This window comes from Micrasema longulum, unplaced genomic scaffold (genome assembly GCF_059751315.1).
Source record: "Micrasema longulum isolate JH-2025_06_02 unplaced genomic scaffold, ASM5975131v1 h1tg000195l, whole genome shotgun sequence".
Lineage (NCBI taxonomy): Eukaryota > Metazoa > Arthropoda > Insecta > Trichoptera > Brachycentridae > Micrasema > Micrasema longulum.
Window position 1 is genome coordinate 19,978 of NW_028277400.1, and position 60,948 is coordinate 80,925.

At 31.0% G+C, this 60,948-nt stretch overlaps 3 protein-coding genes across 3 annotated transcripts; 1 reads left to right on the top strand and 2 right to left on the bottom strand.

The window, feature by feature from the left end:
* The first annotated feature begins 22,990 nt into the window (after nt 1-22,990).
* LOC148283806 (uncharacterized) lies at nt 22,991-32,801 on the top strand. Its single transcript, XM_088243201.1, has 2 exons — nt 22,991-22,998; nt 31,960-32,801. The coding sequence occupies exon 2, from the start codon at nt 31,964-31,966 to the stop codon at nt 32,711-32,713; it is 750 nt and encodes a 249-aa protein (XP_088099327.1). The 5' UTR covers nt 22,991-22,998; nt 31,960-31,963; the 3' UTR covers nt 32,714-32,801.
* Nucleotides 32,802-41,794: 8,993 nt separating this feature from the next.
* Nucleotides 41,795-45,602, bottom strand: eIF3k (eukaryotic translation initiation factor 3 subunit k). Its single transcript, XM_088243204.1, has 4 exons — nt 45,518-45,602; nt 45,187-45,406; nt 43,407-43,626; nt 41,795-41,986 (listed from the first exon to the last, which is right to left on the bottom strand). The coding sequence occupies exons 1-4, from the start codon at nt 45,571-45,573 to the stop codon at nt 41,832-41,834; spliced, it is 651 nt and encodes a 216-aa protein (XP_088099330.1). The 5' UTR covers nt 45,574-45,602; the 3' UTR covers nt 41,795-41,831.
* A 3,119-nt stretch (nt 45,603-48,721) lies between these two features.
* Nucleotides 48,722-52,944, bottom strand: Tbp (TATA binding protein). The gene is made up of 4 exons (XM_088243205.1): nt 52,483-52,944; nt 51,553-51,689; nt 50,714-50,957; nt 48,722-49,013 (listed from the first exon to the last, which is right to left on the bottom strand). The coding sequence occupies exons 1-4, from the start codon at nt 52,738-52,740 to the stop codon at nt 48,738-48,740; spliced, it is 915 nt and encodes a 304-aa protein (XP_088099331.1). The 5' UTR covers nt 52,741-52,944; the 3' UTR covers nt 48,722-48,737.
* Between the last annotated feature and the right edge of the window lie 8,004 nt (nt 52,945-60,948).

Below are 60,948 nucleotides of genomic sequence, written 5' to 3' on the forward strand. Positions count from 1 at the left end.
AAATTTAGATCTAGACAACTTCCTAGGGAGGAAATCCGGCCTGTCTGCAAACATTTGGATATACTCAAAACATTAATGATGTAAAAATGTATTTATTCATTTATTTCATTAAATATTTTGTTAATATCTTTACTTTAAATTTAATAATATAAATTTGTACCACATAACTTACCTACCACTTACCTACATCTACTACCTGCATCGAATAATTTATTGTAAGTTGTGATTTTTTTTACAATTAAATTGAAGTGTTCATGGAAGCAGAGAGAGAGAGAGAGGAAAGAAGAGTAGCTTTACAATGTCTTCTCCTTTTTATGAACTTTTTATGTAATATTTTTATTTTTACTTTTTTAGAATTAAATTATTTTCCCCCTCTCCTCCTGCATTCATAATAAATTAGTGTGAAATCTGTAATTGGTCTTACTTTTTAAAATTGTTCTTTTGTACCTTGTTTTATATAAAGACTGTATGATTTCATTAATAAATAAATAAATAGATAATGGTTTTGTTTATTTTTTTATCAAAGTATCAAACTAATCAACTCAAATCTAATAATAAATTAATATGGTAACAAAACTCGATCAGTAAAAGCATATTATTTCTACCTGCGATATACCGATTATGATTACTTGTAATCATAATACGGAATTCAACTAATTAATACATTAAAAATCATTCATTATTGCAAAATAAATGTACGTATTTAAAAAAAATCATTAACACAATGAATGAATGAAACAAAAATCATTCTTAATCTATTATCAGATGTCTCCGTCGCGTCGTTGACAACAATTTATTTATAGTGATATCCCGAGGAAAAAGTGAGAGTGGTATCCCGTTGCCTTTTCTGATGGGTTTTCTTTAGGGGTCGCAGTTTCTATATCATTACAATATTGTTTTAAACTTTACTCTTCGGGAACGAGTGTTTAGTTTTTAAATAAAAGACTCTATCATACTATGGTTTAAACTTTTACTTTCTACTAGTTGAAAAAAGACGAACAGATTAAAAAGCTAATTCTTGAAATGAAATCCTAACTCTAAGAAATATCACATATTGGCTAATTAACCAATAAACAAATCATTTATAAAGTATTCTAACCCAAGAAAAACACATGAATAATCATGTTATGACGTTTATTTTATTTAAATACCTATTGTACTTGTCAGTTTTATGATAAATGATTTATTTATTATTTTTGAAAATTAAAAATATGTTTAACGATGTTTGAGTATGTCCAAATGCTTGCACACTAACGGGATTTCCTCCCTAGAGAGTTATTCATATTTTAATTCATTTCAACAGAGAGAGAAAACACAAAATGGCCACTTAAACCAGTCAATGATAAGTCATAAGCCCTATAAATGCCTAGACTTCCATTTTCCTTTCTCAAAAATGTTTTCCCTCTCTGTTGAAATAAATAAAGATATGTTGTTTAACCTGAAGTTAAAATTTGCTGTTTATCAAATCTTCCAAGAGCAACCTTTGTTTTCATGCCTCAATGTCTAGAATGTGTAGATTAATGAATTTGTCAATCAACATGGAATGTCTTGTGATCTTCCGGCTTTTCGAAGATCTTGTGGCAACACTATAGACGTCACACGCGACGTCGCGCGCCAGGTCCGAGCGACGGACAGGACGAGAAACGTTTTGGCTGTATTGGGTGACACACGTTTTTTAGACAAAAACTTGATTTAATTTTGATTGTTACGATTTCATACTTTTTCTTTACTGCTTTCTTTTACGTTTTGCAAATTAGATTTCGTGAGTTATTTTTAAGTATTTCCATTCTCTATTATATAAAGTATGGTTAAGTTTATCTTTTGTATTGATAAAAGATAATAAAACTGTAAGTACAATATTTTACTCAATCTGTGGAATACACAAACCACGTTAGTCTAGTTAGTAAGATTTATCCAAAACTAGCGTGAAGTAAAAAACGTTCTAAAGAGACGATTTTTACGGAACGATATCAACGCAGATAAATATTTAGCAATTTATGTGGAACCTACTAGACAGTTGACTTAACCCGACGTTTAGTAGGTAACAAACATCCACCATAAAGTGGTGACCCCGACGTGGTGGAAAGGGGCTGTGTGGCAACACTATAAACGTTACACGCGACGTCGCGCGCCAGATCCGAGCGACGGACAGGACGAGAAACGAGAAACTTCGCCACTAAACCCGTGTGGGATGAAGATGAATTGGCGTTATATTTAGCTCGAATTCTTATACATTTTACTAAATGTTATTTAATATTTGTATAAAACCACTTACCGACTTTTCTATGTCTACCGGTTTCGAGACGTACCCGTCACTTCGTCAGGACACCAATTAAACCAACATGCAAATCTCGTACGTCTCGAAACCGGTAGACATAGAAAAGTCGGTAAGTGGTTATATAAAAATATTTAATAACATTTAGTAAAACGTTTGACCACAAAGTTAATGTTCGCAATATAAATAATAATATCTAAAACATTGATCATGTTTATGAATATATTGTACACCATTATTTTATTGCCCTTGTTTGCCTTTGCTACATATGTAGTTTTATGTTATTTTTGTTCATTTCTTGTACATGTCTTTCTTCGTGTAACTGTTGTAATTTGTTAAGGCCGTTTATTTAATAAATAAAGTAAAAACAAAATTACAATTATTATTTTTTAATATTCGTGTCCGGATTCGTAAAAATTAAGGTTTTTTTATTTTAAAAATGAGAAATACTTGAGTTCTTATCGTGTTGTGGTAGAGTGGGATTTGAACTTTGAACTTTTGACCCGAAGTCCACAATACTACCACGGGACCACAACCTGGTTTAAGATCCATGTCAATCGGGATAATTGAATGATTTTAATGCAAAGTATCGTATATGTATACTCGTATATATTTATGCAAATTATAAGAAATTTACAAAATTAAACGAAGAAGTGAGATTGATGGTCTGTATAAAAATATTGACAATGGAGTTTTAAAAAGAACTATTTACAAAAAAACCACAATATTATAAAACGATTATTTAGTGCATCCCTGTGTATTTCATGTAATATTTAAATCCCTAGTGAGGTGTTTACAGGTAAAACTAATGTTATTAAATAATATCCAGTCTTAGGGCACTAGTTAGTGTCTACACATAGCACCTGTAGAAATATTCTTAAACACCTCTTTAAACGAACTCATTAGACGTAGATACGCCACGGTACTTGTAATATACATAATATATATATATATATAAATATATATATATATAGTAATAACATCATATCGATGGTTAAACATAAAACAATACATATGGTAATGAGTAGTGACGTACAATTGTAAATTTTTTAATTTTTTATATCAAAAGCATACAAAAATTAACATATCAATTATCAAGTCCTACTGAACTGCATAAAATGCAGTTCATCAGCAGGTGCTTATAGTTAAGTTCTAATATATATCATCATCATCATCATCCCTTTCTGCACCTAATGGCGCATAGGGCACTGCATTAGTACACCAATCGCAGCGTATCTTGATATTTTTTGTTATATGAAGGTAATATTCAGTCTTGAGCTTCAGGTACCAGTCCAGGGTTATGAAATATTCTAGTTTGAAAACACCCTTATAAATTAATATTTCATATCAACCATGTCGGGAATCGAACCCGAGACCCCCTGAATGGTAGGCAAATGCGCTGACCATTACACCACGAGGCCGACTTCTATATATATACTTATATATACACATAATCTTATCTCTTAAATTCTATAAACATGTAAAAACTCCTATTACTATGGAAAAAAAATGTACATCGAAAATAAAAAAAATAAAAATTGATCAAATAAAAAAGAAAAATTTCAAAATAATAAAAAACAAAAAAGATTCTCAGCAGACGTCTTTCTCTTGAGCCAGATAAGTTTTATTGTTTTTTTATATTTTATTATACATTATTGCATATTATACATTTTTGGTATATTGTACTCTAGTGTTCTTTTCCAGAATTCATTATTTTATCATTGAATTTTTTGAAATAGGCATTGTGTAATTAAAAAGTAACAATGAAATTGATTTAATACAGCATTGCTTAAAGGTTTTTGTTGAGTTACTGTAAAAAAAAAAAACACGCCTACCCTTCATGCAGCTAATTTATGCAGCTAATTTTATGGAAAAGCCAATTAGTCTTTTATAAATTGATTAAAATATGAATAGAAAAAAATATTAATGTGGGAACCATCCAAAGGTAATGGTATATATAAGATTTTTTTTATTAATAATAAAAAAATATTGGCAGTTCTAAATGCCGCTTAGGAACATTTGGATTTCCACCGTCAATACGAAACATATTTTTTTAAATGATTGTGAAAAAAATATCAATAAAATTCCTTGGATACGTTTTGTTATTATGTTTTATTTGACTGACGATTGCTTTTGCCTAAGCAGGCATCTCCAAGATTGATAGGTCGTCAAAACAGTTCATATTCTCGGATTATATTTATTTACATATAGGTACCTACCTAATATGTTAAAATCGTCATAAACATACGGTTCTCTTTATTTGGCTGGTCCAACTAAACTACAATAACGGATCAACGGTTCAAGTTTGACAAGCGATTAAAATTTAAATTCAGAGGAAAACCACTAAAACTTCCAACATAATTAAATGTCCAACAATGTTAAGAGTATGTCCAAATGCTTGCTGACTGGCTGGATTTCGACATACTCCAAACATTGTTTAATTAACTACTAGGTAAAAGAAGAAGTAAAAAAAATGGAAAATTGTTTTTAGGCGTTGCCTAGTTTGCTTTAATTTAATTTAATTTAATTTTGTTTATTCAGAAAAACAACAGCAATACAAAAAAATAAACACAACTTTATAAAAAAAAAACATAAAATAAAGCCAAATCAGTTTTCCACATAAATATAATTATATAAATCTAGTTCAGTTAGATATAATTCATAGAAGTGCATGTGTGCGAGTTTTTTTTTGTGTGAGGATGCGTGTGTAAAAAAGTGGAGTGTGGTTTTGGTAGGTATGTGAATATGTGTGTGATTGTATATGGGTGTGAGGGTAGGTAGTAGGTTAATTGGTTCAGCCGGATTAATCTCACCCACATAATAAAGGTTTCAGCTCTTTTACTTCACAAAAGTCAACGAATGGAAGAGTTAAGAATATGTGCATGTTTAAACATAGGCAGAATTGTGAATGTTACACAGTCTGTAAAGTGACCCCTTAAACCAGCCAATTACAGGTCTTAAGCCCTGTAAATGCCTAGACTTCCATATTCCCTAGCCAAAAATGTTTTCCCTCTCTGTTGCAACTTATTTAAACAAATTTGATGTATTAATTATCCCAAAAAAGGAATTTTAAAATTTATTTGATGTTTCTGGTTAAAATTTCCAAAGAAATTTTGGTCAAGAGTAACAGAAAATTCGAGAACAGGCGCGATTTCAAAAATCCAAAATGCACCTACCTTACGAACTCTTATTGGCTGGTTTATGTGACCAATTGAAATCACTATGAAATATCAAGATCATAAAAGTTTACTGATATACCTTATTGCTAAAATTACGAGCACGGCATATTTATCGTATGCAGTCTAAATACTTCGTCTAATAATAAATTGACCCGTTTTTAAGATAATAGTTTTAGGGCGTCAAACACAAGTATTAAGAATGTACCTAATTTACACTGGAACCTCGTTTTACACAGATTTTTTACATGGTTTCGAAGTAACACGGTCCATATATTAAATTTAAAAAAAAAACATTTATTTAACAACGCGTTATACTAATACTATTCGTTATTGGAATGCCCAATATCTCTTTTTACCTACTTGGCGTATAATGTAATATGATAATGAAAATGAATGATCTTTAACATTTTTTTTTTTTTTTTTTTTTTCTCCCTCTTGTTCCCGTTATTCATTGCTTTGCTTATGCATACAAAGCTTTTTTCCCGGTGTGTATGTTTTGCACAATAGTTATTTTTCACGGGTCTGAGTCAATTCCCTCATTAATTTTTTTCATTTTTGTAACTATGGCCTTTAGAAAGTCAATGTATTTTTCGGAAGTAGCTTCATTTTTTATAACTTGCTCTGGGTTTTCAAAAATTTGGCTGTATTGTGCGCACATTTGTTTGCAGTTAAACCTCTCGGCATCAAACATAGGACAATCTAGTAATATATGGAGGACGTCCTGAGAGCTGAGTCCATCGCAAGGGCAGCAATCGTTATCTCTTTTTTTAAATCTATGAAGATACTTCTAACATATTACAACAGATATGAAAAAAAAAGAGAAGGTAGAAGTATACAGAAGTCTAGGCATCTAAAGGGCTTATGACCTGTCATTGGCTGGTTTTTAAGTGGTCAATTTACTCACTGTATAACATTCACCATTCTGCCCATATTTTTTGTAAAGATTTTATTATTCTTTCATATTCTTTGTTCAGATTTTGCTGTTTATTTATTAATATACATAGCACGCAATGATTTTTTTAGAATCAATTGAAATTTAATATTAAAGTACTGGATAATGCGAAGTCGTAGATCATTAGTCTCATACTTTTGATTGGACGCCATGAAAACAAAACGATTTCCGAAATATGGGCACATTCTTATAAACAATTTCATATTTTGAAATTAGGATCTGATTTTTTTTACAAGAAAGCCTATCCTGCATTGTTTTAAAAAAAAAACTATATGCAGTTTTTTTTGCGGTGCTGCGTGAAACGTATCCCCCGTGTTAATAGGGGTTCCAGCGTACAGTGAAAGATGAGTTCTATAAACTACTGTGGTTGTCTTCTGGATTTTCATTAATCCTCGTAGGTACAGCGCAGAATTTAGCCGTTTGCTTCAGATAATAATATTGTCAAACCCGTCAGTTGGGATTAAGGACCAACCGGGCCCGGCAGATCGGGAGATTAAGAGTTTAATGCTGAGGCGCACATGCGCACTGCGCAGCAACGCTAAACATGGTTAATGCGCAGGGCGGGAACGCAGCACTTTGACAGTTCATGTAGGGTTACCATTCTTACTGTAATTATCGGTCCATGTGACGTCATGGGAAAAATAGCTTAATTTTTTGGGAAAATACAAAAAAAAATTATTATGTGGGTACCTTCTCTTTAGAATTGTATTATTATTTATTAAAAACGTTCAAAAATTTAAATACAAATTATCAAGTCCTACTGAACTGCATAATATGCATTTCGTCAGCAGGTGCTTATTATTAAGTTCTTGTATATATAAACAATATTATCTCTTAAATTCTATAACATATAAAAACTCTTATTACTATGGAAAAAATATGTATTCCTATGTGCATCGAAAATATGTTACACGTAGAAAAAAAAATTCCATACAAAAAACCACGTTCCAAAAGCCAGATTTTCAGCATACGTCTTTTTGTAGAGCCTAATAAGTGAATTTAATGGGAGCATATTATTATTGATTATTAATGTGGTGTTTATAAACTGAATCGAAATTGAGGATAATTTCATTATTTATTCATTTTATTAAGGAACAATAACAGACAAATGTACATACCTGTATACTAGACATATAATATTTCTATACCTGCTACACTTTATAAATGTTCGCAGCATAAAATGCGTTACAAAAAATTAATTAAAAAAAACATAATATTACAAAAAATCTAAAGAAACTGATTTAAAAATAAAAAAATAATTTTTTTTTAAAAAAGAAAACTTAAGTTATAACAACAGAATTCGTAAAATTGTAGGAAAAGTGACTTAATAATGAATTATGATTTAACCCGTGCTGCGCCCAAGCTATGCTTAACGGATCAAAATGCTGGACCATGAAGAAAAAGCATGAGCAGAAAATTCATACTGCAGAAATTACTTAGATGTTCAGATGGTTCGTAGGTGTCACCAGGATTGATAAGATAAAAAATGAAAACGTTCGCGGTAGTTTTGGAGTCGTGCCTATTCCGACAATCACGAGGTAAGACTTGGGTTGGTTATCCCCACTCAAGCAAGGGCTCGAGGTCATCCACTAGCCACCTGGAGGACCAATATTGAGAGGGACCTAAGGAGACCAGTGAGATGACACAAGACAAGAAAAATTGGAGACTGTGTACCAGAAGGGCCGATCCTAGATGAACTGCGACGAGGCAAGTAAAAAGGAAAGTTTAACCCTTACTACTCTTGGGAACGACCAATATTTGTCATGAACTAATTAAGGTTGATGTAACGCTGAAATACAAAATGAAATACTAAATATAACGTTATGAATTCAACTACTTTTTTATTCAAAACACACGTTTAACTACTTAATACAAAATAATAAAATGCAATCCGTTTGTCGGTAATTCATTTAAAAAAAAAAAAGATTCAAATAATCTTAAGCAGCAGCAGCAGCCGGCTGAATTTAGACCTTACGCGATACGGATTAATAAAATTTGGCATGCATATTGATAGTAGCACAGCATGGCTAAAGGAGGGCAAATCCTAGTACCAACCTAATATATCCTTATATTATAATGTATAAATCTACTAGGTACAGAGCAGGGGGGCCACACAGGATTATCCCGAAATGTATGACAATACGTAACGCAGTGGTGTTTCGTATTTTATTCAAAGCTTCTTTTCCAAACAAAAATTTTCAGAGAAAGAAGGTGGTGACTATCTACCTACCTACTACTTCTCAATTTATTCGTACACATAAATCTATAGATGTAATAAGTTAAACGTATATGACACAAGAAAGATACGACTTTTTAGGGTTTCCTTCACATTACATATTTTATAAAATTCTAAAACTCGCAACTGGGCGTAGCATGTTGGATATGAGCTTTCTCTATAAAATTATTCATAATCTAATAGATATCGTTTATTTAGAATTCTCTACCCTTACTTCTGTTTTGAATAAATTCATTAAATTTTATAATAAAGATACCAGTCTCGAAGATGTCACGAAAGCGATCACTGGATATTCCAAATTTGTGGATTAAAGTATCTCTAGTATTTTATTTCTATAATAACTGCTTTCACTTACAAACTTAAATGTTTTTATAATTACCCCACAAATTGTGCGAAACATTTCATATCGAGTTCCTTTCCGTAGAACTCGGCATTCTAAACTATTCGACATTCTGCACTCCAGGATAATAATATGAAAAATAGCATCCTTTGAAGAATACTAACTATTTATACAGACAGTTTTAGTGACATATATATACAATACTGGAAATACTTAAGTTTTACCAGGTCTGATAAAAACATTTTAAAAATTGTATTCTGCTTAACTTTTACATATACCTACTACCTGAATTTAATTAATTGTTGGTTGTGAAATTTAAGTTATAAATATGAAAAAATCTTAGAAAAAGACAGAGAAAGGAGAATAGAGTAGAGACGGCACTATACTATGTCTTCTCCCTTTGATGTATTTTTTATTTATTCTTTAAAAAAATAATATTGATTATTTTTATATTGTTCAATTTTTTCCTCTCTCTGTATTTTATAATAAATATGAAATTGAAATATGTAATTGGTCTTAGTTCTTCAAATTGTTGGCTTACATCTCGTGTTTATTAAAAAAAAAACTATGATTTTCGCAATAAATAACAAATGAATCACCTGAATCTGTTCTATGGACCTGAAGAATCCCATGTCAGATTCTCAGGGTACCTAAAATTTTACTATTCTTTTCAATATTATTTTTTACCCGGCATCGCTCCATTAAGCGTGATCAATAATCATGATTTTAAAAAACGCCGACTAAATCAGTGCGTTTAAAACATTTAGGTAACTAAAAAGACATTGATTATTATTTAGCCATTTACAATATGATATTGTGATGCTTTTTTTTAGTTACATTATTTGTTGTTTTTGAAAAAATACTTACATATTTTTTTAAATATTTTTTTTTTTGATTTTAAAAAATGAAATGAAAAATAATTGGTATGTTTTAAAACGGATGGATAGATTATTTTGGTTTTCTTGCTTCACGAGCCGCCGCTGACCGTTGGTTTAAGCCCGATTTGAAACGGGCTAAGCGACTGATGGTGCGAACATTAATTTACATTGAAAGTGTTTGAACAAGAGTTTATTATACTATTATACCCAGGGAATACTTAATATTCTACAAGGAATATTTACATTATATCCGCACAATATTCTTTAACTGTTTGCTCTCGTTACGACTGAGTTGTTTCCGAATTCATTGTGGCGGGAGGAGGGATGTTTCAAACTGAATATTTCGATTTTTGGATCAACTTGAAAGCTTTAGCTTTGTATAATGATAAACCAAGCTTACTTTTTAAGAGATTTTTTTCCCCAGATTCATTTAATTTCCTGTGAAATATAAAATTCCAGGCAATGAAAAATTCACTTCCCTGTTTTGTCAATCTAATGAACTGCATATTATGTACTTCTGGATTACCCCTTTTCAGCATAAAGATGCTAAGGCTACCAGATTACAGAGTGCTCCTTCGGGCAGGTTTTCTCGTTCGGAAACGAGCAACTTTTCCGTGAATGTGGGCACCTCCCGGGAGACTTATGACTTTAGGTGCGGTATGCGGTGGGCAAGCTGTGATTGATAAAATGTAGGTATTTATCCTCCCGGTATGGAAGTGTTTAAAATTGAATAAATATTGCATTTAGACTAAAATATTATATCCTAAAGTTTCGTTTCATTTATTTTGTATGATGACTTATTCAATAAAGAAGTACAGTGGTTTTTTTAAAATATTTTTTAATGTTAATGGACTTCCAAATTTTTATTTTACGTATCGTATTATCAGCGCATTGATTTTTTAAAGTTTTTGTAATGGTGAAATTACTCCGGCTGTAACGTCTCACGTTCTCTACGGTGAGTTGACTTGATTGATGTATTGGCTTCCCGGTAAATGGAAATGCATCATACCACTCTGTCATTGGTTGATTTCGGAGAACTGGTGACGTCGTTCAGAGTGGTTCATATTTTACCAAAATCATTTTTAATGAATTTTTTCATACATTTTCATGAATTTTTGCCATACAATTAAATGCTCTAATTTTTACCGCACGTCTAAAAACATTTTTTATATCCATTCTCCGTTGACTAAACTTCCTCATTATAAATAAATCTTTGTTGGAAGATAAATTTGTTGTAATTTGTAATACTGTATATTTTATAGTACCTGTTCATTAGAATCATTAATGTTAACATGCAAATGTTATTTATTTGTTTTTACTGCTTACTCATTAAAAATTTGTTAAATTTCAATTTGTATTATAATCTTTCGGTAACCAGATGGAAGAAGGGTGAGAATTAGCGATTTTCAAAAATGTTCTGGAGACCTTAATTGCAGACTCAATTTACAAGACTAACCCACAAACTAATATATTTATTTGCTTTTTTTCAACAATTTACGATCGTTTTAAATGATGTAGTTTTTTCTTTTCTTTTTTTCTATGTCTATTTACTGAAAAATTTATTAAAAACTATTGGAAACTATAAAATACAGATGGCTCCTAATGCCATCTGACGACTGATTTGTACAACATAATAAGAAAGTTCAGCCCTACGGGAAATTGTATAGAAAAAATGTTTTCTTATACGCGATAAAAATTTGAGCATTCAATTGTAATGTTAAGTTTCTTAAAAATGTACGAAAAAAATATATTAAAAAAAACAAACTACTTTGAACGACGTCATTAGTTCATTTGAATCAACCAATGATAAGAGAATTGTGGAAGATTTTCGAAAAAGCGGTAGAGAACTTGAGACGTGACACGCGAAGTAATTTCAGAAATACAAAACTTTAAAAAATCATAGCGCTGATAAAACGATACATATTTTTTTTGGTTTAGTTTAATAGTCCATTTATAAATATAAATGTATTTTTTTTAAACCATTGTACTTTCTTATTAAAACTTCATTTATATGGACACCTCTATAAGAACAATCACACTTGTTCACGAAAGTCAGGATCTTTAAATAATTTTGATTTTCAATTAAAAAATAAATAATAATATTCTATATATTCGTTACACCTATAATCAACCTGGTTCCAATGATATTTGTCCGTTATATTTATTTTTCTTATCTTCTACTTTTATGATTTCGTCATAGTTTTATATTATTGTATTATGATCGTCCTTTAGTGACAATACATGTTCAACAAAAAATCTGTCAGTAAATTGATTAAAATAAAATAAAACTAAACAAAATATTTAATAAAATACGTAGGTTCATATAAGTATGCTTATACTTCCCATTTCTTTTTTGCAACCCTTTAAAGGGTGCCCCGGTTGTTAAAGGGATATTTTTGTGGTCCTTAATGAATTATTAAAAAAGTAACCTAAATAAGACAAGCTCTTAAAATATTATCTTGATTATGAGTTTCGGGAATAATTGAAAATGAAGATCTCTAGGATATGAATTATACTTTTTATCTACCTTTTTTATTCTTTTTTATTACCATCTTGAATATTGCATTGCTATCTGGTCCCCTATTTATAAATTGAATATTTTTTTATTTAAAAAAAATAAATATTTTCGTTCTTCTAATTTACCCAAATACTTAATATTGAGGGCCGTTTTCAATGAGTTGTAAATAACTCACTATTAGAATACGGGAATCAAGTTCGAGAAGAGTGGGATTCGAACCACTGACCTTTAAAAGTCGTGAGTCCAAGACACTAGCCACGGGACCACGACCCGATTTATATATTAATAGAATCGAGAGTGTTCAAAAAAATCTTGAAACAAGTAGAATATAAATTTCATTTGCATTTTCCAAAGTATATAGCTTCTTTACATTTCATAACCTTGATTCCTTAACATTTAGAAAAGATATTTTCAATCTAATCCTGCTTTACAAAATTGTAAATAATAAATTCGATCCACCAGAACGAATTCATCTACTTGCTTACCGTGTCCCCTCTAGACCAACTAGACTGTATGATATTTTCCATATTCGTAATATCAAAACTAACCATCGGAAACATTCTACCATTCCTCGTACATGTGAAGTGTTTAACGAGAATTTTAACAGTCTTGATATATTTAACACTCCATATAATAGGTACAGAAGATAAATAATAGGCTTGATTAAGAATAACAGAGAATAGACGTTTTGTCACTTTTCTTGTTCTTAATCATTAAATTAAATACAATTTTCCACTCCCACTTTCCTTCAACCATCCTTCACCACTCTTTATCAATTTCCTTCCCACTATCTCCTTGTTTTGTCCAAATTTATTTTCTTTTAATTTAGTATATTTATTCTTTATATAGTTTAAACCTTAATTAAACGCTTAATTTAGTGAATACATGTTATTGGATGGCAGACCCTACAATGTTTAAATTTTTCATAGTTTTTATTATATACATTTAACATGTACAGCTGTTTGTATTCGTAATAAATAATATAACAAATTCGTTAATCTAATAAAATTAACGTATAGCGCTTTGAATCATCAAGCGACAAAATTGAATAATTGTCTCGAAAATACAGAAAAACATTTTATATTACCACGATATAAAAAACCTCAAAAGCATTTGGTACTGTTATTCAACAAGAGTACAATAACGCTATCTATACCCGGAGAGACTCAAAGCTCCACTACGCTATACCGACGAATATATTTCCGCTAAATCGAACTTTTTGAAAGGTCGCCGGTAACAAAGATCACGCGGTAACAAATGGAGCCTGAATTCTCAATGAAAATGCATCCATTAGAATTTATTGTAGAATTCATGCGTTCACGGCTGCGTTGCATTGGCACATTTCCCTCTGTAACACGACACACTTGTTTGCTTTCGGACTGCACCTATGCAAACCTTGTATCTTGTGCGTTAAATCATTCGTAACGCTAATACCATGTTTGCTGATGCTTCAGCGACTGCCGACATTGTTGAGTGTTTGTCTTCTTGATCGTTCTGCAAACGGTCGCGGTCCAGCGGCTCGAGGAGGAAGCGTAATAAGGATTTACAAGGAGCCACGGATCGACTGCTTAGCATAATCGATGACTGATCAAACAGGATATGCGTTTATTTATTTTGTTTCATTGTAGTGACGAGGTGTTGCAATGTTAATTCAGGTAGCGTATTCGAGAGAATAAGCCACCATTTAATAAAATAATTACATTATTTAATGTATTCCTTGAGCATGGGCAAAAAACTAACATTTATAATAGTGAGTTATTTACAATTTGTTGAAAATGGTCACCAAAATGAAAATATTTGGGTAAATCATAAGAACGTTAATATTTCTCTTTGAATGGTAATGTACGCAATACCTACATCGATAAATGTATTTCAAACATAAAAATAGTTTTTTAAGGGCAAAATAAATATCGCTTTTAAGGATTATATGACAGTTAGAATATTATTTAAAACTTGTTTATTCAAACGAATCATAACTGAATTGTTTTATCGGCAGTCGAATAGGTTCTAACGGCTTTTTTTTCGTAACTGTTATTTTTTAAACTGATTTAAAAAAAAAACATAACACATTCAAATTTGTACACTTTTTGATGTTTTCACTTGTCTTTAAATGTAATATTCATTTTACAGGCGCCGCGCCGTGGCGCAGTTGGTTAGACGGCCAACTGTAAAACTGGCCGCGCGGGTTTGATTCCTGCCAGATGCAAGAATTTTTTTTTCTGAATTGGTCTGGGTATTGTAGTGTATTTTTCATAACTTCCATCAATATGTAGATTTCTCAATAATAATTTCATAATTAAATTTGGTAATTATTTTTTATAATAAAAATAAAAGAAAATGATAATAAAAAAAAAAATTTACACTAGAAAATATTTAATAACTTTGTATACAGATAAACGAATAATTTTACACTTCAATTAATTCAATAAACAATAGTAATCACGTATTTACAAATTAAAAATCACCATAATTAAGTTTATTTACAAAGATTCATATGGGTATAAGGGTAATAATCAAGACAGCAGTAATACTGTAAATTTATTCCCTCAGAAATCTTATACAGTATTCTCTAGATTACATCCATCAATTATACTATAACTCGGGTTACATCTATTAATTATAATATCACGCTCGAATTATTAAATACATAAACTATAAATATATATTCTACTACAACAGAGATGAAGAACATTTAAGAGAAGGTAATATAGAAGTCTAGGCATCTACAGGGCTTATGACCTGTCAATGACTGGTTTAAGTGGACACTTTACACACTGTGTAACATTCACCATTCTGCCTATATTTGAACATCTTTATTCCTTCAATTCTTTTATCTGTTTATGTTTGTGAAGTTGAAGAGCTGAAACCATTATTTATGTGAGTGAGATTCATCTAATTGAATTATTTCACCTGCATACTAGGCAACGCCTGAAAATGTTATTTTTTCAATTTCTATACTTCTTCATGGACCAGGTAATTTATCAACACCTGTAGATGCCTAGACTTCTATATTACCTTCTCTTAAATGTTCTTCATCTCTGTTGTAATATGTTAATATAAACAGCTCCCCAGGGAGTTGAATCCAGTCCTTATCTACAAAAATTTGGACAAACTCAAAATATTGTTGATGTATTCTATTTGCAAACTTAAAGGTTAACTTAATGAAAATATGACGAAAATTGAAGGAAATGTACCTGATATTTTAAGCTTACATTAAACCAAATATTATCCTACTGCACATTGTGTAATTAATCTAATTTAATAACAAAAAACTTACTATGGGCCACAAATAGAACACTAAGATAAAAATAATGTTTCAAACTGCCAATATTTTGTCAGGAATCAAAACCGGAACCCCTCTGCATGAGGGAACTTTATTGGTCATCACTCCACAAAAAGCGCATTGATTTTTAGTATAAAGTAAATAATAAAATGAGAATATATAAAAGACGATAAGTCTTACAACTAAATTCATGACATTAATATTTTTTTTATTTTTCTAAGACGGTAGAGGTGATGCTTGAGGTTGTTTTAAAAATAAGGAAATAAATCTGATTATATAATAATTTATATAAATCGGCCGTAAGGAAATATCAGCTCCACTGGTTTAATGTAACAAAATATGATCTCTTCCAAAATAAAGTAAAGTAAATTAACCGCAATGAGCAATTTAACAGTGTCAACATCCCACAGTAACAAGTCATCCGTGTAAACTGTCAAAGAGATCGAATTTCCACTGCACTTAATGTAATAGCCAATACTACCATACATAATGTCATGTTTTGATCGTTTGTTGCGGGAGTCTCAATGGCGGGATACATCTTCCAGGAATGTTCATATGAGGGGTCTCACGTGATATTATGTCATTTGTGTAGGTATGTATTTCAAAATGGATCTGAGGTAGAAATAAATCCAAGCAATATTTGCCGTTCGGCATCGAACATTGAGCGGAAAATATGTCTATAATAAGAAAATGTATTTCATTGTCTAGAGGAGGAACGAAAAACGAGACACGCGTTACAAATGAATAAAAACTGCCGAAAATCAACCTAAATTTCAGTGAATCACTGAGTTTAAAACAGCCATAGTTTTACTAATTAATACGTATTATTGTAAATTACGTTCTAGCAACGCGTTCTTAGAGAGCGTTCAGAATCGCACTGCTGGTCAACATTGATGTTAACTTTCAATCTATAGAATAAAATTATTATTTTTTTTATATTTTTGGTAGGTTGACAGGGACTTTTGAACAAAGCACCCAATCAATTAAAATATAATAAATCGACGCGACATGTAACAACTTTACAGAAGAGCCAAATAAAGTTTTATAAAACATTATTAAAGAATCTTGTATTTTAATTTTTTCTTTAAATTATGCAGGAATCACCCCAAAATAATACGTGTATATGAGATTTTTTATTAATTAAAATAAAAACAAAAAACTTTTTATTGGCTCTTCTGTAAAGTTGCTTTATGTGATTTGCTAACTTTTTCCTTTCCAGCGTCGATATAAATTTATTTAAAAAGATTAAACGTTTTTCTTTAAATATGGAAGATGTGGAATAATCACATAAACCAAAATCTTAAATCTGGTCGTGTCAAAAGTAAGCAGAACCGAAGGGCATGTATGACAAGATGTATGAATGGATGTGGAATGAGCTAGGAATGTATGCCAGGATAGACGTGCGTGGCAGTCCATCCTCTCTGCCTATCCTTACAGAGAAATTGCGTGATGGTAGAAGTAGTAGTAGTGAAAAGAAGAATTTGTTTTTAATTATCTATTTATAATTATAGAAAAAATATCCTCCATTTTGGCATCGAATCGTAGGCGTAGTATTTCGAGTACTGGATCAGAATATTAAAGTTTTTATATGTCTACACTTATTGAAACATCATTTCACTGTCTAATTTATTTTTTTTACATTTTTACAACAATTTATCTTCCTGAACACATTACTTCGGTTTATTGATTCACTTATTGGTCGGACATTCATACATTTTTTTGTAAGGAGATTAATTTATTTTTCATAATAGGTTAAGTGGTTAAGAATACCTGATATTGAATTTAAACGTCTACCCACTTAATGTTTCAAACATCTGCTCTTGTTCAATTTTGTTTTGTTTATCTAGCAATATTTGCCTTTCGTAGTAAAAAAATATGACGAACAAATCCATTGGTGGTTAGAAGATAATAAATATGAAGGCATACCCATAGAAACAAGCTTGAACGCTATACAAACATACCATTAACGTTTATTTTTTTTTTTAAATTAAATTATGTTTTGAATAGTAAATTTTGAATTCTCCATCCTTACCTCTGTTTTGTATAAATACATTGAATTTCTTAATAAAGATACCAGTCTCGAAGATGTCGCGAAAGCGATGAAACCGGTCACTGGATATTCTAAATTTGTGAATTAAAGTATCACTCGTCTTTAATTTTATTAAAACTTTATTTTATTTCAGTTACCTTTGTTTGTTATTGTTATTATGGACTAATTCTTGTACTTTATTGATCTACTGTGATTTTTTTTGAACATTTTTTTGTAAATACTAATCATTTATGTACAGAGGTACAGTGTAATTCTCAGTTGTATTGTACATTGAATTGATTAAATAAATTTAAAAAAAACATATATATCAACACTCTTGATTTTTTTTTTATTCCCTTTTTATTTAATTGAATACAAAAGGTATCATACTGTGCTTTTAATAGAACTTGCTATAAAAACATTTTTAAATCGGTTTAAATTGTTGTAACACTGAATCTAAAAAAAAGTCTAATAAAGATTTCGATTCAACAGGTACCGTGGTGCAGCTGGATACCTTTGCATGCAAGAGTATGTAAATATATCGGGATGCAAATTCGATTATATATTTCATTGAAAAGTCGACAAACATTTATAACTAAATGTTATTAAATGTTTGAATATAACCATTTACCGACTTTTCTTTATCTACCGGTTTTGAGACGTACCCATCTCTTCGTCAGAACACTAATTAAACCAACATGCAAAACCTACTATACACCTTCACAATAGTTGTGCACAAAAATATAAAACCAACACGACATGCATTTTGATAAGCTCATATACTAATTAGATTATGAAAATATTTTATGTTTGAGAAAAAGTTGAAAAAAGCGGGAAGGGGATGAAGGGAGGGGCATGAGTTTTTTTTAAAAGAAATATTTGCGTTCTTATGATTTACCCAAATATTTTATTTCGAAAGCCATTTTTAACGAGTTGTAAATTACTCATTATTAGAAAATGGGATCAAGGTAGGGTAGAGTGGGATCCGAACCACGGACCTTTGAGACGTGAGTCCGAGACACTAGCTACGGGACCACAACCAGATCTTTTATAGGTTAAGGGTTACCATTACCATAGAACATCGTATAACGCGTTATATAAAAAGGTTGTTTGATTATTGATAAAAGCAACATAATTTTTTGAAGCTTTTCTATTATAAAAAACATCCATTTTATTCACTTTTGATCCTTTATTGTTTAAATGTATGATTTTAACTCCTGTATTTTTTTATTAAAGTCGTGATTTTATTTACAAATATTTAATAATATTAAGTAAAATGTTTGACCACAATGTTAATGCTTTAAATATTAATAAAAGACATTTATAAAATTATAAGATACATGTTATAAATATATTTCACAAGGTCCAATTAGAGGGTGACTAACTTCCGTAAATTTAAAATATTTAATAAAAAAGAAAACGACGTTAAGTATAAAAAATACCATAATCGATTTTCACATTTAATAAAAAAGAAAACGACGTTAAGTATAAAAAATACTATAATCGATTTTCGAAACTATTGATTGATTACTGATCGAAAAATAGAGATACGTTGTAAATAAATAAACAATTTAATTTGACAAATTAATCATAATTATTATCGACAGGCTAAAAATGTTAAGCCATTTTTTAGCATTGGATTTTATAATTTTACTGCCAGTTTCATTTTATAACGTAATATTTATTTTGAATCAATCGTCAATACGTAGAAAGTTCCAAGCTGTGTTAAAGTACTGGTCTCAGTAAAAAAAAGTTAACCCTCGGCTTGACACTAGCAAAAACATCCAGGTGCTTAATTGGATAATTATTTTTTTTAGTAATCAAAAGAAAAAAAAAACAATAAAATATGCACCATTTAGCATTGAAATAAATTAAGTTAAAGTTTAAAACAGCCTAACTTTGTTTATTAAAAAAAAAAGCCTAAATACCAGTTTTTTTGCAAATCGTCGTGATCAATACTAGAGAAAATAACAAAATTAGACTTCCATTTAGGAAAAAGGCAAAGTCACAAAATTCAATTTTATTTAAAGCAATTAAAAAGTATTACGAAATGGAAAAAAATAATTATGAAGAAAAAAACATATCAAAATTTAAAATAATGGTCAAGACATATGTGATAAACAATTTATAAATAAATATATTTGCAATGTTATTATTAGAACACACATAACAATATGTATGATATGTGTGCCCTACTTTAAGATTTAAATAAAATAAAATAGAACAGTGATAAAGGTGCGAAAAATGAGACATTGACTTTCTTTTATATTTGATCATAAAAAGGTTATATTAAGGGTTTATATTCCAGCTTTACAAAATATGTAATATACCTAACTAATCAAATTATATATTTTGTACTTGTCAAGTTCTGACATAAAGTTCTAAAAAAATTTGACCGCTCTCATACAAAGTTAAAGAAAATCACATGCCTCGTTGTTCTACCATCATGAAGAAATGTTTGACTAATTTAACACAAGTCGACCTGTGTATTAATAAATAAGAGTAATGATTCGCAATAAAACAGTTTTTTCAATCTCTTGTAATTTTAAAATTTATTTCTGGCTTAAATCTATCAACCTTTCGAGTGCCGATACAATGAATCGATAGGTTGGTATCGATACCCGATGAAGCGTTACAATCATCATTCCTCCGCATGATTGCACAAGATGGATGCCCAGTGACCAGTAAAGCTACCAGTATTTAGTTATCGTTCCCATACTGCTGGGAGTTGTCTGTGTCGGGCGAAACAACTGCGTTGCTAATTGGTATTATGCTGTCGCTTTGTGAAACGTTTTCGTATTCGTTCGAGAGGGAAAAAATGGTGAACTAATTATTATGCAACAGCGAAGTCAGCAGCTGAACTCTGCCGAGGAAATAAAAATGTCAAGACGGTTGGCTGAGTAATGTTGTCACCGAGTATCACTTTCGTTACATTTTGCACGCCACTTGAAATAGGTTCTTCTAACGCGATCATTTTTATTCAAGAATTTAACGCCTGGAAATACATTTCAAATAATAATAATATTGAGTCGGGTTGTGTTCTCGTTACCAAGTTCCGTACTCTGGATAAGTCTTAAGTTCGTTCCGCGCTTTGCCACAACTCATCACTAATTGGATGGTGTTATGCAAAAATGTGTTAAGCCACACCAACCTCAAACTGAGATAAATAATGTTTAACATCCCGATGGCTGCACATTTTTCAAAAATATGATAAATAATTAAGCTTGGCTGTTAAGCTTAATGTATAGAAGGTACTTTATATAACAAAAAAATGACAATTTTTTTATACTTATTATATTATTATTAATAAATAAAACTTTTATTTTATTGGTTGGTTGGAAAAAATTGCCATTTGTCAATGAGCCCACAAATGTAAAATTGACATTATGAACAAAAAGTCAAATAAATCAAAAATATTAAAAAATGTTTTCAAATATAAAAATTTAACAAAAATGGGGGATAAAACATTTTAACAGAATGTCCTAAAAACTATTACCTCTTTAATAACAATAACGTAATGTTTAAAACAGCCTTACTTCCCAAAAAATATGTAAATCCCTGTGTTTTATCGTTTTCTTAAATGTAAAATTATCAATGGAATATATTTGATTACTATGGAAATGTTTTAGTAAAAAAATAATAAAATTAAATAATAGCTTCATGTTCTAAATCAGACGTTAAAAAAACCTGCGGATTAACTATCAATATCAATCCCCAAATTACAAAACAGTAGTTGCGGTTTGTAGTAAACAAAACTCGTCGGCAATTCTGGCAAAGAAAGCGTCTATTGCGGAGTTAACACATTTTTCCAATATTGTTATCACGTCTTAATTCGCAACAATACGTTAAGCATCTTAAAGCAATGTAACATTATTTTTAGTCCATTTTTTGTTTAACACGTCGAAGTATTACAAAGCATTTGTAAGTTTAAACTCATCAAACTATTTTTACAAAGTAAGAATACCACTTTCGGATCATGATTCTGAAAATAACTAATTTTTTCGATATTGCGGGATATCTTTTTGCATAAAACCGTCAAATTGAAAATGGTGATTAGAACTCAAAAATAGGTGGCATGTTTAGTTTGCCAAGTCTTCTATATTTCATTCTTGATACTTCACCGCCTCTGTTGAAGAAAATCTACAATTTATTGATTTTAAAATATCTACCGATATTTGAATTTCGTATTTCTGTAGGTACCAAAATTTGAATTTTCCTACTCAAAATGTTAAATAACTATTTTATTTTCTTCAATGATTTATTTCTTAATCTTATGATCTTTAGGGACAAATTTATTTTCTTCGTTGTTATGTTAAGCAACGGATTAACTTTAATATTTAATTTTATGGCCTTAATTTAGTATTCGTACCTAAATAAGTAATAATGAAAGTTATGCTGAAATTAAAATAGCGAAGAATTTCATCATCATCACCATGTCATAATCGCTCCCTAGTTGGAGCATAGGTGTCCACAGAGATCTTTAGGGCATCTCTGTCGGCTGTCAGCACCTGTGCATCCTCCCAAATGAGGTTCGCGTTCCGCAGTTCTGACATGAACTGTCGACGAACAGTCATCAGCAAACGGTGCATAGTTTTTAATTTAATCGAGTGTGTTAAAAGCATTCTATTGAAATACAGTAGACACCATACATGACAATTCTACTGTTTTTTATGGCTTCTCAAAAAAATATCAAGCTTCGTTTTTGCTTTTCTGTAACCTCGCAAAATGCCGATTTGAAAGTATACGTAGGGACCATCGAAATAATGAGTGAATAAAAATAGTTTCCTTATTTTAATTAAAGAAAACAAAAATATATTCTGGCACAAAAATCACACAGATAAAAAGACTGAAATTCTATACTGAAACCTTTACTGAAAAATATCGATTATTTTGTGATTTTACATTTAATCCATCTTTGTTTTAAATTACTAAAGTAATGGTTTCGAAATTCCTTTGCATTTTTTCAACTACCAATTTTCAGTAATTTAGAAATATTTAAAAATAACAATATTTGGACATTAACCCTGTCTTTTGATACAAGAAACGTAGGTACATTACAAAACATGCAGTACAAAGGCTTTACCGACAGGTTGATTTGTTCATGTCAAGGTTTACAATATTATTAGAGCAATGCCAGTTTCCTAAGTTCAAACAACGTGGAAGGAAATAGAATTGGCCAAGTTGTTGCTTTACAAAGTTTTACAATGTCTACCAGACAAAGAACTACAAACTGAATGATAGCGGCGACAAAATTTACCGCTTTTATATTAATATAATGCAAAAGCAAGGAGAGAGGGGAAACGAAACTGTGAGTGCATCTCATTTATTTGTTTAATCCATTTTGAAAGCTTGTAATCAAATAAAAAAAAATATTTAACGCAAAAGCCAACACAACATCTTGTAGAGCAGAAAATTTTCATTCTAATGACTAACCTTTACCATTTTGCTTTACTTTTAGTGTTCATTTTAAAATAATAAAAAAACGGACACAACTTAAAAAATAATAAAATAAACCAAAGAATAATTTATGTAATGGTGCTTTAAAAAACCGTTTAATTTATTAACAAATTACAATAGAGATGGAAAACATATTAGAGAAGGAATATAGGAGTTTACGATTTTGCCAGTTTTTTTTTTATTTTTATAATTTTTTCTCCTTTTTACAATATACAAAAGAGGTAAATCAGAGTATTCAAATAAAAATAAAGAATGAAATACATATTAACAGTGAAAATAGTAAACAAAAATCCCACAAAGACATGGCCTGTTCGTGGGTATACAAGAAATATTTATGAATTTTTTGCTCCTATAATTAATAGACATTTTATATATTTTTGTGTAATATTTTGAAATATTTATGTGTAATATAAGAAAAAGAAAAGAACATATACTGTAAAAGATTGGAAGGTACTTTTTTATTTTATAGTAATTGAAAAAGGAAATAAAAAATCTTTAAAATATTCCTTATTATTCAAGGGCAACAAACTACATCATAGATAAAAAGAGTTAGTATCTTTGGTTTGAGTGCAGGATGGTCCGTGTTTTTTAAAAGAAGGAAAATTTTGAAAGTTTGGGATTAATGAAATATTATCAGTAAAAAAATAATTTAAAAAATTTGGGCCAAAAAATATGCATGTCTCTGTGCTAGCCGCGTTTTACCAAGTGGTATTTTTAGCACACGATTCCTTCTTAGACTATTTTAATTACTTGTAAATAAATTTTGGTTCTTAAACATACATTTTAAACATTGAAAACAATATATTTGTCTTATTTCTAAAAGTTTAGGTTCTTGGAACAATTGGAAAGAAGGAAAAGTACGATTTTTGTGAAGCATTATTTTTAAGGTACATTTTTGAACAGTATCTAATGGTTTAATATGGTTGTTAAAAGCTCCCCCCATCGAATTACTCCATAGGAAAGTGATGGCCGATTTAAGTGGCCACTTTACACACCGTGTAACATTCACCTTTAAATTATTATTTTATTAAGTTCACGAGTACGTTTGCAATGCATACTCATAATATCTTATTTTCTATGAATTTTAAGGCTATTATATGGTATGTCGTATTAGGTACGTAAATATAAGGGTATAAGAAGCACCCTTATATTTACGTACCTTATACAACTTAGAAATCTCCATTAAAGGAGTTACTGAGATATTTGCGAAAAACTTTTAAATAAGAATTGTGAGATTTATATTTATGCTTCACATCTAATTCAGTTGAGAATGCTAAGTTTGCGGTGTCAAGTAGTATAATTTAAATCTGTTTTTGCAAGATTTAGAGACGGTTTCGAATTACGCTATTATTTAGGTAGGTAGATTTTTATGTATAGTTTATTTTGGCATCAAGTCCCGGACGTCCACTTCTGACTGTTTGTCGGCAGTTTATGTCTGAACTTTGGGGCGAGAACCTGACTTGGGAGGACAGGAGATGGCAGCCGATAGAGATGCATGGACGTTCTTTGTGGATACCATATGCTCCAACTAGGGAGTGGTCATGGAATGATGATGAATAGTATAATTATCAATGCATTCAAAACAGGTTTCAATTTTTGATTTTTTGTTAAAATTTCACACGATCGATATGAAATATATATTTAAAATTGTGTTTTTACGCTGAAATATTTCATAGTCTCTGGACTGGCATCTGAAGCGTGAGGGCTGATCACTTTACCTTCGTGTAACAAATGATCAAGGTGAGCTGCGGTTAGTATAGGTACCAATGCAGATGCACCACTGGTTGGTTATAATTATCTAAATAAATAAATTAACTGTCATATTAATAATATGCATGTTTACAAAAATATGCTCCTCCGACTTATGATTTTTTCTTTTTATTCACAAGTAAGGACAGGGTTACTTAATTACGTCGAATTGTGGAGTGGTGTGTTGGGAAGCTATCTGGCGCATACCACTTCTATGCATTTTACATGGTAAGGATTACTATTAGAATTAGAAGTGGTCTGTCGTGGCGAGCCACGATGTAGCCACGAGCCACGAAAACGATTTTTAAGTCTGCCCCAGAATGATGGAGGGGGTCATGGCGGGTCACAACACACGAAACGTCTCTTTAAGCTCTTTCCCATTCTTTGTTATGAATAAATTTATTAAATTATTATTTTTTTACTTACGCACCCTGACACATTCATTCAAACACGCAAATACACCCTCATTCGCACACACATAAATACAAACGTCGCACGCGTACAATTATGTAAACTTTTTTCTTTTAAATTATGTATTATTAGATTAATAATGGATTTCTAAAATTGGCGCTAGTATTGTTAATATATTTCTACTTGTTAACAAGTGTAATATTAAAGCTGTAAAAATTCCGAACAAAACAAAACAAATTCATTCATTCATTGAGTCACTGCGTCATATTGGAGAAACAAGGGTCTTAATAACAAAATACGTTTTTTTACATTGAACATTTTATGTATTAAGATTTAAATATCGGTTCTTTTTGCATCAAAATATCAACAATAAAACAAAATCAATCCTTAATTATTATTAAGTTTATTAAGACAATATCAATAAAAAATATTAGATAAAATAATATCTTAATTTCAAACTTTCATGTCAATGATAAATAAAAACGGCAGAAGAGCCCTTAACACACATTACCACTCCACAACACGACACAACAATGTATTGTAGGTATAGTAAATTTATGAAATTTAAAAAAGCTATTCATTGTCAAAGAATTTGTAAAACTTATGTAGTGATCTTTATTCACTGGATTTTATAGCATATTTATCATAAAATAAATAATTTATTTTATTTTTTATTTTTATTTATTTAATTTTACAATACGCCCAAGGGGACTTTTACAAAAAAATATACAGTTAAGTACAAACATAGTGCGTAAAAATTTAAAAGATAAACAATACATTTAGAAACAATAAGAAGCATACTGCCATGCAAAATAAAAAGTGAAACTTTACATAGTAAAAAGAAAAAATAATTTTATATGGATATAATAAAAGTAATTGAATTAAAAAGCAAATTGTAAGTAACTTGTAAAGAATTCAAACAAAAAAATAAATACATTTTCATATATTTATAAGTGTAAAAATAAATATACAGGTAACTACAAACAAAGAAAGTAATAATTGTATCAATACACAACACATTAAAAGAAATAAAAAAAGATTTTATATACATGTAGAAACAATAAAAAGCAAACTGCAATGCAAAATAAAAAGCGAAACTTTGCATAAAAAAAAAAAGATTAAAAATATGAATATAAGAACAATGTTAAAATTAAAAAACAAATTGTAAATAACTTGTTAAGAATTCTAAATATATATATACACACATATATATAATAGTTTATTAACAAAATTACAATATCTTTATCAATTACATTTTTTATGGTAATAGATATCTCTGGATTATGTGTAGTCTGCTTATTTAGGTACAACCTGTTTTAAGGCAGATTTTTTTTTGTGTGGGTTTTTCTCTACACAAGCCAGTAACCATTTTTTTGTAAATGTATTGAATTGGGTCAGATTTTACAATGACCGGGCAATACATTCTATTTTTAAAACATATATATATATATTATTTATTTATTTATACAATAAAATGGCATACACAAATGTATTGTTGTTCCCGCAAAGCCGAGGAGTTTAAAAAAAATAAGGATATATTTATGTGATTAAGATTCACTTGTTCTTATTAATAAGTTTTTGATGATTTTTAAAAATGTTTTTAAGTTTTTTTCCTCTTGTTTTTCACTAGTTATTAAGTTAAACAGTTTTGGTACTTCATTTTGGGACCCAAAAGCCTAAAATTAATTTGCCCGAATTCATAGTTTGTGGTAGACCCTATGACCCATTCTCTTGTTTGATTCCTAGTAGTACAAGAGTGTTCGTTTTGTGATTTAGCGGAATAGTAAACATTTACAAACATCATGGTTCTATGAAATATATATGACTATAAAATTACTTTGTTTTAAACCAATTATTTTATATTTTTTCTACCGACCGGTTTCAAAGCTACACAAGTTTCTTTAGCAATGAATACTTTACTAATGAATTCAATCGTATTTTATTTTTACAGTGACTACTAAATATTACATCGATACATATGAAGATAATAAATCAAATCTTTTTGTCATGTTGTTATTTCAAAGATAAGAAGTGTGAAGCGAGATGGATACGTTATTTAAAACTAGACAGGAGTGGACTAAAACAAAACCTATTCCTTTTTTTTCTTATTATAAATGGCTTTTTTGATAAATGACCTTATGTAGCTTTGAAAAACGGGTCGGTAGAAAAAATCAAAAATAAGTGGTTAAAAACAAAGTTGTATCATATTTATTCTAATAATGAATAACCGCAAAGTTAGTTCTTTGAATATAAATTAATTCAAATTAAGAAAAATCTACATATTTGTAATAAAACATTTGAATTGTATGTTTTTTTTTTATTTGCTGAATTTTATAGAATTGGTTTTAATGAAATAAAAAAAAACAGTTTTTGTCAAAGAGTAGTAGTTTTGTTCACTGAAATTTATCGTATTTAATAGTTCTTTGTCTAAAAGCATGAACATTTAAAAAACGTATTTTGTACTGAATTATATTGTACCAGCATGCATACATACGGCGGCCTCCGTGGTGTAGTGGTCAAGACGCTTGACTCACGCACGGAAGGTTCCGGGTTCGATTCCCGGTGAGAACACAAAAAATAAAAATGTGATTTTTCTCAAGCCTGGGTGCTCTGTGATGTAATTCACCAGTGTAATTAGGCCTCCTGGCCTGTTGTGGTGCAAAAAAAATGTTTTAAAAAAAAAAACATAATATATAAAAATAAAAATTAAAAGTACTTTTTCAAAGAACTTGTAAAATGTATTTTTTGGCACAGGATTTACAACTTACATTTTCGCGATTCTTTAAGAAATCTTTTTTTAAAAATAAACATTATGACGGTGTATAGTCAGTATATTTATGAGAATATTATGGATGTGCGTAAAAATATATCTCTCTTTTAAAAAAATAGCGACAAACCTCATCCCAATACTAGAAGTAAAGACAAATTGGTAATTCTGAAATTAAAGCCAATTAAGGTAAACACATCGTCTGTGAGGCACTGCAATGTCCTAATTATGACGGACAATAAATTCAAAATGTTTGTAAAAGGCGTACTTCTAAAAAAGGCCTATTATGGACTAAATGAGTAGATGGAAGATAATAGTATATGGAACCGACAATATTATTTTATTTGTGTTAATTTATTTGATTATTTTTAGAATGTTTAGTTATTTATTGAAACGATTTCTTTGTGTTGTTTTGTTTATTCATTTATATATTGACATTCAATAAGCGTGTAAATTATACCTTCATTGAAGAAAAATTAAATAAAAATAATAATAATTATAATTTCCCAGAAATGAATATTTAAATAGGTGCGAAGGTTTTCACGGTCACTGTTATCAATATTATGTATCTTTTTTGGGTGATACCGTGTATGTTGGATTTGATCCGACGTTTCGGCTACCATTGCAGGAGCCATCTTCAGGGAAAACAGCCGAAACGTCGGATCAAATCCAACATACACGGTATCACCCAAAAAAGATACATAATATTGATGAATATTTAAACCAAATATAATATATATTTATAAATGAAATACGTAATAAATAAAATAATCATGCCTTAACTCGCCATCACGATATACTAGATACCAACACAATACACGAGAACAGTGTGATCCTACCTTAACTATTTTTTATGTTTCCAAATGAAAAAATGCCTACCCAGATAAACGACGCAATTTATACTTTATTACACTTATGCCGAATAATGAAAATACATTTTCAAATTGCGAGTATAGTCAATGGTTCGTAACATTATAGTTTTGATTACTTTTGAGAGAGTAGGCATTTAATCAATTATACCGTCTAGACGTGGAAAGTAATATTTATCAAGACTTTAAGTAATAGCAAAGGTCATTAAATTGTTTTAGCTTTAAGTCTGATACTCTATTTGATTAAAATTATAAAGATTGCCCTGAGACGTTTAATTAAGGAGAAATATTTTGTTTATTTTCAATTTACGACTTGAAGAGCAATTAATTAATGAATAATTATTTTTGTCCACTTTTTTAGAGTTGACCAACCCATCTTCAGGACAAAAAGTCTTGAATAATTTTCTTGAATACTATATGTTATGATATACCTACGATACCAAACAAGGTAAGACAAAGATAAAAAAATAACGAATTAAAAAAATGGACTACAGCAGTGTTTTTCAAACCCTTTGAATTGCGCGTAGAAAAATAGTTCCCAAAAGATAAACCCATAATTATGGGATTAATCTTTTGGTGACGTATGTGAAGACATATATGAAACATTCACGTCCTATCACTTCTTCACATTATTTTGAATAATCCCACTTCGCATGTTTATCTGAGAGAGCTCTTCCAACCTCTATCACAACACGGACTATCTCTTCGCTCTAGTAACGAGAGAACCCTTTTAATAATTTGGGGCCCTTCTGAATCGAACCACCTCTTTGATATAGAGAAGGATCAAAAGCGATTTTTGCGGTACTTATATCTTAATAGTAAATATCCATCCCTGTATCCATCGTTTTTTAGGATGCTGGATTATAACACACTCGAATAACGTCGTCAATTTTTTCTTGGGAAACATTTCAGTTAGCTGATTTCTGAAGTATAAATAATCTCAATATCATATAAGAGATCAGTTTGTATGTTCCCAATAATAACACTAGAGCGAGATCTCATGCACTGTTTTACACTCCCAGAAGCCGTACAAACGCAAGTCAGAATTCATCCATTAATAGGGCAATTCGCTTGCTGAATCTTCTGCGGATAATTTGGATCTATTTTTCTGTACAGTTTAGCCGCTATTTACTTTCCATTCATTAACATCTGACTTATATTTACAGTCTGCATTACGCGATGGGTTAAACAGCTCGTAAAGTAATGCAAACTATAATAATTGTGAAGTAAATTTCACATTTTTACAATATTAATACATTATAAAGAAAACAAGGTATTAAAATATATTTTGTCCCGATAAACTATTCAATAATAGTTTGTCATCGGGTGCTCAGACATTAGTTTTAATCAATAATCAAATAAAAGAGTACAGACATAATACTTTATACGAATAAAATAATGAACATCTATTATTTTGCTTTTGATGCTTTGAAAAATATTATTAAGAGGAAAAAAAATCTCAACAAAACCAGATAAAAATGGTTTAAAGAAATATTTTTTTGAAAAGTGATAAAATAGAGTAAAATAATACAAAGAAAATTAGCATCTCTGCTGTAATATACTATTCATATTTAAAGCATTAACTTTGTGATCAAACATTGAAATTAATTAATGCTAGTAAATTATTGATTCATGACTACTCATGTAAGTGACTATAAAAATATTATTTCACACATACAATGTTTCAGAACTACAATATTTCAAACGTCTGTTTACTTTTTTGCAAATATTTTTAAACAAATACAATCGGCGATTTCACTAAGAAATAGCATTGTTAGTGTTAGTAAATTTTAGCTTTTTTGGAAGCCAATTTCTTTTTCATCATAACAGCTGCTTGTTTTTTTTAACCATGAAATTTTGAGTTATTTGGTAACACGCTGTGCGATATAGATTTTTCATGCGAATATTCTAATTTTCACATCGCAATCGATTTGATATTGTCGATAAAGTTATCGACATCTAGCTGTGATCACAGGGCTGGGAGGGGAGATTTCAAGTGTGTATCGTCGCACAAAAAAATCAATGCGCCATCTTCAAGACCAGTTTTATACAGCTTTTTGCATTCGACACCAAGTTTCGTTCAGAATTACTAAAAATGAATTATTATATGAATGATATGAATTATTTCTAGAATAGATTATGCATTAAGTTTTTTACGGTAAATAGTAAAATGAACATAGATATTTGGTACTGAACGAATTACACAAAATTCATTATCTTTTAGATACCTAGTTTACCAATAATCATTCCACGGACGTAATTTCTTTAACTCGTAATTCCAAATGTAAGATATCAAAAAGGAGAATATCCTTAGGTCGCGATCGTCGTACGCAAACATCGTGTGATTTTAATAAGAGGTTCAGTTTATGAAACCAGATTAGTGGCAGTACTAATTAAATAAACGTGTCAAATGATGAATTCGCTCATAAATTGTTTGCATTTAGTTTCCTCTTAGCAGCGCGTTACACCGAATTACTAAATAAAATGAAAAGTGTGGCAAACAGCGAAGTTGTCACAATGGACGATGCCGACTCACTGAGCCATAAAAACGAGAGAAATACTACTCAGCGGGTTGCAAAAAATATATAACACAACTGCAAGACAATTTCAATATGATCCGCTGCTGTGGTTTACTTAGAAGAAAGTTCCGATATAAATAGTGGTTCCTCAACGGAACAAGTCAGTTCACAACCGACTCCCATTTCCATCTCATACCTGAGAGCTACAGACAAAGAGTAGGTGTTACTATTACATTAATTTATTGGGTTCGATCACATTATTGCCTATCTAGTGACGAGTGTTTACACCAGTGCGCAATTTCGACAAATTGGAAAAGTGCTTTTCTTTTAACTCGCAACAAACCGTTTAACCAGTTTTAAATTTGGTGCCAAAAATGCAATTACAACGTTTTCATCGCTAAATGTTAATTCAAACTTCACAAATGAAATTTTCTAGTACATAGCATCTAGAACAAGTCTTAATTTTCAGTGCTCCTACTAATAATATTGTGTTTCAGGAAAATGCGGTTGCTTTGGCTGGTGACGCTAGTGGCAGCTTGCCTACTAGCGGCGACGTGCAGTGCACGGGAGGAGCAAGAGCAGGAGGGAGACCTGGTGGCGGCCGGGTCACACCACCACCACAAGGACAGCCACCACGAGTCCGGGGGCGGCCACGAGCACCACGCCCACCACCACTCCAAGCACGGCAAGAAGGGCGACAAGGGCCACAAGTCCGGCCACCACTTCGACAAGGGCGAGCACGGCCACCACGGCAAGGGCCACCACGAGGGCCACTACGCGGAACACGGCGGCCACAAGAAGAAGCACCACGACGAGGGCCACCACCACCACGGGCACCACGAGGCCAAGAAGGGCCACAAGGCGGGCAAGTTCGGCGAGAAGAAGGGGCACAAGAAGGGCTCCAAGACCACCGGCTACCACCACAAGTCGCACAAGGACGAGTACCACAAGCACCACAAATTCTACGACGACTTCCACAAGGGGGGGCACCACGGGAAGCACGGGCACTTCCACGGCCACCACCACAAGAAGGCGGGCGGCCACAAGAAGGGCGGCCACCACAAGTCCGGCTACCACGACGGGCACCACGGCAAGAAGGGCCACCACGACAAGGGCCACTACGACGAGGACCACAAGGGACACAAGGGCCACCACGGCCACGAGGAGCACCACGGCCACCACTCCGACTACGGGAAGAAGGGAGGTCACTCCGGCGGCAAGGAGTACGGTTTCAGCCACGGCAAGCACTGAATGTTTCTGCCGCGGAAATTCTCATCCCATCTGACATCTTTATTTGTTACAAATTGTTGATTTTTATTTTCTTTGTTATTGTTTCTGATGCAACTGTTAAATATTAAAACATTTATTTAAAAAAACAGCTTATAATTTAACACGTTCCAAAATAAACCGGAAGAAAAAATTATGTGACCAAAAAGCGTCCAAAAAAAGATCGTAGAATATCAAGAAACTATTCTAAATAATGATCACCACTACACAAAGAAACTGGGAGAATTTTCTAACCGTAAAACATATGGCAGCCTCCGTAGTGTAGTGGTTAAGGCGCTCGAGTCGCACACGAAAGGTTCCGGGTTCGGGTGAGAACACAAAAATTAAAAAATGTGGATCATCTCAAGCCTGGGTGTTCTATGCTGTAATTTACCACTGTGATTGGGCCTCCTGGCCTGTTGTGGTGGAAAAAATGTTCCCAAGTACTTACGACGAAAAAAACATAAGTAAATACAAATAATAATAACACACTACACTTTAACGGCCGATGAAATCAAACATAAAATACAACTTAATATTAATTTAACAAAATTAAAAATCTAAATAGCTTTAAAATAAAAAATACGGCCAACTTTAAATTATCTAGATTAATGAGTACCAGACGTTATACGGATATGCAGAAATCCGGATAGTTGGATAAACCAATAAATTAGAGCAATGTTTTGAAATAAATAGCATAATTTATTGAAAGATCACTTTTTAGTTGCTTTTCAAAGAATACACATTTTTAAAAGTTTATTCACAATATTGGAACGAATGCAATATGAATTATTTTTTAATTCAAAGGAATGTTTATTTTCTATCAAATGATTGGCAAAATTTGAATTATCTTTATTATTAGACCATGATTGTATGTGCTCTTTTATGCGTGTTTTAAAGGCTCTACCCGTTTGTCCTACGTAGCATGTATTTTTACAGTCGTTACAATTAAGAAGGTAAGTTCCTGAGTTGGAAAACTGAATAACAATGAACTCCCATCAAGAATTTTAACTTAAAAATGATTCCTTTGCGCGCGGTGATGTAACATCGTGTTATTACAAGCAGAAGACAGAATATTCTAAAGTTCAGACATTTGTAAAAAAACATGAAGACATCCTTTTTAATAATTTCTTTTTCATAATTTATAAAAAAAAAAACATATAATTTAGCCCTGCTATACCAAAATAAAAAATCATGAATACGTCACTAATATTACACGCGTGCGTTCCTCATCTCTGTCAATAACCGTCTGAATCTTTTCACGCAACACCGGCCACAGAACAGCGTCTCTGTCTTCCTTGTTATGAGTTAAATCTTCGTGCTCTCTTTTATTCACATGTATTGCTGTATCGGCGGACATTCATTCTTCGCGTAGCAAGGATAAATATTTTTTGTATTAAAATCCAGCATAGTTATACAAATTTTACTTTCCGAATTCGGTGTGAAAATGTCCATTTGAAGATTACAAAAAATTTAACTGCATCATTAAAAAAATAAGAGAGAAATATCAAGTCTTGTATCGTATGTAGCCTAAGTGTGACATCACAGCCACACAAGAGTTATCAACAAACGTGTTATGGAAGGTTCCGGTTTGCGCTCGCAATTTTGAACTTAAGTATTTTCAGCCCGTTGCATTGCTGTAATCTGTAGCTAACTTCGTGGTCAATATTCATAGAATGGTTTTTCTCCGTATGGGCGACTCTATTGGGTTATTACTCTAAGAAAAATATTTTTTCAAATAACGATTTTATATCTAGAATCCTGAATTGCTTGAGCAATGGGGCAGTGGGAAAAGCAGACGGTTTTTTTAATGTAACTTATATAATAAATTTTTGTGTTTTTTCGAACTGTAAAATATTTGTTTTAAAAGTACCACCCGTAAAACTTACTTAAACATGTCCAGAAAAGCTAATTGTTTTGACGAAGAAACTTTATTGTTTATGGTTAAATCTACTTTTTAAAATTTACTGATAAGGATATGGATATTTGGTAATCCGGGTGATTGGAGTTAGATAAATGGAGTTCTACTGTACTTAGGTACTTAAAAAATCAGTAGCATTTGAAGATTTTGAAAAAATCAATTGTTTTGTGCTAGGAATAAATCGAAAATTTAATAATAGTTAGATGAATAGAAATTAGCATATAGAAATGAGGTTTCCATAACACAATCGGTTCTGAGTTTCCTTTTTCCGCCGAGCAATCTCATCATCCTCCCGACTTCAACTAAACCGGGTAACAATACGGCGATGACATCTCGCTGCGGAACAAAGGAAAAACGAGCGAAGAAATACGATTGGGGGTATTGTGTTTAGTGTTCTGTAGTGGCGGGCAATAATGCGAGCGCATAATGTGGGTAAACAAATCATTTAGGGAGGCCTCTTGACTTGCCACTCAATTAGTGTGAAGTGGGGAGGCTGGCGGCGGAGGAGGGATGCAGCCTATAGCGCCGAGGGTGACCGCCTTCTTGCGGAATAGATATCAAATCTCACCCCAGGGCCAGGATTGGGGATAATATATATCACATTATTTTCTTATTGACCTTTACTTCGCTAACATAATAAACATACCACTCAAACATTCCATAAAACTGGATGGGTAAGAATAGAAAATTAATACACGGAATGCCTCGCGTGCATTTCAATTTTTATAGATTTTAACTTGTAAAAATTTAAATCACAAAAAAAAATATCACTATATTTCATGTGCACATGTTTATATTTCAGGAGTATGAATAAAATAAGATTGGACGCTTTCATAAATATATTTTTTTTTTTTTATTTGAAAATTTATTTATAAACCCTTACGGATTATTACATTCATTTTACATAAAATAATATGTACATTTTTCATTCATACTCTGTTGTTCTAATTTCATTTCATTCATAATCTAGGCCACGACTGAAAGTAATTATTTTATTTTATTTTAAACATGCTGGACACAATACAAGTTTATTTTACAATAAAAGGTGTATCTTTTATTTATCTGAATGCGTTAATTGATATCTTAGTTTAAATTAAAACTGTTAAATTGATATGTTTATAAAACAAAGTAATTTTATTTATTCCTTTAAATTTTACCAATGAGCTACAAAGTTAGTGCTACAAACATCCAAAATATTATATCGGCGAGTACGGCCAGTAAAACAAAAATGTCATTAAATAACCCTGAAGAGCGCAACGTGAGTTGCCGAAGCTAGTCGGTTGTGATAATATATAAGTGGTTCAAAAACAAAGTAATTTTATTTATTCCTTTAAAATATAACAATGAACTACAAAGTTAGTGCTACAAACATCCAAAATATTATATCGGCGAGTACGGCCAGCAAAGCAAAAATGTCATTAAATAACCCTGAAGAGCGCAACGTGAGTTGCCGAAGCTAGTCGGTTGTGATAATATATAAGTGGTTCAAAAACAAAGTAATTTTATTTATTCCTTTAAAATATAACAATGAACTATAAAGTTAGTGCTACAAACATCCAAAATATTATATCGGCGAGTACGGCCAGCAAAGCAAAAATGTCATTAAATAACCCTGAAGAGCGCAACGTGAGTTGCCGAAGCTAGTCGGTTGTGATAATATATAAGTGGTTCAAAAACAAAGTAATTTTATTTATTCCTTTAAAATATAACAATGAACTACAAAGTTAGTGCTTCAAACATCCAAAATATTATATCGGCGAGTACGGCCAGCAAAGCAAAAATGTCATTAAATAACCCTGAAGAGCGCAACGTGAGTTGCCGAAGCTAGTCGGTTGTGATAATAAATAAGTGGTTCAAAAACAAAGTAATTTTATTTATTCCTTCAAAATATAACAATGAACTACAAAGTTAGTGCTACAAACATCCAAAATATTATATCGGCGAGTACGGCCAGCAAAGCAAAAATGTCATTAAATAACCCTGAAGAGCGCAACGTGAGTTGCCGAAGCTAGTCGGTTGTGATAATAAATAAGTGGTTCAAAAACATAGTAATTTTATTTATTCCTTTAAAATATAACAATGAACTATAAAGTTAGTGCTACAAACATCCAAAATATTATATCGGCGAGTACGGCCAGCAAAGCAAAAATGTCATTAAATAACCCTGAAGAGCGCAACGTGAGTTGCCGAAGCTAGTCGGTTGTGATAATATATAAGTGGTTCAAAAACAAAGTAATTTTATTTATTCCTTTAAAATATAACAATGAACTACAAAGTTAGTGCTTCAAACATCCAAAATATTATATCGGCGAGTACGGCCAGCAAAGCAAAAATGTCATTAAATAACTCTGAAGAGCGCAACGTGAGTTGCCGAAGCTAGTCGGTTGTGATAATAAATAAGTGGTTCAAAAACAAAGTAATTTTATTTATTCCTTTAAAATATAACAATGAACTACAAAGTTAGTGCTACAAACTTCCAAAATGTAATATGTGGTTAACCATTATACAACCAGGGTGTTCCTAGCGGGAACCTGACGAAACCATGAAATTATTGGGCAAGTCTCGTCAGGGCTATAATTTTTAATAAACCGTTATAAACTTAAACGGTTTTCTTTGATTTAAAAATAGGATTCAATAGCTAAAAACCTAAAATAAATAGTTTAAATAAACTGTTGAAAACCCGACGACCCGATGTTTGAAATTGTAATATCGAAAAAATAGCGGTATTATAAAAATGGTCTGATACTCTATACTCTAGTACAATAAAAATAATGCCAAAATATGATATAAATACATAGGTAGATTCTCGGCAGATCTTTTTTTTTATTTCCCAATTTGCTCTAAACGTGATTCCTATTACGTATCTGAGCTCTATTGAGGGTCAGCTTTTATATGGGTGCATCTCAAGACACGAATTGAAACCCCATTTAGGCAGGGTGATTGTTGTCAACCGCATAAATATTATTAGATGTAAGTATAACGCGCAAAGAGGAAAATCACACAAAGCAGGAAAAACGATTTATATTTAAATATCTTTAACAAAAGTAATAGACAATTTTGCGTTTGACTTCCGTGGCCCGTTGTACTCTATAATATATGATATTATTACCATGTTATATTACTTATATAATATAATAAGGGTATCCATAATTCGAAAGATTAATTTCATTTTTCTTGTCCTTTTAAAACCGCGTATTTTTCTTAAATTCGTTGTTAAATTACGTCTTCAATTCAAGTTTAGTTCAAACCTTTTTAATGGAATAATGTTTTTTTTTATTTTTATACAAAAACATTTTGGTAGTTAAATTTCTACAGTATATTTTTAGCACAATTTTAATGTCGTCAAATGGCCAGTGCAAATTTTCATTAGCATGCGAAGCTTAGCGTGTAAAATAATATTGCTAATTGCTATTCAAAAAAATTAAGTTTGGTGTTTTATTTTGTTGTTATTTTGTAAACATATTTCCTTATTAAAGTTTTTCTTCATCTCTGTAAAAAAAACTTTAATCTTTTTTTTTGTTGAAATATTTTCGTTCTTGTGATTTATCCAAACATTTAAATTTTGGTGCCATTTTCAACAAGTTGTAAACAATTTATTATTAAAAACTGTTATTTATGAATAATTAAAAAAAACCTTTTAGGGTTATATAAACATACATGCATATTATAAGGTCAAGTCATGCTATGTCTCATCTGGTTAGTCTAGTCATCGTGTGCTTTTTCATTTTTATTTTAAATTTGTCTCTAGTATAATTTTCAAGTAGTCAGGTGAATAATTAGTGTTGGAGTCAGTGGTATAGGGTACACTGCAGATTGAATAAACACCTTGCTAGAATGAAACATTTTGAAACTTCTAGATGTAGATTATGCAGTGCAAATGCTGACAGTGAGACCTATACACATTCCACGAGAATGTGACGCTTTATGTCTCATTATCCTTTATTAGGCACATAAATAATATAACTAGTAAATCTCTAAAAATGTTAGGCTTCGTGTTACGTGTGACTAAGGAATTCAAAAACATAGGCACTTTGAAGTTGATGTATACTTCATTAGTGAGAAGCCAGTTAGAGTATAACTCTACAATATGGACTCCTTACTACAACTGTCACCAAAATTCTTTTGAAAGAGACCAAAAAAAATTCTCACGGTAAATAAATTTTAAACTTAGAATCAATCATGCATTTTTAAATTACGATTTTTTTACTAAAAACATTAAATTTGTTAAAACTTAACGATAGAAGAAAAATTATAGACCTTTTAAATTTATTCAACATTGTAAATTCAATATGGGATTGCCCTGAACTGTTTATCTCATCAACTTCAGGGCGCCTGGAAGAATGACTAGACAGGTGCCACCATTTTGTAGTAACAATTCACGGACAGTGTATACTTGTAATGCCGTATTTAACAGACTTCATGAACTCAGCAATAGTTATTCCCATGTATCTGATATATTTAGTGTAAGGTAATGTTCCTATAGAACAAACCTTTTGAACTTTTTCAAAGATGGTGTATAGTAATTATATTTATTTATTCATGCATTTCATAATACACACAGTTTTTTGTTCACTTTGCCCAGCTGTATGAAACAGTACTTATGATTGTCTTGTTGTATTACTGTAGAATGTTTTATTATTTAAAGTTTCTACTGAATATGTTGTATGATTATAAGGTTAATTTTTTAAATATAAATCTTGCATACCTAATTTTTTGGTTTAATTTTTTTTTATAAATCTTAGGTATGAGGAAATTTATGTTTTTTTAAAAAAATATATACATTAAGCCAAATATGTTAGCATTATAAATTTTTGTAAAAGGCAGATTTGCCGTGTATGTTAATAAAATAAAATAAAAGAAGTTGCATCCTCGAGGGACCACTGGTTAAACCTGAGGATGTTAGAGCGCTCGCCCCACCTAATAACCCGAAACTTGAGCAGAATTAGAACACTCTTCTCATCAGCCGGGCTCTTCAAAGACCTGGGTTTGGAGAGCGAGAACGAATTTACGGAGACCAGTCACAATGAGGCAGGTCGCAGTGACATCAGGAGCTTATATAGCACTGACCTCCATTTTTCAGATTAAGAATAAAAATCTGAATGATCCTTTCTCAATCATATTAACTAATCATAGTTTGTAATACTCAATACTTTTTCATACTCATAATAGCTTAGAATAAAAATAAATGTTTCTTACACATATGTTTTTTTCGATTAAGTTTGACTTAATAGTCTTAATACCATACCGTTTTAGGTATTTACCATACCTAGTAAGGAAATACGGTATCTAATATGTTTGCTTATAATTTAATTTAAATTAAATTTTACTTACTTGTACCCTTATCACTGTTTTGCAAACATAACATATTGTTGTATTATTTACTATAATAAACGCCGATTTTCGACATTAAACTGAACTTTTAATACACCAAAAATTTTATTCTGCTTTTGTAAATAAATATTGTTATTTGCATGTCCCTAAATTATATTTATCCAAAAACTTCTTGGGAATTTAATATGAAATTAAGTATGTACGATATGTTTTTCTAAAGAAACATAATCTATCTTTATATTTTTATCATCTTGTGTTGTTTTGTGAACTTGTTGTAAGTGAGTCTGTAAATATCATGTTTAAAATAATTGTGTAAACGGTTTAGAATAAAATTTAAAATTACATCTGTCCCAGATTTGCATTCATTTATTTCCCAAACCTTGGGCCAAGAGAACACATCTTAATATTCTACCTACCAAAGCTTTAAATTTAAATTTAAATAAAGGGACTTAAACTTTATTGTGCACCGCCAGATTGATATATTTTTTTAACTATCAATGAGGAAGTTCAGTGCTACGGTAAATTTGATATAAAAAATGTTATTTTTCCGAGCGGTAAAAATTACAGCATTAAATTGTATGGCGAAGTTTCTTAAAAATTAGTAAAAAAAACAAAAGTAAATATTTTAATTAAAACTAACTACTTTGAACTAATGTTACTAGTTCTTCCAAATCAATCAATGATAAAAGTGTTGTGATGATTTCCGGTTTACGGGAAGCCAATTCACCTATCAGCAGACCTCACCGAAGAGAACTCATGATGTCACTTGCGGAGTAATTTCAAAATTCATCATCATCATTCCCTTTCCGCACCTAATGGTGCATAGGGCACCGGATTGGCACACTAATCGCAGCGTATCTTGATCATTTTTGTTACATGAAGGTAAGATGATCAGTCTCACGCTTCAGGTACCAGTCAAGGGTAAGTCGGTCAATTATGAAATATTTTTAGTGTAAAAACACCCTTTTAAATAAATATTTCATATCAACCATATCAGGAATCTAACCCGAGACCTCTTGCATGGTATGCAAACGCGCTGACCTTACACCATGAGGCCGACTTCAAAATTACAAAACTTTAAAAAATCGTGCTGATACAATACAACTTTTTTTTTCATTTTAGTCTGAGTTTGATAGTCAAACAAATAAAAAAATTGTTAAAAAAAACACTGAACCCCTTATTACAGTACCTTTTTAAAATTATAAACCCTTTCAGACGTCAATTGACTGCTGCAGATATAAAAAATATTTTATTTTATGTATATTTTTTTAAATTCTTTTTATCTTTCTTTAGAAACTATTTAACATTAATTTTTAATGAACACTCGGCTCCCAAACAAATAATAATTTGATTAAGTTTATGAAACATGTGATATTAATTTTTAAAATATGTTTATTTAGAAAAATTATTTCAATATTATTGAAAAACACTTAAAACTTGCTTGAAATATCATTGAGATGGATGCATTTATTTAGTGTAATATTTTGATTTCGGGCCATTATTAACTAGTCAGAAATCACTATGTGCTTGAAAATGGGAATCAAGTTATGGTAGTGCGTACTTAGTGTACAATTCATTTTGACGCTTCACTTTCTTTTATTCATCTTCTTAAAACATAGTAGATACTCAAATACATAAGTATAATACTTGCTCAAAACATTCAGAGAAAAATATATATATCACAATGAAAAAAACATGTTATAACAAATGATTCCGTCAGTATTTTAAGGAACCAAACCAGGATTAACGCTTATTAGATTACTTACTATTAGCCCGCTAATTAACTCATATTAAATAAATGAAAACACAATATATTCAGAGACTTATGATTTTATTAATGTATAAAAAGGCTTACAAACAGGATGCCATTAATGGTGCTAGATTATCAAAATCTATCTTTTCTGTAATGTTCTTGGTCTTAATGTTCTCATCCTGAGAGGCAATGAAGATCAGGTCTCCATCATCCTTCCACCCGTATTTCTTGACCCAATGTTTGAGAGCACCATCTGTGAAGAATTTAGAAAAAATATGCCTTAATAGTTTTGTAATAAAAATTTCTTCCAATGCATGTTTGAAGGTTTACTGTATTTTGCAGACCATAAGACGCACCCCAAAACTTATCTATAAATTTTTTGAAAAAAAAATGTTTTGAATTACAAGACGCATGGGACTATAAGACGCACCCCAATTTATGGTTGAATTTTCAGAGTAAAAAAGTGCATCTTATAGTCCGAAAAATACGGAAAATATTTTTTATCTTATTACATGCATCTTTTTTTTATTAATAAATTTCATAGAAGGTACATGTTTTTTAAAAATTACATACATATCTACTTTTACACATCTAGTAAATGTTATCACTATAACTCTCCAAAAAAAGAGAGTAACTCTTGTGCTTGGAGAGTGACTTACACTGTGGTAGTTGTTTATTTGTAAGAGTTTATATAATTTTAAATACGGGTACATGAGGAAAAAAAACATAGGATATATAAAGAAAAAACATAAAACAATTATACATTCATACTAATTAAAATTTAATGTAGTTTTTACACATGTTCAAAAAATTTCTTTAGATTTACTTTAAATTTATTTATTGGTATATTATTTTTAATAGTTTTTAGTTCATTGGGAAGATTATTATAATTTTTACAGCTTTGGAGACAAAGCTATTTAGACCATGACTTGTGTGGAATTTAAGAATTTTAATATTGGTATCTGAGTGACTTATTCATCTCCAATTCTTTTATTTTTTATATATTTGTATACTAGAATTTATTTTATAAAGAGTGTCTACTGTATGAACCTTAAATATTTCATAAAGACTTTCCATTTTAAATGTTGAGGGTTTCTTTCGAATTTCTTTAATAATTAATTATTGTACTATTTTAAGAGGGTTTAATATATTGGCGTATGAACAACCCCCCCCCTACAATACGAGTACCATATTGTAACAAAGATTGTACAATTGAGTAATAATATATAACCTTGTTTCAAATTAATTAAATTCAGTCATCAATATTTCCCTAGCTGCATTCAGTGGTGCATAGGGCACTGCATTGGTACTCCAACTACAGTGAATCTGGATAATTTTTGTTGCTTGAAAGGTAAGGTAATCAGTCTTACGCTTGAGGTGCCAATCCAGGAACTATGAAATATTGCACCAAGTAGAATCTTTAAAATAAATATTTTAGGTTTACCACGCCAGGAATCAAATCTAGGACCTTAAGTATGTTAAGTTTAAGTGTTAAGTACTACACTACGCGGTAGGCTTATCTCCACTTGATTTTATTTTTCAATGACAAAGTTACCGATTCATCAAATCGCCGAAATTCTCGCACAGCAGGGTAGAAACCAAAAAATATCACCGTGTTTTGAGCAAATTTTACGATAAATCCATATAAGCAAAAATGCATATGCAGTTCTCACCGTCGACACCGCCGAGCAAATTGGCCAAGCTGGGTTTATCGATGGTCTGGTAAGTGATTCCCACAACGTGACAGACAAACTTTCGGATGGAGTCGTGGAACCCGGAGATCCTACCACACAACTCTGGCATCTGGTGGACCCGATTCCAGAACTGGTCGAAATCACATTGCTCCAGAATGTCCGCCAGGTACTTTATCTGACTTATTGTCTCCTCTTCAGACTGAAAAAAAAAGGTCCATCATTATTACATTTACTCATCAGTGAAAGCACTTTCTCCACATACTGAAAAATTTCCTATCGGTTTCGTTCCTACCAAAAAGTAATGTTTTTTTGTTGATAAACAAGTTACTCTCTAAAAAATTTCAATTTCCTAAAACGAAAATTAAATTAACTCTACTGCTTTCATTGCCCCTTTCACTGTGAGATTAGCAAATCATATGGAAGGCCTTTGTCGGATATTGTAATTCATCCTCATGACCATATTGCAAACACGAATGGTAGCAAAAACTTGTATTAACTTCAGTTACAAAAGTCTGATACTTTATTTAAAAAAAAATAATAAGAGCAACCTAGATTATTATAATCATTATTGAAAATTACTTAACTCCGACGCCCTTCATACAAATCATCAAAATATTAATTCCATAACCATGCATTTAGTTAACGAATCGAAGAGTTGAGGAAGTGCAGATGTATAAACGTAGGCAGAATAATGAATGCTGCAGCAAGTAAAATGGCCACTTAAACCAGCCAATGACAGGTCATAGCTTTGTAAATGCCTAGACATCTATATTCCTTTCTCAAAAATGTTTTTCCCGAACAAAAACGAAGATAAAGTTTTAAAGGTTAGTCAAGTTATACAAACCTTAGTACAAAATATTCAATAAATCAAGATTTACTAAAGGAACACCTAACTTCATAGAATTAAGAATAGTAAAAAAATAGGTAAAAAAAAGCAATCTGTTAATTTCTCTAAAATTTTATTGTGCACGCGGAAACATTGATTGACACAACAGAGTAGATAAGTAAAGGGTCATTTAATAAGAGTAATTGAATTAATGAACTTTAAACTTAAAATACAAAACAAATTTTATTTTACATAAAACAGATATTTTTATATCATGTTAAATAATATTTGATGTTTTAAAGATAGTGTCGGTCAAATGTCCACGATAGAGTTGTTTAATCCGAGATCCAATATTCATTAGTTCTCTCATTAGATGAGCAAAGTAGGGTTAAAAAAAATTACTACCCTGGCAACACTAACGAAATGTTCATTTTGTTTCTTCGAAAATCTGACAGATGGAAAAATAATTTAATTTTTAAGTAATGCATTTGTTACATACACATTAATTTGCTAATTACACATGAACTGTGATTGCATTCTGTTTCTTTAAGATCCTAGCAGTATTTCTACACTTTAAAAAGACACAACACGGCAAAGTTGAATTCAAATCAGGAGTTGCGTACAGAGCGACGTCTACATAGAAACTAATGGGTCAAAACGTAAACCTACTCATTTATGAGTAGTTTAGTCGCCTTCTGTTTGATGTGCGTATGCGGTTTCTGAACTATTTATAATTCTATGCCTAATTTTAAAGATTGTTTAACTTTATGATGTACACTTTTGGTGAGGTTACACAGCACAAAGATGTTATTTTGAGATAATAAAAATCTATTTAACCTAACCTAAAATTTTGGAATACATCTTAATTTCAAGATTTAAGCACGCAGATAGACCGGTATTATTGATTTTGATACGAAAACATTGATTACGTACCTGGGATTCCAACAATAAACATTTACACAGAATGAAGTCAGTGTGGGGGAAGTTCGTCAGGGCTTTCAATAGAATCTGACATGTCACTTCTAAGTTGAACAAATGTGGGTTGAACTGGTAAAGCTTAAGGACAGTCAGGTTCGCTTCGAGGTCGTAAAAGTTCTCTCGAGACTGTGCATCAACGTACCGTTCCAAAGTCGGTAAATTGTCTGGATTGTACCTAAAACATGAACACATGGCCTTCATAATAATATAATTTAAATATGATGCACTACCAATTAATCATATGTTTTAAAACGAATAAGACCTGAATATTTAGTAATTAACCAACCTTTCGATGCCTTTAAGCATCAAAGAAACGGTTTGTTTCATAGCAGTCTCTGCCATTTTGTCGAAAAATTAAATTTCCAAAAAGTGACGTTTTACGTTTCTCTATATTTCACAGATAATTTCTCTGATTTCTACCACAGACTACAGATATCTTATTTCTACACGGTACATAAACAATAAATGAGGATGAAATGTCAGAGACAAAACATGAATATTCATAGCCATAGACAATTTTCAAAAGATTGTTTGTGGTAAGTGTAAAGAGAACGCACAATAATTGAACGAATTTATTAGTCGAACGTTTCGTAATTGAATGAATAAAAATAAGTGACTTCGAAACTAATGAATCCACCCGATTATTCGATTGTGCGTTAGATTATTTTCATTAGAATAAATCATCTTTTAACATACTAACGTCTCAAAAATTATTAAGGTATAAAAAAAAAGTTCAGTTTGGTCGCGCATAAACCATCACTTAATTAAACAAAACTTTTATTACTTTAACAGGTTCACTACTGACTCTAGAACTAGAGTTGGGAAATAGTTTTTAATCCATAATCAGCTCAGCCTATCATTTTACCTTTTTCGAAAAAATGTACATTCTCTTTTGCTTTATTTTGCATTTTTATTATTTGATCTACCTGCCAATATGCCAATAAAACATATTCGTTTTTTTGTGATAGAAATATTTAGAAAAAATAAATTTTATATTTTTTGTGAACCAGTGTAAATTACAGAAACGTGTTTGACGTTTCGATCTATGTTACTACGACCATCTTCAGAGTGGATTATAAACATTCAGATTCATTTTAATAAATATCTACATTAGATAATTTTTAACATCTGTGTTTCAAGATTGACCAGTTTTAAAAAGATAGTCGAACATTCTGAGGTATTGTTACCTACTGGATGATCATTAAATTAATATTCGGCTCATATGACTCAATACAGATTTTTTTATTGAGTCATTTTCTCTATTAAAATCTTTATAAATCCCTAGAGGAATGAATCTAGTCCTTGTGTACAGAAATACCTAATACTTTTTCACTTTCGGCAACTTTTCGCAAAAATTATCAAATATTAGTATTTTCATGCATTTGTTTTACATAATATCATCATCATCATTCCAATGTCACACATATTGCATAATCTCTGAGTAGCTTGTTCCTCGAGTTTGGATATAATAATGCCAACATATATATTTCTTCCAATTATTATATTATAGTACAAATTAATATAATGTATCTCAATGGTACCAGCTGCTATATTTAAAATGCGAGAGTATTAAAAAATATTTTATTAAATAATAAAGAATATTACAATAATAATGACAACCATTCCATTAAATGCAAGAGAAGGATTTTACCTTTCCCTAAGCACATAAGAAACATAAATGTAACTAAATGAAATAAAACATCTAACAATAATAAAATGTCCTAGTATAAAAATTTTAAAACAAATTTTCACACTTGGAATTTACTAGACGAAAATATAAAAATACCTAAGTATGATCATTGTTTCAAATACTATTTATTTTGTCGGCCTCGTGGTGTAATGGTCAGCGCATTTGTCTACCATGCAAGAGGTCTCGGGTTCGATTCCCGACATGGTTGATATGAAATATTTATTTTAAGGGTGTTTTCCCACAAAAATATTTCATAGTCCCTGGACTGGTACTTGAAGCGTCAGACTGATCATCTTACCTTTATGTGACAAAAATGATCAAAATACTTATTAATAAATACGATTGGTATACCAATGCAGTGCCCTTTGCACAATTAGGTACGAAAAGGATATGATGATGATTTATTTTGCGGGTATGTATGATATACGGATTGCAAACAATGTTTGTCTTGTGTTCTGAAAATGGTAAAAGTACATTCACAGAGACTGGACCGCTGTGCATATGCAAACCACAAGCCCACTGCGTGATATCGCATGATTAGCCTATTTCACACCACGGCAAAAATCTAAACGGCATGATAAAATACAATAAGGTGGATCGATATTTATTGATCGATACTGTAGATGGACAGTACTGCGTGTCCGAAACATGTCGTGTTAAATATATAAACTCAGTGGACTTAAAAAAAAGTGTTTTATTTATACAATTCAATATGTTATTCCACAATGTTAACGCCGAGTCAATAAATAATACGATATTTATTGTATTACAATTATTTACTTATTTAATGCCTGGCAAACGCACTAACCATTACACCACGAGACTGACTAATCTCCAGTCAATTTCTTTTTGCAGGATTTTTACCTGAGAGTACTCGCTTAATTTAAATAATGATTTTGATAAAATTATCATTAAAATCTCTTTTGTTAAGTTTTACTATATTATTTGAATCGAGTTGTGGTTTCGTGGCTAGTGTTGCGGATTCACAGATCAGAGGTCCGAGGTTCGAACCCCACGCTACCCCAACTTGATTTCCATTTTCGAATAGTGAGTTATTAACATCTTGTTGAAAATGGTCACCAAAATTTTAATTTTTGGGTAAATTATAAGATCGCTAATACATAATTTAAAAAAATATATATATACTAACTAAGGTGTTTTTATGGATTTTTTTATTAAATTCATTGACTATAGAGTTTTATAAAAAAAAACTAAATATATAAATATTATCAAATTTAAATATGTAGGTACTAACAAATATAATAAATGTCAATCCACCACAATTTTACCGTGCCGTTCAGATTAAGATGATATGTGTGAAATAGGCTATTCCCCTTCGGGTATCGGAAATTCATGCAATAATGAACATATGTTAATTTGTTTTTTTTTTGTCCTGAAGATGAATGTGTTCATATATTTTTTTTCTTCAACTGATTTTAAAAATATGATTGAACACATTTTACAATGGAAAAACATATATGTAAATACATTGAAGAGTTGCACACAATTAGTAAAGTTTGCATGACTTTGAATTGAGAACAGACCGTAATGCCATATAACATTTGAAATTAGATTAATTATTTTTTAGATATTAATTCAACAGTCTACTCAAACCTATGATTTTATTGTTTCAAAGAAGCGATGTTTGATAAATATACACACTTAAAAAGGAAAAAACGTAAAACACATTTTTTGGAAATTAGAATTGAAATTGTCAATAACACATACAGTTAAATGTAACGTATCATAAAACTAATGCTTTATTATGTACAATTTAGTTTAAAAAAATATAAATATATAATATTTCATAGACAGTTTATTGTTTTTTGAAACTTTTTAGTATAGGGTAGATGTTTTCAAAAGCATCATATATCTCAGTTCGTACTTTGGCACCAGTTAAGACTACTTTACCCGAAACGAAAATAAGTAAAACTATTCTGGGTTTCACCATTCGGTAAATAAGACCGGGAAATAATTCAGGTTCATAGGAACTGAACTGTCCGTGGGTTAAGACGAGACCTTCTAATCTAATAGGGAACTTTACATCACAACTGCCCACCATGTTTTGTATTTTGAAGTCCAGAAATTTTGCCTGCAAACAAAAGACAAAGAATTATTATTTTAAGTATATGATATGTATATACGAATAAATAAAATAATATATTTTTAAAATAAAAGGCGACAAGTTTTAGAGGAACATAAAAATTTCTTCATTAAGATATAAGTATTTAAGCAATTTCTATGTTGCTATTGAAAAATTACATTAAAAAAATATATACATGCATTTAATTAGAAACATTTTATGTAGTCTACTACGGACCATGAAATCTTTAATAACCTCTGATTTATGTGTGCGTAGCAATAAGTTTTTATATAAATAATTCTAGTGTGCCCACTAACACAAACAAAACCAATATGATTACTTGGTTCACCAACAGGCACAATACATTAACATAAAGTTATTAAACACTCAAATGTATTGTACGTAATGTGGATAATTGAAATAAATCGTATTGTGGTCCCGTAGCTAGTGTCGCAAACTCACAGGTCACATGTCCGAGGTTTGAATCTCACTTTACCCTAACTTGATTCCTATTTTATAATAGTGAGTTGTTTACAACTCATTGAAAATGGCCCCCAAAAAATGGAAGTACATAGGTATATGGGTAAATTATAAAAGCGCAAAAAATATTTTTTTTAAAAAAGGGTACCATTGAAAGCTATTTTCCCTCACATGTCTGCAACATCTAGTTTGTTATCAAAATTACAAAAAGGTAAGCAGGGTGAAAAGAAAATAAGTTTATTTTATTTTAAACTTGGCAAGTATTAAAGATACGACAGTATTTTATTGTTTAAAATATGTTATTAGAAGCACTACCTCCATATTGCAATTGTAGTAGTTTATTGCTGAGTCTTCATTACTTTAGAGATCTTGTGTGGTGAAATACCTAGACGAGAGAGAGAAATCAGGTTGTGGTCCCATGGTAGCGTAGTGGACACCGAACAGAAGGTCCGAGGTTTGCTACTCACTGTACCCTTTTTGGCACAACCATTGACATATATGTACATATTTCAAAACAGCCATGAAATAAAATAAAAAAGTGCAAATTATTGTTATATGCAGATTTTAGGAAGACTAAAAAAAAAAAACAAGAAACACATTTGACACTTATGTGTAAATGTGAATAAAGCTGTTATTTATCTATCATGGGTCATGGGTAATATACTTATTTGAATTTAAATTTCATTGAAACATTAAAAACGTAAGGAATAGATTAAGCAGCACTAAAATAGTGAACAACTCCTTTTACTCTTGCTGCGTATTCAATAAATTATGATTATTGTGCCATAAAAATTTCTTAGATGAATGTCGGAATGAGGAAGTTCAGTCCGACGGGAAATTGGTTATAAATATAAATATTTTTTTAAACCCGGTAAAAATTAGAGCAAAGTTGCTTCAAAATGTATAAAAAAACAATATTTTAATAAAAACTAACTATATTGAACGACGTCACTAGTTCATATGAATCAACTAATGATAAGAGGGTTGTGAAAGATTTTTAGTTTACGGTAAGTTAACGGACCAATCGGTTGAACTGACCACGAAGAAGCAGAAGAGAATTTGAGACGTCACATACGGAGTTATTTCAGTAATGATAATATGATGCATAAAAATTGAAAAAAATAATTTAGGCATAGTTTAGTAGTCAGTCTATAAACAAATAAAGAACAACTACAAAACTTCCTCATTGCAATCCTAAAAAAATACTATAATGTTGAAAAATATCTTACGGTAAATCCTAATTTTTGAATAATTCTAGCATATTTTCTAGCAGCTAATCTCGAGTCATCTTCACTTTTCGCTCCTGTGCAGACCATTTTACCAGAGGAGAAAATTAATGCAGTTGTTCGGGGTTCTCGAATTCTCATAATAACGGCGGCAAATCGTTTTGGATTATATTCAGCATTACGAGCGTGTAATGCAATTTTTTTAAGATCCAATTTGCAGTTTAAGTTTACAGTTGATACGATGTTTCTAGAAATAAAAAACATAAATTTTCATTTAAACAACGGATATTATAAACTCTTATAGATTTTTGCATTAATTTTTTTACACACATAATTTCAGTATGAGGTTTATTAGTCTTGACTAACTATTGTATTCTTCTAGTAGCCTTTACAGTACAATACAGGCCATGTCTTTGAATGTTTTTTTGTTTTGTTTAGATAATGGTTTATTTTGTATATGAGGGGGATCAAAGCAAAAACGCTACTGTCTATGATCACTGTTTTTGGCAAGACCAACAAAACCATGAAGTACAGATTTATCGCAAAGTTATTTAATATTACTGAGTACTATTTCATGCAAAACTGTAGTGAGTTCAATTATACACTCATAAACAACTGTTTTGGATCGCTTAATGGACTTAGTGATTTTTTTGTTTGATTTGAAGAGATTGTTGAACAATATAGAACTAAGTGACATAAGGTCACTCTACCATAAATCTATACTTAATGAGTTAACCGATGATATGTTTTTCTACATTAAATTGTTGTAATTGACTCAGGCTATTAATTTTAAAATAAAATATATTAAATAATTTAGAATTATAAGACAAGTAGGTACTTACTGTAGTTGTGGAAGAATATCTGACGAGTGTGGCGTCATCGGAGTCATGGGTGTACCGGGACCACTCATCTGATTGAGGGCACTCGTAGGACCCATTGCCATACTCCCTGGACCCACCATCGGAGACATCATGTTTTGCTGAAATATTTAAATTTTAAATTAAGATTATTTTAAGTTAAAGATGTTACATGATCGTCCAGTGATGATTTTTTTATATCGAGAATAACATGCCGATTTGTTTAAATGAAAAAATCGCAAAATGTCATGTGATTTTGAAAAGTTTTCAGATAAGACATTTCACCTCGGAAAAACAATTGTAGCGAAAAAATTTGAGCTAGATTATAAGGAGCACACATAAAAATATATGTAAAGGAACCTAAATATTTTTCTAAAAAAATATTCCCTACATAATCTAATATATTTGACACGTTTGAAAAACTGTATAAACTATTAATTACAGAATGATAAAGCATTGGTTATTTTTGCTTATTTGAACTTAAAATATTATTTTAAGATGAAAACAAATTGTTTCAGTGGTTAAGTCTTCATATTAAAATATTTGAGTACATGTGAATTAATGTGTCTTGAGACTAATATTTTTTTTTTATAGTTTGTTTAGACACCTATATGCAGATCTAAATGGACGTCTTAAGTAAAAACAACGTTCGTCACATTTTTTTATTTATAAATGGTGTTTTAGTTAATGTATTTAAATACTTAGGTTAGCCACAAATGACCAAGTTCGAGAGTAATTTTTATTAATTTAACACGATACTTAGCAGTGGCATCAGCAACTTCAAATAGAATACGTAGCCTATAGGAAACAACTGTTCTATTTGGCATCCAGTGCACCTTAAGTTAAATTGAAGAAAAAAACAACCCTTATACTAAGACAAAATATCTTAAATCTTGCATAACTCGAGAGGCTTACCGGCGTTTGAGGTTGCATCATGCTTTGCGGAGTAGCAAAACCTGGGGCATATGTGTGGACTGGTCTCTGAGGCGTCATTATTGATGGCATAGCAGAACCAAACACCCCCATGCTTGGCGAAGCCCCCATGGGAGCCAAAGGAGGCATTTGCTGCTGCTGCAACGCATTCGGAAGAATTTGTTGATCTTCTTCCGGCTGATGGAGAGGAGTCCCGATACTAGGTATCGAGAACCCGGGACTCGGTAGCATATGATCCATTATGGAAATAAATCGAAGACCTTTTAAACAACGTGCTAATATGCCAGTTTTGATATTTATAGTATTATCTTGATGCAACTTGACACAATATTTATAAAGAAAAACGGTAAACAGCCTTTACTACGAACGCGTAATCACGCCGCCTTTTTCCATAGATTTTCGGTTTGTGTTGGTTTGTGTTATTTATGTGCATTTTTTTTCTATGGTATCAAACGTCAAAACAATTTAAGAATTACCATCACTAAAAAATATATCTCAAACAAATACTTGCCGAAAAGGGCGAAAAATTTAATCTATTATGGTCACTATCAAACTTTAATACGCATTTGTTTTATAGATTCGTTAAAAATAAATTTGCGTTTGAATGCATATACCTGTATTGACAAAAAACATTTTTTTTAGTTTATGAGGTATAATGAAATTCAGAATGCATTTATATTTGTATTGTTGTGAAATATTTCAATTATTCCGCGATTGGTGATACCACTCACGAATAAAAATAGTTACAACTATTATGATAAATTAACATATTACAAAACCGATGAAGAACATTTTAGGAAGGTAATATAGAAGTCTAGGTATCTATTTATTTATTTAACACTTTATATGCATATACAATATATATACATATACAATATATATACATATAAGGGCGGGCATATTGCCTTAAAGCAATTTCTTCCTACCTACCCAAACTGTTAAGTTTGAGAAAATTATAAATACATGAACACATTGAATCTTACAATTTTATATAAAAATTAAAAACAAAGATTAACCAAATAAAAATATATCAAAAAATTAACATTATACTATGAAGAGAGAAGAGGGGAGGGAAAGGAAAAAAGAAGGATAAAGGGACAATTTAAATATTTTGATAGTGACATTTAAATCTTGACTTAAATGTAAATGAAGAAGGGGCGTCTCTAACATTAGTGGGTAGATTATTCCACAATCGAGCGGCTACTACTGTGAAAGAGGAGGCAAGAAAATTACAGGGCTTATGACCTGACATTGGCTGGTTTAAGTGGCCACTTTACACACTGTGTGACATTCACCATTCTGCCTATATTTGAACATCTATATTCTTTCATATGTTGATGTTTGTTAAGTTAAACAGCTGAAACCTTTATTTATGCGGGTGAGATTCTTATAATATAATGATAAAGGTAAAAATAAAACAAACTACTCATTACTCAAACAAACCCTTATTCATAGCTCTGTTAAAATTATTTCTGCAAACAAGTACATAAAATAATAATTATCAATGCTTACCGTAAAAATAATAATTATTAATGCTTACCGTTTCTCCGTAAGGATAAGTAAAAAAATGTAACGTTACACGCGTCTAGTTCCTAACTTCTTCAATTTTGTTTGTCGTATATGCCCGAATGGGAAACCAATCAAATGCTTAGTTCTTATGTCTTTAAACATAAGAAAACAATGTCAAACCTTTTTCCAATTTTCTAGAACAATAAAGTCGTTTACGACTGTTTGGAAACATTCCCAAAATTGAAATATTTTGGCATTTCATAAAAACAATAAAGAAGGCATGAGATTAAAAATATTTTTCATTTTTCAATCTGCGTAAATGTAATAAATAATTTCAAAGTAAATGTTTATTTACTGGCAATTCAATTTAATTTATATTTATTAAGACACGAGTCCCAACTCTACGGGACCAAAGTCACGGGTTGAGTTGGGACAAATGTGGGACAAATAATATACCTAAACAACTTAACACAACAATAATATTTTCAAAATGAGAACATATAATGAAATTTTCCCTCGAGCTGTATTTCAATTGTTATGCATGTCTAATTATTATAGTGATCTTACACACACATTGTAATTACTAAGCAATCACACAAACAGCAATTTAAAATAGGTAAAATCTTCATTAAAATTTCGGGAAAAACAATTGAATTAGCAAGCAAGTTGTTATTGAATGCACAACATAAGTGTTAAAATGAAGCCATAATGTTTTCTGTTGTCTGCGAGAGTCGGTTTAGATGCATATAAATGAATTTTATTATTCTAGCTTATTAAAGATGTAAATTATTACTTTGAGTAATGGCTCAAATAACAATGAAACCATTGAAAATGAAAGCGATATTTGATACTATGAGAAAAATCTGACGGAAAATACTGATTTTCACACCAACATTATATGAAGGTTAAATCAAACAAAAGGTCATAAATTTCCCCGTCTGGTGATTATTTTATTTTATCAATTAATTCATGTAAACATATTTTATTTTCATTTTCATTTATTTATTTTTGCACCATAACAGACCAAAAGGCCTAATTACAGTGGTGAATTACATCACAGAACACGAAGGATTAAGAAAAATTACATTTTATTTTTTGTGCTCTCACCGGGAATCGAACCCGGAACCTTCCGTGCGTGAGTCAAACGTTTTATCCATTACGCCACGGAGGCCGCCTATCCACAACTCAGAAATGTGAAACGAATTATTTTATTAACTTATTAAATATATCAACATTCGCTCACGCGGTCAGACTTGCGCTTTATATTCATAGACACGAGTCACCTAGCCGTATTACAATGAGAAGTTAACATTTATCTTCAATTTTATCTATTAGAAAAGTATTTTTTCTGTGTGAAAAATAGAATACCAACACAATTTTATTTTTTAAACATGTTCAATTACAGGTTACAGACGAAGATACTCTAAATTTTCAAACAAATATACACATTTTCGTTCATAAATATCAATTATATGTTATACCGTCTCGATGAAGATAGCGTTTGTAATCGCGGTCCTGGTGGACTAATGTTGAGAAGGACCTGACGAAGGAACAGCTGACCAGTGAGATGACACAAGACAGGAAGACTTGGAGACTGCGTATCAGAAAGGCTGACCCAAATAAACTGGGAAGAGACAAGGAAGAAGAAATATAAAAACATAATTAAATAAAACTCACAACTTTGTTGCGTCACTTTATTGTAATATTATGCCGTATCTGTTTGTTGAGTTGATTAATTTATTCAAAACATATTTTATTTAAAAAACAATTTTAAAACAAACCACTATTAATTTTTTTTTTGCATACATGGTACATTTATATAAAATAGATAAGTAGATATTACTGTTGTTTTTTTGTAATATTTTTAATTTTTAAAAAACAGGTAACATTATTACAAAAATCTATTAATACAGCATGGTATTACGATGAAGTGAGTTTCATGCGATTCTTTAGTTTGGCATCGAAGATTTTTATATATTCAATGTAGATAACTGTTTTATTTTATAAATATGTATACAAAAAAGAAGGCGCTTATGTACATACAATTCTAATAATAATAATAACAAAAAAATGAAGGTTTTTCTTATATTTTTTTAAACTGTGTTTTTTTGGGAATAAATTATTTTTTTTATCTACGCATAAAAAAAATGACAGATTTATACGATTTTTTTCGAATAAAATTTTAGCTCGATTGGCTTTAGCGTGGAACATGGTGTAGATAATTCAGGTTTCCGGTTTTGTTGCGGTTTTTTGCATCGTTTAAAACGCTTAATAACTCGCTAGCCTACTGCCTCCCTGTTAAAAAGAGTAAATTTTTATGGGTTTATCATCATGAGTTTATGTTATGCGTTTTGCGTTGTATAGGCGCGCTTCTTCAAGAGTAATAATTAATTAATTTTAGTAATAATACATGTAGTTTTATCATACCCATCATCTACTCATTGGAGAATTTATGAACTAACTCTTTTCGTCTTTTTTTTATTTCGTCAAAAATATACGTATTTAAGACACAAAATATGATTATTACTGAAATAATATTTATCATGAGGCACAAATTTATAATATAGAATCATTTTTATTATTTGACCTTAGTTATAGGATAATGTTTATAAATGATTACCTTTTCCTTTAAGATAATTTATTGAACTTTTAGTATACATTTATGTACATTGATGGGCTTGTTGGTTTTAGCAATCAATATCTTCTAACTAATTATACAATAAATAATTTAATTTGGTGAATGTTAGAAAACGTTCACATTTATAAAAACAGACGACAACATATAACGTTAAATTTTATGAATTATTTTCATAATTGCGTTGTTAATATTTTCATTTGTTTTGTAAATATATATGTCGACCTCATGGTGTAATGGTCAGTGCGTTTGCCTACCATGCGAGAGGTCTCGGGCTCAAGACCAAGGCCGCGATATCTTCTGTACGACTTTTGACATTTACCAGGATGGTGTGCTTAACGATCGTCTGTATTTATTTACCAAGTGATTGCGGCTCCTTTAACGTCTCAATACGTATACTCGAGTAGATAGCAGTGGCGAATGGTGGTTTTATTTAAAGGTAAGCTATAAAAAATATCATACTTTTGTACTTACATAGAAGGTACATAATATAATGTTAGTAATATATAGTATAAATTGATATTTTTCTGTGGTTCTGAAATTTGGGGTTGTCATTTTTTTGTGATCTTAGGGTAAGAACGGACTTATGTCGTTTTAAAACCATCCAAATCATTTATTGGATTGGTTTACATATTTAAGAGTGAAAAAAATGTGTGCCACCAGCTAGTTTTATATAATAAAATGATGAATTTATATTTGTATAACGAAAGTTTTGTAAAATAGGTAAATATTCAACATAATTTATACTCGAAAAAATCATCATGTTTTCTAAAACAATTAAAAAGAAAATGTGATATTAGATAATAAAAATAAAGCATGGATTTATCTTTTCTTAATCTCAGTTGCGTCATCAAAAAAAGAAAGCTAATTAACCCTTTATGGGACACCAAGAACAAAGTGGTATATAAATGTATTACCGGAATTGAGGTATTTATTTTCTGATATTCGTATTAATGATAAATCTTTTGTTTCAAGAGTATCGTGATAACGTACATTGGTAGATCAATCTTCCAATTCAGCAATTTTTAAATGCAATTAGTTTATTAACTTAAAAAAGCACATGTTTTTATCGGTTTGCAAGATGTAAATCAACACAAAGTATTTGTCATATAAAGTTCAATAGTATAGTACTTCCATATTGCTAGCCCAAAGCAACAGTGAGATATATCTGAAGAACATATTATAAGATAATAATAATAATAATATGTATGGGGCATTTAAGAAAAAATCACATTTAAATATTAAAAATAATATTAATACACTGCGTACTTACATTAAAAAATATTTATATATAATCTATGACCTAAGTTCTCTGTATATTTCCAATAATTTTTTTTGTTGCATCTATCTATGTAGGCAAACCCGTACCAAGGTAGATGCAAGTTGTATCATTATGGTGAGGTAACAGTAGGGTATCGCACCCGCAGGCAGCACAGCAAGAAGCGATAGCAAGGCGATTCGCGGTCACTCACTTAAATATTTTTATATTCACCCAAATGACAGCGGACCACCCCGCTATAACCGCTTACTATACCTCCCGCGAGTACTAAGATAATCGGACTTTGAGGTGTGCAAAGGGTTTGTCTAAATTACGTTGTTTGAAGTAGGTAATGAACACTATATTTTCACATAGGTTAACTATCTACCTTGATATTTTTTTATTTGAAAACATTAATTTATTTGACTTATTTATGTCTGCGTGTGTATCTCAAAATCAGAAATTTCGGGTTTATCTGACTGTTGTTGCTTTGGGCTAGCGATATATACAATAAAAAATGTAACAACTGGCCATTAACCATACTAAAAAATCTAAACGTCAGTTTGCTTGCTGAACCAATTTGAAATTGTATCAATGTCACAAACGACATCGGAATGTATTTTAACGACGGTTTTGTGACAAAATGCCGTGAGAAATAATGTAATACTTAATAACACTAAATGTTAGAACAAACCCACTTAACTGAAAATCCTTGGCAAATGAAGAAATGTCATAATATTTCAAATAGATTTGAGTACCTCGTAAAACTGTCTGATAATATAATTAAATCAAGTGTTTTTTCATTAACCAAATCGATGCAGATTAGTTCTCGAAAGTCGCGGAAGAAAAATCGGAAGTAAGTGGTTAAAGAAATTTTTTGTGTAGCTCCTAGGCACTGTGAAAAGTTTGCGTGTCAAAATTACTTGTGTGTATAATATTGTATTATAATATTGTGAAATGTAACGATAGCACGGACCAATTAAAATTTTGTTTAAAAAGAAATTTTTTACAAATTGTCCAAATAATTACATGAAGCAATTGAGAAATTTCGGGCACTTTCGCACCAGATAATTTATGCAGAAAAGAACACTTAATTATTTTCATGAACGATTATGGTATACTTATGTTTTATTTATAAACATTTATTTTAACATTATTTACAGGTATATTTGTTTGTAAGTGTAATTAAATAAATGAAAAATAAAATGTAATTATTAAAAGAACGAGCAGTGCACGAGATACAGGTACTCGTATTTTACGTACATGTATTTATTTTTGTACAAATTTTTTTTTAATGAATATTAGGTTTCATATAACAATTATTTTAACCATTCTAACAATTATAAAACCAGCTCGTGGATGACTGACTCTTTGTTTTTTCCAAAACTTGTTTTTGGGGAGTAATTTGCAAAAAGTAATACAAAAAATATTGAATGTTCTGAAATATATAAAGGATTTCTTATGTATTGCTCTCGGCTAATAACGTAACCGGAATTATCAAACAGGAGAAAGAAGATTGATATCCTGAAAAAGGTATATTTCAAAATTATTCTACCATAAGCAAATAATATGTACATAATAATACTCAGTGAAAACCAAATGCCGCCAATGAAACGCCTGCATAACACCTGTTCTCCTCTACGGATGCGAATCGTGGCACCTCACTAGAGCCCAAAGCTGCAAAATTCTGAGTTTTGAGAATATGTGTCTCAAAATAATATTGGGTGTGCAGTGGTTTGACTATGTGAGGAATGAAGTAGTAAGAGAACGGACGCAGCAAACTCCGACGACAACTGTCATCAAGCGAAAGCGATACGGTTGGCTTGGCCATGTGCTGCGGATGCCTCCCGAGAGCCTTAACCACGCTTGCCTACTTTACAAGGTATCAGGTTCTCGACGCCCTGGACGTCCACTGCTGACTGATCGTCGGCAGTTCATGTCAGAACTACGGGACGCGAACCTGACTTGGGTGGATGCACAGGAGCTGGTAGCCGACAGAGATGCTTGGAGGGTCTTTGTGGACACCATATGCTCCAACTAGGGAGCGGACATGGAATAATGAACAATTTTACTTCTAGATATTATGACAATTAATCAAAGAATCATTAATGTTGCTTATAAAATTAAATATATCAAATGAATAGCCTCGAGATATCTCCAAAACAAACTGAAAATAAAGGAATTCTTCATTAGTATGCAACAAGAGGATCTAAAAATATCTTCATCATCATCATCATTCCATGTCCGCTCCCTAGTTGGAGCATATGGTATTCTCAAAGAGCCTCCATGCATCTCTATCGGCTACCAACTCTTTGCGTCCTCCCAAGTCAGGTTTTCGTCCTGACACGAACTGCCGACGAAAAGTCAGCAGTGGACGTCTAGGACGTCGAGAACCTGATGCCTTGTAAAGTAGGCAAGCATGGTTAAAGCTCTCAGAAGGCTTACATAGCCTAGCCAACCGTATCGCCTCCGCTTGACGACAGTTGTTGTCACCGGAGTTTGCTGCGCCCGTCCTTTTATTATTTCATTCCTCACAAAGTCAAACCATCGTACACCCAAGATTCTTCATAGACACATATTCTCAAAAGTCAGAATTTTGCTGTTTTGGGCCCTAGTAAGGTGCCACGATTCGCATCCGTAGAAGGGAATAGGTGTTTTGCAGGCGTTATATAGGCAGCATTTGGTATTCACTGAGTAAATATCCAATCTTCCGACAGCTTTTATACTGTTGAAAGTGGCGCCTGCTACTCCAAACCGCACTCCCAGTTTTTTTTAAAAGCTGCCATTTTCTGTAACATATAGGTACTCCCAGGTATTTGAAACTCTCAACCATTTCGATGATTCTAAAAATATACGTCAGGAAAATAAATCAAAAGCAACGTCCCAGGATAGTCTGTCATGTACAGAAGAAATACAGTTGTTTGAAGCAAACCCAGAAGTGTAAATATCCAACACTGTTCTGAGTATGTCCAAATGCTTGCAGACTGGCTAGATTTTCTCCCTAGGGAGTTGTTCATATTTAAATTTGTTCACACAGTGTGTAATG

Coding starts and splice junctions, on each gene's coding strand:
- Tbp (XM_088243205.1), bottom strand. CDS start 52,740: ATGGATCATATGCTACCGAGTCCCGGGTTCTCGATACCTAGTATCGGG. Junction 51,690..52,482: donor TGATGCAACCTCAAACGCCG/GTAAGCCTCTCG, acceptor TAAATATTTCAG/CAAAACATGATGTCTCCGAT. Junction 49,014..50,713: donor TTCAAAAATTAGGATTTACC/GTAAGATATTTT, acceptor TTTTGTTTGCAG/GCAAAATTTCTGGACTTCAA.
- LOC148283806 (XM_088243201.1), top strand. CDS start 31,964: ATGCGGTTGCTTTGGCTGGTGACGCTAGTGGCAGCTTGCCTACTAGCG.
- eIF3k (XM_088243204.1), bottom strand. CDS start 45,573: ATGGCAGAGACTGCTATGAAACAAACCGTTTCTTTGATGCTTAAAGGC. Junction 43,627..45,186: donor GTTTATTGTTGGAATCCCAG/GTACGTAATCAA, acceptor TTTTTTTTTCAG/TCTGAAGAGGAGACAATAAG. Junction 41,987..43,406: donor TTTGCTCGGCGGTGTCGACG/GTGAGAACTGCA, acceptor AATTCTTCACAG/ATGGTGCTCTCAAACATTGG.